This window comes from Vigna unguiculata, chromosome 11 (assembly GCF_037176805.1).
Source record: "Vigna unguiculata cultivar grain cowpea cultivar isolate G323 ecotype 2 chromosome 11, ASM3717680v1, whole genome shotgun sequence".
In the NCBI taxonomy this organism is placed as follows: Eukaryota; Viridiplantae; Streptophyta; class Magnoliopsida; order Fabales; family Fabaceae; genus Vigna; species Vigna unguiculata.
The window spans coordinates 36729285-36801373 of NC_140802.1; the positions used below are offsets into that span (position 1 = coordinate 36729285).

The window sequence follows — 72089 nt, forward strand, 5'->3', positions numbered from 1 at the left end:
AAATGGAGGATGTAAGTGTTGACATGTGAAGCCAAGGTGGTGTGTCTCATGAAGATTTGATGAAGCTTTTTTAACTACTTAGAAGTCATTACCATTGGAATCAAGCCTACATTGATGAAGATAAGGAGATTTGATGGTATTCATGTTGATCAAGTCTGGACCGTGTGCTCTCCACATGGATAAATCATTAAGAAAGAGTATTTGATGTTTGTAATTCACATTTCAGACCTTGTAGCATTAATTTGATGTATTTGGTCTTTGTTGTATTTTTTAATCTGTTAAATGGTTTTTCAACAGGTTAAAATGTCTCTTTTAATCTGTTGAATAGTTTTCAACAGGTTAAAAGGTTGGTTGTAGTAGTCTTAAACTGTGACTTATTCAATCAATTGATTTATTTTATAATCGACTGATTTCACTTAAGTCAAGTGAAATCAACCGATTGATTTGGAAATCAACCTATTGAATTTCGTAACAGTTTGACTATAAGAGTTGTGATTTTCGAAAAAGAGCTAACTTGATCATTTTTTAGCACGAAACTATTTTGGAAACTTGGAAAATCTCTCTCTTTCGTGATCATTCAGACTGCAGCTATTGAAGATTGATCTTGGATCAATTCTTGGAGCTTTTGGCTTGTGGTTGAAGCTTGGAGAAGGTGGTTTGTGGTAGGCAGGGTTGTGCTACCACTGAGGTTTGATCTTTCTCAAGCTTTGTGTGTGTGCCTGGTATTTTTCTAGGTCTATAAGAGAGTTCTTGTTCTGCTGGTGTGATTCTTGTGTGATTCAAGAGTCTTGTGTGTGATTTTTGCTTATTTTGAAAGTGTAAGAGTGGAAACTTTGTAAATCTTTTGAAAAAGTGCAAAGTCAGGCTCGGGTTGCCTTGACAAACTAGATGTAGCTCAGGTTTGAATGAACCAGCATAAAAATCTTGTGATCCAATCTTTTCACTAACCCTTCTCTCTTGCATAATCATTTAAAGTTTAAAGAACTTGAGTTTTAATCATCTCTTTCATATTCTTGAGTGTTTTGATGGCATCTGCAGCATTGAGCATATTTGCATTTTCAATTAGAACTTATATTGATTGTTTTTGTGCATTGTTTCTGCTTAAAATCTCAAATCTGCATTTTTCCCAGAATTTCAGTCAACTATTTTTCTGTTTCAATCGCTTGATTATACTAGTACAGAATCTGTTTAGTAAAATCAATCAATTAACTCTATTTTTGACCGACTGAAAGTATATTGTCCAGTAGTTTTTTCATCCTAACTTGGTGATCCAATTGATTTAATAAAAGAGGATTTTTAGCTTTTAAAGATAGCCTGATTTTTTTAACTAGTCAATTCAATCCCCCTTTTTGGCATTTCAACCATTTCAAAACTAATAGCAAGGGCCAAGTTTGACAATAAAATGGAGAGCAAATTTAGATTGTGAAAACAAAGAGACAAAGTGAAAATAAAGGAGGAAACTTTACTCTTTTACTTGTTTTTACCCCCTAAACTAATTTTTTTATTTTTATACAATGAAAGCGATGGTTTGTGCATCACACACCACTTATTAATAATTCCTAAATTTATTATTCGGTAGCGTTTCGTTACACTAACACACATAATTAATTTTAATGCATAATTATTAGGTTTATAGAGGGGGTTTCACTGGGAAGAACAAACACCAATGAGACTTGAGCCCAACCACATAAGGTATTGACACCACTCTTAACCCAAAACCTTAAGGCGATGGGTTTATGGGTCCTTATCCTTATACAGTGCTCTACTTTCTCATTTCTAGCCAATGTAGGACTTAGACTCACACTTGGATTCCTAACAATCTCCCAATCAAGGGTGAGCCTTCAACCACATTGGTACACTCCCCTTCTAGTGGAAGCATTCCCAACTACGAGTACTCCTTTTCTAATTTTGGGAAGATAACCAAGCGCGGAAGCAACACCTAGATCAAATCTTCCCTAAATAATAAATAATATGCAATATAATAAAATGCATAAAATAGAAAAGGGAGGAACCAACAAATACCAAAACTTTTAACGTGGGAAAACCTCAATATGGAGGAAAAACCTACGAGACCTTATTTAGTAAAAACTTCCACTAATAAAAATTAATGGGTACACCACAAGTTCTCTTGGAGATTCCAAGGATCAATAGAGCATTATTCTCTTCACCAACAAGGTGGATAACAAACCCCAATGGGTACTTTAAATAAACAATAGAGTGAACCCCAATATATGAGAAAAGGAATAAAACCTTTTCTCCTAGGTAACTTCTCTGCACAAACTTCCATAGGATAAATTGGTTGCTCTTTTCTTCTTCTTCTTTTCTCACCAAAGACACTCACAACTTCTTTCTCTCTGTCTCACTCTATTTTACTCTCATTTCAAACCTGATGCAAGGGTTGCATATTTAAATTGCATAATGGGTCGGGAACCCATAAAAAAAATACCTCCTTTTATTTTTCGTAATTAAATAAGTGTGGACCTAATAAATTGGTGACCCACTGACAAATCTCCCCCCTCAAACATTAATTTGGGCCATAATCAACCAAACTTGCTTTCTCCTTGCATACAACATATTTTCCTTTAGGTAAGATCTTTGTCATCATATCTGACCCATTCTCATCAATATGGATTTTCTCTAATGACAATTGCTTCATCTCTAATGCATCTTGTATCCAATGATATCGGACTTCAATATGCTTTGACCTTGAATAAAAAGTTGAGTTCTTGCTAAGATGGATTGCACTTTGACTATCACAATATAAAACATATTTTTCTTGTGATAATCCTAAATCTTGTAGGAATTTCTGCATCCACAAGAGCTCTTTAACAGCTTTTGTAACAACAATATATTTTGTCTCTGTAGAAGATAGAGCAACACATTTTTGTAATCTGGATTGCCATGACACTACTCCCCTTGAAAAAGTCATCATATAGCCAGAGATAGATTTTCTAGAATCCACATCACCAACCATGTATGCATCTGTGTAACCATTCAACATAGGCTTACCAATTCCAAAGCATAAACAAACTCTATAAGTACCTTTGAGATACCTAAGTATCCATTTCACAACTTGTCAATGCTCTTTTCCAGGATTAGCAAGGAAACAACTCACAACACCAACAACATAGGATGTGAAGTAATCACAATGTGGTGTAACATGAAATGAGGCAGCAAAATCAAAAACCCATTCCTCCTGGTTGGTGAGATTAATAAAGTCATCTTCATAAACAATGACAACTTCACTATCAAACACAATTGCAGTAGTGGTTTCATCTTTATCATCTCTTTTATTGTAATTATTTCATCTATCCCTTGACTTCTCTCGCTTGAGGAACCAGCAATCTTTAATGACATCCCTCTTGACTTGTCTGGTAATGAACTAAGCAACAACAATGCTAATAACTCATTATCTAATACAATCTCCATTGTGGTCAACTAAATCGGAGCTCTGATACCAGTTGTTAGGTTTATAGAGGGCATTTCACTAGGGAGAACAAACACCAATGAGACTTAAGCTCAACCACATAAGGTATTGACACTACTCTCAACCCAAAACCTTAAGGTGATGAGTTTATGGGTCTTTATCCGTATATAGTGCTCTACTTTCTCATTTCTAGCCAATGTGGGACTTAGACTCACACTTGGATTCCTAACAAGAATTAATTTTTGTAAAACGCGAGCATCAGTTTGTGCATCACAGGACACCAATTAATAATTTTTAAATTTTATTTAGTTTTTTGTATTCATTTTTGTGTCGATTAAACTCACATTATGATCATATTATTTAGTCCTCCCCCAGTTTTTAAATTTGATTAAACAATGATCTAACTTTTATTTTGTTTTAAAAATTGTTAATTTGACATTAAAGTGGACTTAACCCACTTTCAAATATATAACTCTTTTACCTTATTGTTAGGGTTAGGTGAACCGTCTCTTATAGTGTCAGATATCTAGATATCTAGTCGTCTCTTTTTCATGGAACCTAATTTATCATATTTTTTGTAGTGTAAAATGATATCAAAGTCAAAGACTAAAGTCTATTCCAATGAAATGTATATTTTTTTACGTGAGAGAGTATTCATATCGACTAGAAATAAGATCAATTTAGAACACATACATAGTTACAAATTTTGTAAGATGAAATTAAGTTTAAAGTTGATTTCTTGACAATTTTTTATAATTTTATCAATTTTCATATAGAACAAACTTCTTCATTATGACAATTGAACAAGTACTGTACACTACAGTGAAATAGATATGAAAGAGGAATATAAAATTCAAACCTAAATTCCATAAACTGTGTACACAAATGCCAAAGCCTGTCTTTCTTAGCTCTTCAAATCCCATGAGGACTTCTTTATAAAAATCGTTGTTTTAAAACTTCACGTGATTTCATGGAAGAGTCATAACATAATTTAAATGAACAACAACAGTTTCCATTACAAATTGAGGATAATAATAGGATTAAAAGAACACAGAGACTGTTACAACTAAAAGTTAAATTCCACTATCCAGATACATAAACACAAAAAAGGAAAAGAAAAAAAAAACACGAGGTTTCTTACTTTGTTAGCAAAAACTACGGCTGATTATGTATTCTTTTTGTGAAGTTTCTGAGATGTGTTTGAAAGTTTTCACATACTATGTAGGATTTGGTCGAAAGTTGGAGAAGTGAAGCATGGACACGTGGCTGGAAGACGTAAATTGTGGATTCAATCACATCTAATTAGACAGATAGAAGATTATGTTGGGTTTGTGTGAGTATATTATTTCAGAGTGATGCAAGAAAGTTAGGGGTCTCTTTCTTTGACCCAATGACTAATCACAGTTTACCTAATTCTCTTGTATGGGTTTGTGTGCTGTCTACGCTAATTTAGGAACACACTGCATGGTGATTATGTCGGAGAATCCAAATGGGGCACTATCTATGACATGTCCAACAGTTGGGCTGAGATGGAAAAACAAAACATGCATCACTATGTCACACAATTATACCACTCCTCTGTTTCATATCTTACTTTGGAGACCACTCTCTCTTCACAACAATTGCATCAATCAAATCTTATTTCTTGCTTTCTAGTCCCTCAATTGCAGGCATGTCAAATCTTATGATGCCGGTTCACACTTCCAATAAACAACCATCAAAATTATTGAAAAAAAAAGAAGAAGAAAAGAAGAAAAGTATACGTTTATTAAACCTATAATACATAAATATTATAAAATATATATGACTGCCTTTTGCCAGTTTCTCTGCGTACATTTAAACTTTTCATGCAATTAGCATCACAATGCAACGCAACGACTTTCTTATATGAGAGAAAAAGAGCTGATGTAGTGGACCTTCTTTTTTTTTTTTTCATTTTGGAGGTCACATCATACTGGTTTAATATTAGTATACTTTTATCTTGAGGAAAATTAGTGCTATTATTACTGGTCATGAAATGAGGGAAAAAAAGTCGGATCAGTTTTTTATAGCATCTCAAGTTGGTGCTTATTGAAAAGGAAGAAGTTTCATTCTGCAAACTTATTTATTCATTGAGAATTCCTAATGCAATACTTAATTTATAAAAATAAAAAAAACATTGGACCCTGAAAAAGGAAAAAAACCTATGAGGGAAGTACAAAGGCTATATTATTTTATGACAAATATAAAAAAAAAAACTATGATTTTTGGGGGCACTAGGGGACCAAAAAAATATATAGGACATTATGTAGGACCAACTTTTTGTGCCAGTTAGGAGCAGGAAAAGAAATATATTGTCTCCTTTTTTCAATGCAACTCAAGCAAGTAAGTTTCTCAAGGTAGTTGCTCAACCACTTTAATCAATTAATCAATTGATTAAAAAAAACTAAAGAATAAAAAATTACATAATAACAGAGTGTTATTAATCATTTGAACCAATAAGAAATATTTCAACCTAAAGGAGAAAGATTCAAATAAGTTTTTGAATTTAACACTTTCAGTTTTAAAATTGGGAGGCTCTTTAATATTAGGTTTTTTATTAGTTTTTCTTTTTAAGTTATGTTTTGGTATTGGTGTATTCGTCTTTTCATCACTTACATATGGTTTTATCACCTTTAGAAATTTTTAAAACCTATGCATGAAATCAATTCAGTCCCGATAAATTAATTCAACCCTGACAGAAAAATCATAAAAAAAAAAAAGCAAAAGTATTTTTTTCCGCAAGTCCTTTATAATGCTTGTGTCATTCTTCTTACGATTTCCTACTCCTTGCATAAAAGGAGAAGTTACTGATACCAAAATGCTCAAAGAAAAATAACAAATTATACTACAATAAAATGTTTTATTAACAACTAATTTTAGTAACAAAAAAATGTTAGTCATTATAGTAACCAATTTAGATACTAAACTACAAAATAAAAATTATTGGTTAAAAAAATAGTCACCGAATAAAATATTATAATTATTCCCTACTATACTGACTAACAACTTTTGGTTATCTCTACAAACTTATTAACGGTGTGGTTACACTTGTAAGAGGTTTCTTTGGTTATCAATGTTGTGTGTTAGTAACAAGTGTTAAGAAGTGAATTTTAAGCTTAACTCAATCCTACAAAATTGGCTTGAAAAGGTGATATTTGCTCTCATTTATATATTACAAATTGACCTTATCTCTAATCGATGTGAAACTTCCAAAACACCCTTCACACCGAGATATATACATCTTATGTGTGAGACTAAACACTAATTAGTGATTTGATAACCTATATGTTAAACCCAATATTAATGAAGGACATAGACTAAGTATGTACACGATACACAAGATTGTGTGAGATGAAAAGTCACAATTGCATTTTTCTAAAATGTCTTATCATGAAGGCTCTTCGTAAATGGTTAATTATCAAGTGAGTATTCATCTATGTCATACTTGAATAATGAGAAGGAAAAAGTAGGAAACTACTACAAAAATGAAGAGTTAATTTGATATTAGTCATCATATTTCAATAAGTCTCATGGGCGTATGAGAGACTTTGCACTACTAGAAATACTAAATTTAGTGATCAATTATGATTTTTTTTTTTCATAATAATGATTATTTTAGTAATCAATAATATTTTATTTTATAAATTGGTATCTAAACACAATAGTGACTAATAATTTTTTGTTATTAAAATTGGTTGTTAATGAAAAATTTTCTTGTAGTACTACACTACTTGTTCAACTCCTACAAAGTTCATCAATGTCAGTACCTATTGAACTTTTTGATGTTATAGTATATTTTTTTTGTTATATCCCATATAAAACTTCAATATATTTGTAGAAATAATCAATTATTCTTTTACTTTTATTATTGCAACAACAACAAATTTCCAGTGACAATCATTCTTCATCAATTGCAACATTGGTTGTATTGTTAACAACCTTAGAAATACTTTGAAGCTTGTATTTTACTTTTGATGTTTTAACAAAACTATGATTTATACTTTATGCTCTTTTAAAATGTTTTTTATCTTATGCTTGGTAATAAGACTCATGTTAAAATGTTTGATGATGAAATAATGATTAAGTTGTTGTGATTATTTTGATAATAGTTTACATTTCCCATGTAGTGTAAACTTTTGCAACTCATTTTGATAAAGGGGTAAATGAAAAATGCTTTAAGTATATATGAATACCTTATCTGTGGTTCTCAGAAGAGTTGGGCCATTCTTTGAAGTCTTGGAAGACTAGGAGTTAAGGAAATTAGAGTAGAGTTCTTGAACTTAGATTGGTTCATTGATTGCAAAACTTTATTACCAAAGCTGGTACCCTGTAAATTAATTATCATCGTATTAACCGAACTTTTTTGAATTTAGATTCTCTGCTGATTTTTTTGTGTTGTTCCTTTACTGTGCCTTTATAATATACTGATTACCACTCATTTTGACATTTTAAAATATATTAAAAAGATATTTAAAATATCAGTATAATGTATTTTAATGCTCAGCAGAGGACACTACCGAAAAAATCAGTAGAGAATCTGAACTCAACTTTTTTCAGACCTTAGATTGCTTAAAGTTCCATCCACCGATATAGATGCTTGAATAATTTGTCAGTACAATTAAATGAATAAAGATGAGAGAAGTTCATTTTTTTTCATAAAAGAAACGTAAGAAATTGTTTGATAAAAATCACTTAAGAAATTATTCACTTTAATTATTAAAACACAGAATGTTATTGTTAAGATTAAAATGTTGAACCGGCAGGAGCATAGTTTGATTTTTGTGCATGAAAAGAAGAATTAAAAAGGAAAATTGCATTTGACAACAATAATGTGAAATCTTTATAATTTTTGTGACATGTGCTTCCTTTTTTTTAATATGTAGTGGCATATGGATAATGTTAATTTCCTCTCTCCCATTTAGAATTAGCTTATACCTACCTATGAACTCACTTAAAAGTTATTTTCAAATAACAATGGAAAAAGCTTAAATTGAAGGTGTATAATATTTTGTGCTGAATTCTGTCGTGGAAGGCAAAGACAGATTTTGATAAGTAGATTTTAGACTTTTCAATTTTCATTTTAAAAATTTTATGATTTTACCGTAGTTACAACCGTCACTAAATATTTTAAATTCGTGAACTTAAGCAGTTACAACCATCCTAATTGTTAAATACCGTTAGCATTTTCTTAATTTTTATAAAAATTTGAGTTAAAATAAATAATAAATATATAATTAATTATTAAAATAATTTTTAAATATAAAATTTAAAAAATAAAATATGTATACAATTTTTTTTTAATTAAAGACAAAAGAGATTTTAAAATAATAATTAATTTTTAAAATAATAATTAAAGACAAAATGGAAATATTGAAATGTGAACACAAAAAAGGATATTCTCTTTATATAATTAAGAGTAAAATGGGAATATCGAAATGTAAATACAAAAGATGGTATCTTTTTTATATATTGTTATAGGTAATATTTTTTAAAATTAATTTAAAGAAGGTTAAAATAGTATTTAACAAATTTAATCAAAGTAATTCTAATGATTATAATAAATGAACGTTATAATATTTTTATAACATCAAATTTTAGGTCAATTAATTAACTGACATAAAAAACATATGATAATTTAAAATTTCACTAAATATTGCATTAAACTGACGTCAAACAAAATAATAACTAATTTATTATGAAAGAATACAATTTCATATAACATTAGTAAAAATAACCTACAATAGGTTATATGTTAGTGAAATTAAAACTAAAAAATTGTACAAGAACAAAACTAAATACAAACAAAATATATATATATATATATATATATATATATATATATATATATATATATATATATATATATATATTTAAAAAAAAAAACTCAAATTTATTACTCATTTTACCTAGACAATAAAAATAAGGTCAATTGGATGTAATTATTAAAATAAAGTCCAAAAGAATTTTTGAGGATAATCTTATTTAAATGTTATAACGCACGAATCAGAAATTATGTAATCTAAGTTCATCTATATTACATTATTAAAATTTATCTAAAGTGAAAAAGAAATATTGATGAAAGAAAAGGGAAGGTTAAATTATTAATCATAACCTATTAGAATTTATCTAAGTTACACATTTTATGTTATCGATACTTTAAAGAAAAGAGAAGTTAAAGTTGAGTTTGAGTTTTAAATCAAATATGAGTGGTGAAATAAGAAAGAAAGTTAAAATTGAAATTAATGTGTTATTTCCCTTTGTTATATATATATATATATATATATATATATATATATATATATATATATATATATATATATATATATATATATATATATATATATATATATATAAGTATTTTACTGTATCCACTGATCTATCTTGTTCCTTCTGAACTTCCTGTTTCCTCAATTCACCCTTGCCCATACATTCAACTTAGTTTACCTACGGTTTTCATATATTTATTATAATTATCATATTATTTAGGTATTTTATTTTTAAAATATGACCTTTTATATCAATCTACATAAAAGAAATCTAAAATTAAATTACATTTTTATGTAAATATTACTTTTTTGAAGCATACTTGAGAAAAGAGACCCGGTAAAAATCACCAACCAAATTTCTCAATGAGAGATTATCAATAAAAAAACTTGTACAAATGACATAATTAACTGAAAAAAAAAAAAAACACTTTTTGAAAAGCTCACACTAATATACAGATATAACAAGCAAGCCCTAAGTGCTACATTCAAAACTGAATCTATTTATGCTTTTCAAATTTCTGTGGACTGGGCTGGAGGCCCACATTGTTTATCAAGTACGCTCTACTGTTCATTGTATAAGGCCTTACCTCAATATGACGGATTTTTCTTGCTGCACTCCCAATTTTTCTTCCTACACCCCAACTTTTTAATAATTTAACTGCTACCTTTTGGTTTGTAGTTACCGACTTTCAGAAACCGGTGTTATCAGCTTTTAACACCTGGTGTTACCATCTTTTAGAATTCGGTGTTATTGGCCTACAAAACCCGATGTTACCGGCTTACAAAAATTGGTGTTACCAACTTTCAGAACTCGGTGTTGTCAGTTTTCAGGATACGGGTGTACGGTTTGTAAAATCCTATTTGGACTTTTAATTTTTTTTGTATATTTTTTTGTTCTTGGTTGGCGACCCTCAAACCCTTGTTGATAAGCCACAAGTTAAAGAAGTGAAAAATAATACCAAGAAGGACTTGAGTATCCTTGAGGTCCATATGATACCTCCTTACCTCGAGTACCAAGATCACATGTTCATGCTTCCTTATCTACCTATAATGGGAAAAAATGTGTCCTATTGTCCATTCGAATATTGTTGGTGTTGTGGCACCATTGATTTAGTTGTTGGGATATTCCAGACAAGCTTACTTGTTGGATCTTATTGGATGCACAGTTTTTGCCAAGAGTGGAACATATATCCGTGTCTCGTACCTATTGTTGTTCAGAGATCTTAGACATGTGGTGGATATGCATGGAGTTGTTGCATTGGTTCACATGTACCTAACGTATGACATTCCAAATGATGTACACGTACCTAGAAGAACAAAGTCATTAGGCAGCCTATGGGTGAGTAACTTTATTTACATAATCATTTTAACACTTTCATTAGATAACATTCTTATGTTTTTACTTGTTACCCTTGCACGACGCACTAAAACGCTTTGCGAGCATTATACAAATGATGGTTGTGAAGAACGTGCAAAGAGTTGTTGAGGAGATCGAAATGTTTGTGGTTAATGTTGATCTTTATTAGGGATGACAACAGGGTGGGGTGAGACAGATTTCGCTACCCCATACTCATTTCTAATCTTTATCTTTTTAGATTATAGTATTTTGTCATAGTTGTAATATGTCACGAATTTATTTTATTAAACTATAGGATCCAATGTTGTCGACTTTTAGAAACCGATGTTACTGGCGTTCAGAAACTAGTGTTTACCGGCTTTCAGAATTTGGTGTTACTAACTTTCAAAAACCGGTGTTATTGGCTTTCAAATACTAGTGTTAACAACTTTTAAAAACCGGTGTTATTGAATTTCATTCTTGGGAGTGTCAGCTACGAACATATTTAGTTTATATTTTTTTTTGAAGGATATAATGGTCTTCACAGTCAAACTTAAAAGTGCAGGAAGAAAAATTGGGGGTGTAGGAAGAAAAACCCCAACATGCCTAGTTTAATTTTAGCTCCACGCATAACCTCAACTATTGATAAGGTATATTATTTTTGTTTTCACGTAAGTAATTTATTTCTTAAGCATTATATAATAACAACATTAAACATTAAACATCAACAGATTAGGAGTTAAAGAAATAATATAAAACATAGGTTAGTCATATATATGGGTATTGACCTAGCAAAATTAGGATGGAACCAACTGATATACTATGGTTACGACGAAATGTTTACCCACATTTTAATTTTTTATTATTATATATATATATATATATATATATATATATATATATATATATACTAAAATCACATTTAATTATATGAATATTTTTTGAATTCTTAATTACTATTTTTATAAGTAAAATTATCTTATTGTAATTAATTATTAAAATTTATATAAATGTTAATGATTTAACTTGTATCATTAGAAGAACATGCCTAAATATATATGTTTGGTAATTGCTCAATTTTTCAATAAAACATACACAGGTTAGTAAAAGGTTTTCAACAAGCATGTATGGTGCATTAATACACAGTAAATTCGGCTGCACTCCTGCATCTCATTATTTTTCTAACCAACTCTGCTTAAGAAACTTGAATGCATATCAAAATTGTTAAAATAATAATAAACTAAATATAATACTGAATGATGACTTTAAAAATATTTATTATTAACGGTTCCTGTTTTCTATATACCTAAATGACAAAATTGTTATTTATATTATTTAGGGACCCCAAACAATTTCAGACTTGGTCAAATTCCTTAAAAGGTACACAATGGAGAAAATCATTTTGAGAAGTCGAAATTAGAGATGAAAGTCTGATTTGGATTCTAAAAACACTAAAAAAAAGTTCACCAAGTGAAATCAAATGAAGTAACAATACTACTGAACATAGTTAAAAGAAAGAGGGCGTATTATTAAAAGAAAAATCTCAGAAAGAGGTGAAAGCAATCGATTAGACATTAGATTAAGCATAATTATATACACAACATTTGATAACCCTCTTTTTCATCCACCATCATCTGCCACATAAAGATACTAAAAAACATGGCTTGCTTATTGGTGTTCTTAAATCCTAGAGACAAATCATGAATCATACTAAACCCAGGAAAACCAACAACATCATCATAATCAAAGGTTTTTCCCATCAGAAATGGCAGACCTAGAAGCGCAGGATCTGAGAGAACCAACTCGCATGAACATCAAAACCGAGGCCATAATCTTCTTCACCTTAACGGCAACCTTCTTGAGCTTCAGCTTAGGCTTTTGAGGCTCCACAAAAGTGTTAGTGTCCAAGGAAGAAAGCTTGTAGGTAGTGAGAAAGATTTTCCTTTGCTTGGCCCTTCTGCGTCTGTAGCTGATCGATTTCAGCATCTTGTCTTTGCCCTGAAGACCCAAAACCTCGTATCTGTATCTGCGGCTGAAGGTGAGGGTGGTGTTGCGAACAAGTGTGCTCATGATTCCTCAAAATATACTTCTTCACATCAAAACACTGATCTTCCAACTGGAAACAAAACTCAGACACGGCTTTTCATTGCAAACTGCGAATGACGTTTTTCGTCATAAATATGTCTGTCGCACGTTTTGGGGTTTGGTATAGACTCGTGTAAAACCGTGTTTGACTGTTGACCGTTATTTCGTTAGTTTTTCGCACTTGGCGTGCGCACTCACTTTTTTTATTTTCATTTATGGCAACATGAGATTTTTTTTTTTTCAAATCTAAATTTTATATGGTTGATGATTTAAAGTGTGGTTGTTGTGCACCTGCCACAAAGGCTACGGCTAATATAGTACACTCTTGAGTGACAATAAAATATTCAAAAAAGAAGAAAGAATTTGGTTTCCACTCACTGATCACAAATATACAATTTTATTCTTCGTATTCAAAATTTGAATTCCACAACTTATTTTATAGTTATTGTAGTTACCATTCTTATTTGTTGATGACTTGTTAGTGTATGACACATGAAAAATGTAACTAACTACTTGAATGTAAATTTGTTCCTTAAAAAAAATGTTACTAACCTAGGATATATAACTTGATGAGGGGAGTTAAAGAGATAAGCTAATGTATAATATATTTACTAATAACATCACACCATTTGTTGATGACAAATAAAAAAATGTCTAAATACAAAAATTATTTAATTTTTAAATTAAAATTGGAAACAAAAAGTAAAAATGAGTATATATTTATTTTTTATGTTTGATACTGTTTTAAAATATTAAAACGTTATTAGAGTTAATTAGAGTATTCAAGATATCTTTTATTTTAAATTTCAATTTCAATTTTATCTTTAAAAAATATTAAAAAGTTAAAAAAACATATTTAAAATATCCTTTAATTATGTAAAACTGTTGAGCTACCAGCACAATTATTTTTTAATTTAATATGAATAACCACTTAAAGTCATATTAAATTGAATTCAGAGTCCACACACATTGAGTTTGAAGGAGCCTTACATAAATAATAGCATGGGAAACGAAGCTTCGCGTTACTATGTTATTTGACCATTTCACCAGGCCATAATAATTGTTAACATCGATATTCTCTGAAAATGACATTTTTAGTTTTTTTATTTATTTGTTTTCACAGTTTTCTTCTGGAAAGAAACTGGGTGAATGCTTTGAATTGATTTTGTGCTTTATTGATTTATTTGTTTGTGGTGAATGGAATGAGAACTCTATATTGATTCCGTTGATTTCTAGAAGAAAATAGTCGTTTGTTCATATTTTATTTAGTATCTCTATGTATTGCTTTAATTAACCATAAAACTTTCTACAATTTTGGGAGAATAGTTCCATGTTCACTTTCTCTTCATAATCTTTGCTTGCAAGTTCTAATGTGTGTGAAAGAGAGACCAGAAATTCTTATTGAAAAAGTCAAGTTCAGAAAATTTATTGTTTTGTTTTGATTTGGTCATAAAGCTCAATAAATTTTCAAAACTATTTTTAGAATTTTTTTTAACTATTATATTTTTAAGTAGGAAGGCAAATATGATTAGGCTCGACTGGCTAGCCCACTCAAAAAAGTCGGACCAAAAATTTCAACTCGAGAACTCTTTCCAATACGGCCTGTCTAGTCCGCAGGTCAAGTCAGGTCAATTCTGAACCCATTTGTTTAAAATGGAAAAGGAACATTGATGATTGTTTATCAATAACTATTTCTCACCAAATGCACCGTGCGAAGTAGTATCAACAAGTGTTTGTACCCACAATGATTTAGCAAGTATAATGATAGTTAGTTTTTGGGTTTTTTGATATGTAAAAATAGATAGTAGTAATTAGATTGAGTGGAGTAGGGGCTATGATTTGATTTCATCTCATTTTCTTCTACTATACCATTACCATCTTGCTTACTTACTATGCAAATCATTCAGTGTCTTGGGAGTATTCTTTTTATGTAGATTTAGGTTCATCCCTAAATTACTAGAACTTAAGGACTTCAAACACAATGTGATTCCTCAACTCCAAGTTGAAAGAATCCTTGCTTTAATGTGCAAGACTCTTTCATCCAGCACCCCCTCTAGTATCCAATGAAGCATCTAGTACAAGTATAGAGGTTTGATTGGACCTTAGTTTAAGATTAGCCTTTCAAATCAATCCAAACCAGTGAAATATGATGAGTTGTCAATTCATCCACACAATTTGAGACCAGTATTCCAACTTAATCTAAATCGGTGAAATAAGATGAATGATCAAGTATCATTAATCATAAATCAAACAAAAAACAATTGAATGAAAGCAAAGATAAATACCCAAGTAGAAGTGTATAGAATCAAAATTGATTAATCAAACCTGAACACGAGGGAGTTCAGCTACTCATAGAATATTACAATCAGTGGCGGAACTTGACCAAAAATTGTAGGGGTGCCAAATTATATTTGTTATATATAATTTTTTTTAATTAAAAAATAATAATTTCTTTTAATTAAAAAAAATTAATTTTTTTACATCATTTTTTTTATTCAAAATAAGCATTCATGACAATAGAATCTAAACAATATAACAATAATATATATGAAAGAGTAACATAAAGTTTATCATCAACAATAATATAAAACAAAAGTTACCTTTATTCAGAGTGCTCCTTTACGCTCTTTCAATGACTTAAAATCTTCAATAATTGAATCAGAGCTGAAGCTAGTTGCAATATCCCTTTCAATATAGATTATCATAGTGTTTGCTAAAAATTCAGCCTCCATCTTATTTCTCAACTTGTTCTTGATTATTTTCATTGCAGAAAAAGATCTTTCAGTTGTAGCTGTAGAAACTGGAAGAGTCATGATAAGACGAAGTAATCTATCTATCAAGTAGTAAACTTCAGACTTTTTTGTTGTTGCCAAACATGTACATAACTCTTGCATTGTTGATAAATTCTTCAAATTTGAATCTTGACGAGCATCAATAATGAAATGTTGAAGTTGAAAATTCAAATTAATCTTCTCTTACTCATTGAAATCCATGGGATAATATTTTTCCACAAGAGTGCAAATTTTATCAATATTAAAAGCTTTATAAGCATCCTTAGGATCCAAAGCAGAGCTTAGAATTAATAACTCCATTGCTTGGTCATTAAATCTACTATTTAACTCTTGTAATTGCTTATCAATGGTAACAAAGAATATTTCAACTTTGAAATAATGCTCCACTGTAATATGATCCTTTTGGTGACGAGAGTGTCCTTGCCTTGCTACATAAGAAGCCCCAAAATTAGGCACCTCAATATCATGTTTTTCACAAAAAGAAGTCACATTTTTTAATAACTTATCCCAACCATTTTCTCTCAAGTTTTGAATAAGTCATTTTGTAGAACAAACTAGACGCATAGCATTAACTATATCCTGAGATTGTTCTTGTAATGCTTGACAAAGAACATCTGTTATCCCCATAATTTCTCTCATCAAATACAAGATCAGTATAAACTCAAATGAGGTCAAGCTTTTGTAAGCATTATCAGAATCACCACGTTGTGAATACGTAGATCCATCAACATTAATTTTTTCTAGAACTAAACAAGTTGCATCATACATATTGATCAAGCTACAAATAGAAGAGAAATGGGAGCTCCAACGGGTATCCCCAGCTCGTTTTAAAGTACCAATTTGATTTGCCCCTTTACCCTTTTCAAGCTCATCAATTTCTAACAAATATGCAATTTGATCTAACTTGGCAGCCTGTAACTCATCATGATGTTTACTAGAAGAGCAAACAATATTGACAATGAAAGTGAATTTTGAAAAGAATTGGTGAATTGGAATAACTTCTCTTGATGCAGCAACCAAGGCAAGTTGTAACCGATGAGCAAAACAATGAACATAATATGCATAAGGACAATCAGTCAAAAATAATGCTTGTAATCCATTCCATTCTCCTCTCATATTGCTAGCACCATCATACCATTGACCACGGATATTAGAAACATTAAGATTATGTCGAGATAGTACAACACACAATTCATTCTTCAAAGTTATTGCTGCAGTGTCTTTAACATGCACAATATCAAAAAATCGCTCTTGAATAAAACCATTTTTATCAACAAATCTCAAAACAAGAGCCATTTGCTCTTTTTTTGATTTATCACGAGCTTCATCGACAACTATACAAAACTTGGAATCCCCAATTTCCTCACGAATATGATTTTTCACTTTACTAGAAAGAATATTCAATAACTCCTTTTGAATTTTGGGTGAAGTATATTTGGAATTGAATGGAGCATTTTCCAACACAACTTTTGCAACTTCATCATTGTATGATGCTATGAGTTTTATCATCTCAAGAAAATTACCTTGGTTCCTCGATTCAGTACTTTCATCATGACCTCTAAAAGCACAAGCTTGAAGTGATAAAAAACGAACCGTGTCGATTGAAGTCTTGAGACGTAATCGATTCTTCATAATTTGATCTGAGCTTTGCACTTCCAAAACATTCCTAATGTGACAATTTTGATTTAACAAGTCTTGACAAGCAGACACTGCAATATTGTGTGGTGAACAAGGATCCTTCCCAATGTGTTTAAGGAAAGCACAATTTTTTCCATTATTAACTTTCCTCCAATTTTTAAAACCTATAAAATAACATTCAAAAAGTTAAAACATGTTGATGACAATAAACTTATTGCCAATTAGAATTCAATGAAAATAAACTCAATTACCTGTAACAATGAAAACATCTGAGCCAGGTCGTCCGCTTGGTTTTTTACTAAAAAGATAGCACGGTAAGCAATATGCAGCATCTTTTAATGGCGAATACTTTAACCATGAAGGAAATAAGCTAAACCATGTGTACTGAAATCTTCTTGGATGATCATCTTTACCATAAAATGGATAATTTTCTAGACGCATTTGATATGGACCCCATTTTAGATAAGCCCTTCGTACCTCATCAATTTGATTTGGTGGGTATTGCCAAATTTGAAGACGCTTTCCCGGATTACGTTCTAAAGTATTTTCAAATTCATTATGTGTAACTTTGGGAACCTTAGAGAGTTGTTTTTCATTTTCTTCAATATTTGGATTCTCATGAAGTTTCTCAATTTTAGATGACGTAGATGCATTTTTTTCATCTTCATCACAAGCCTTCCTCTTGAAAAAAGAATCAATTCTTTTACTCTTTATCATAATTTTTCTAATATAAATTTTTCACCTCTCACCTATTTACAAAAAGATAAAATTATGAATACCCAAAATTAAATCTTAAAAGCAAGACTCAATATTTTAAGAAAACTAATAACTTCTAAATGATTAGCTTCTCTTACCTTAGAGTAGATTCCTAATCTTGTTCTTCCCTTACACAACTTCAAAGCTTAAAATAGCTCTATCTACACAAAGAAGAGTTTGATCAATAATTAAAGCATGATTTATGATCTCTAACAGATAGATATATGCCTAGAGCGTAGAAAAGCCACATACAAGAGGGAAACATATTGCTTCAAAAATAAAAAGGAAAAGATGAACTTACTCAAAAGAAGAAATTGTTCGGTCCAAAATGTTCCTTAACTCTTCAATTTTGTCGTAGTGCAATTTGATTTTGAAAATAATAAGGAATTGATGGTGAAAATTGAGATGAAAATAAAAGGGGAGAAAGAGTTGGAGGCACGGAAGAGAGAAACCAAATAGAACAGTATAAGAAATTATAATAGAAAACAAAACGTGATTTTTAAATTTTAAAATAGATTTTTCAAACTAAATTAATATAAATAAGGTAATAATATATAAATAAAGTAATAATATATAAATAAAGTAGTAATATATAAATATATTTTTTTAAATATATAGAAAATAAAATAAAATAAAAATAATTAATATAAATAGAGTAATAATTTTTAAATATTATTTTTTAAATATATAGAAAAAAAAGTGAAACAAAAAACGGTTGGGGGAGCCTTGGCTCCCCCGTGTCCCTTAATAATTCCGCCCTTGATTACAATGCAATTCCAACAACATTTGCACAAAAGATTTACACTAAGAGCATCTCGTTCAAGCTTCACAGACCCTATTCTTTCCTATAGCTACATTTCCAACACTTCACTCAATGCCTAGAATGAAGACATGAGGTATTTATTTATAGGAATTTTTGGGCGGCACTCAACCCAACTTTTGGTGCTCAACCACTAGGGTTTCTTCACAAGGTTTCCTTCTCACCTCAGCCCCTTGTCCTAGTCTTTAACACTTGACTTTTCTCTTTTGGAAGGGTTTTCTGCTCAACCTCATGTATTTGTGCTCCAAATTTTCTTGCAAAGAAGGTTTCCTCATAAGGCTCAACTCCATTTGTTGTGCTCAACCAGAAAGTCAAAATATGTTGTTCTATCTTTTTTACTTCCATGGTTGAGCACCATACTTGTTATTTTCTCTTATATTCACTACAAAACAACAAAATATCATTATAATTCATAAAACTCCAATTCTCACTACATCATTATGTATCTTAAGCTAAGCAGGTTTGTTTATACATAAATAGAGCCATTTGATGCATGATAAATGTCAATTTCAAATGAAAAATTTATTTATTCTTGACACTTATCACCACACCCCACTTTAGCTCTTTGCTTTCCCTAAAGCAAAGCAGGACAAAACAGAATGGCAAAATAATGAGTTTTATGGGTTGTCAAAGAACTAGTTGAACATGTTGAATGCAAGTGAGGGAACAACAAAATAATCTATCCATTCTCAAACCAATACCAATGCATAGCAGTTCATAGTTTGGGGAACCAACATGGATTTTCACCTATATTTTTCAATCTGGTTTATACTAAATGCACTCCCAAGCTTAAGTATCTTACGCTCCAAACAACCTTGCAAGCTTTCAGTTAATTTTATATCTCATTTCCCAGAATTGTCTACACATGTAACATCCCTAAGGAATATTACTAATTTAAATAAATAAGTAAGGAAAGAAAATAAAACGTCACGATATTGCTATTCCCCAAACGCGGGAAAAATTAAAATGTTTAAACATTGCGCCACAATATTTAAAATCGTCGTACTTAAAGCTTTACAATTTCCAAAAATTCAAAAAAAATAAAATGATAATCATAATCAAAATCCTAGCTTAATCCCCAACTAGCCCTCACTCTGTCGCCTGAGCATCCTCAGCATCACCTGTATCAACATATGCTCCCATGTAACGAATCACACGATCATCGCCATACACAAACAGAAAGGGTGAGCTGAGAAAATAAAATAACATGTATATACACATAAATATTAGCATCAGATAAATCATACACCCGTCTAGTTCAACCTACTAAGTTCTTGGCCAAGACCTTAACCCCAAGACTATATAGCCTTCAATTCACACAAAAGGTTAGCCTTGGACTCGGGAATATGATGCTCACACGAACCTGCCCGCTCGTGGTCCTGCCTCTACGAACCTCCCCGCTCGTAGTCCTGCTCTACGGACCTACCTGCTCGTAGTCCAACACATGTGATCCACCAGTCTCGTACCTCCTCGCACGTGGCATCTCTCAAACGTGAGCACGAAACATACGAACCTACCTCGCTCGTAAACCCACGTGAGAGTAATTGGATATGAACCTCCCCGCTCATATCATCACATGTTAACCACCATCCATGAACCTACCCGCTCATGGCACAACATCACCCGATCCAAGCATAGCATCATTGCTTAAACACAACACAACACAAGTTATAGATTGTTAGATTCTCACCCAGCGCAACACCCAGCACCGTCAGGCGACACAGGCCCATACCTTCTGGCGGTACCTTCCTGTCGCCATGAGCCAGCGTCTCTAGACCCACTGTTTTACAGGCGCCGCTTGGCGGAACGCACCTTGCCGCCAGGCGCCACGCGGTGCAGGGACCTCTCCTGCAGTTCCTATCGCTTGGCGCACCTACTCGAGCCGTCAGGCACTATGACAGTAGCGCAAAACTGTTGGTTTATGCACTCAATACTATCTAGCTTATACCCCAAAGCATTCTAAGTTATCGGTGCACCCTCGCTTAATGGACGTCAAGTCCAATTATGAGATTACAACAGTTCAATTGCTTACAATATATACTCACCAAATCCCCCATTTTCCGCGATGTGTGATTATCAATATCCTTACCAATTATTTATGACATAAGTGGCCCATACACTTTACACTAGATGCTTGTTTATCATCATCACACACATCATTATGATACACTATTGCGCATACATTACACTAGATTAATTTCACCTTTGGGAGTTCTCTATCTGTTTAGTATAACAGTGTCTCGTGTACCCCACGTTTACTACATTGGCTCTATCTTTAACACCCTGTACACCTCTGTTTCCTTCCCTTATTTTCTTACCAATTACACATTCCTATCTTAAGGCATCTAGGTTCTAAAGATTTCATAAATCATATCCTACACATTTACAACTCATACCTTACAAGTTAACCCACCAATGCATAGTCAGTATTCCAACCTCGTATACTTAGTAAAACTCAATATTTTAATTCTCCTATTGTCTCAACTACAAAGACATCCAGTACCCGAGTCTCTTCCATTTTCCTTGTCCTAACTTTTGTTCCAACTCACTCCCAACCTCTTCCCTCGCGACCAACCAAAACCAACACAACATTTTTGCCACTGTCCTCGTCATCGCCTGGCGGCAAGCTGAGTGCCGCGAGGCGGTACACCAGAACCCAGAAAAAAACCCCAGGCTACTATACCCATGACATGCTCAAGATGTTCAGGACTCAATCCAGTCACCAAATTCAATACCAGTCAATAATTCACTCGTGGTTTATTGACCCAATTTCCGTTGAAATTATATCCTTTAATTCGTACATGCTATGAACCATAGTAATTCAATTTGGATTCTACGCCTTCCAACACCCCAACTCTAACCATGATAATTATGAAGAGTATTCCCAAAGCACCAATAGACCCCAATTCTCACAATTTCGTACTATTAACACATAGCATCAACAGAAGATCACAACCAAAAGTCCCAATGACCCCTGCGTACATAGCAAATCAAAAAAAAACTCACGAACAGCGTCGCGCCACCTGGCAGATCTTCATTGCCGCCAGACGGTTCATGCTAGAATCAAGAACAAGACACACCTCTTATGTGCCGCCTGGCGGTAGGGATTGGGCCGCCAGGCGGTTTCTGGGAATAAACCCAGAAACTTTAATAAAACAGTGCAACAAGAGTGGAAATCATGCAATTTCGATCGTACAAGGTACAACATAGCGATTGCTATTAAAAACACGCAAAGACAACTCCCCTTACCTCTGATCCTCGCTCCAAATTCGAATTGAACGTGCCTCTAACCTAAAATGACCCTTGTCCTTTGCTTGCACTCTAACAATGGTTTACACTCCAACTCCTTGCTCCACACAGTGTGAATTGCTTCTGGAAAAGCTTTTGCCAAACCCTCACACGCAAATCCCAGCCTCTTTTCTCTAATTCCTTTTCCTTTCTCACAATTACTCTCTCCTAATTACCCCTTAATGCCTTAAAACGAATTTTTAATAAAAAGTAGATTAAGGCTAATCAATGATTAATTATCCAAGCGTTTTCTAGCCCTTAGGTTACCTCTCTATTGGCTGCTAGGGTTTCTAACCCTTTCATATTCATGCCAAAGGAAAATTTGGCAAAAAGAGAATTAATTAGTTCTCAACAAGGTTTAAACTCACAACCCTTCAATCACAAAGAAATTGCACAACCAATTCAACCAATTTACAATTATGATAATTCCTTCAATTCTAAGGTTATGTGATCACGTCACCCATTCAAATATATAATATAAAAAATTCATAAATTAAATAACATACAAATGGCATACATAGAACTCGAACCCAAGTCCTCACTCACAAACAAAGTACTCTCAATTGCTTAAGCTAGTACTTTTCCACGTCATAGAAATCCGCATTAAATACTTTAAATGCTTCTATTACCCGAATTTATTAAATAATTATTTAATTAACTTTTTAATTTTCTCGGGTCTTACAACACACATTAAGCATGGATCACTAAGGTCTTTCTTGAGCCTGTAACTTGGCTAGGTTTTGAAGGAACTTTGTTTTATAAGACAAACAAGACTCATTAATAAAAAAAAGTTAAAATAATATGTGCATATCATGAGTCCTTCAACTTTATTTAGTTTAGCTCTATTTGTCTTTTTATGCATTTCAATTCTGATGCAATTTTTTTTCTTTTCATCTTTTTTGTTTTGCACCAAAGTTATTTTTCTCAATCCTCTAGACTGCATTTTTCTTTTCCTTAGGTAGTTTCTTCAATTGGCCTTCTTCCTTGCATGTTATTCCAACACACATGCTATTTTTGTCTTCCTTATCAATGAAAAAATATGGGATATTTACTTTTGTGGGCTAAGGTGTGTATTGTGAGGCTAAGGTTTAAAAAGGGATTTAAAATCCAATTCGAGGTAGCCTATTTGGCTCTAAGTATGGATATTCAACAAACATGCATGACTAATTTCAAAATGTGAAAGGCAAGAATGTGTAAAGTCTTCAAGTTGAAGAGGCTAATAGAAGATCAAGAGAGTCACAAATCAGTATTCCCTTCGAACACATCTATTGAGGAAATTGAAAAACAATAATCAAATTGGAGGGTGTAATAAGCATGTTGACTTGTAAAATGGTGAAAAAGAGGTTAATACAAGAAAATGTCTCATTAACAGTTAATTTTAGTGACTAAAAGTTGTTAGTCACTATAGTGACCTTTAGATACAAATATATAAAATAAAATTATTGATTACTAAAATAGTCATTATTATGAATAAGAAGTTATAATTGGTTGCTAAATTGGTCACTAATTAATTAAAGACTAATTTATAATCAATTCATTTGGTTGCAAAAAACCTTGGTAGCTAATGTTTAGTGACCAATTTTCTTTGGTAGCTAAATTTTAGAAACCAATTACAATTTTTTATTCATAATAGTGACTATTTTAGTAATCAATAATTTTTAATTTTGTAAATTGGTGTCTCAATTGGCCACTATTGTGATTAACAATTTTTTGTCACTAAAATTGGTTATTAATGAAACATTTCTTATAGTGGATGTCTCAAGACAAGCAAGATCGACATGAAAGATCTAATAGGAAACATTGTTGAAACATAGAAAAAACTCAACTAAAGAGTCCATGTTAGTAACATCGAAGCGAATAAAGGCATCAAAAAGATACAATCAAAACAAATACGAAGGTCAACTCGAGAAAAAAAATTATATACAATAACTACCACAAAATATGGAAGCAAAGAAAACATCTAGCATGACGTATGCAATTTTTAGGACCGTTACTCTGGTTTATCTATTTTTTTATATTTTTTACTATGTTGTAAAAATAGGGAGAGAATATAAATAGGGGGTCAAATGTAAATAGAGGTGACAAATTATGGATACAATTTGAAATATACTGAAAAACGCTTTGAGCAGAAAAATGACAAGATCAATATTGATTGTAGAAATTTAGGTCACTCCTCTCGTTATTTTACTTTATCAATTTCTATTTTATCTTTAGTAATTTAGTTTTCTACAATTTACATCTCCAAAAAAACTCTTCACCATCATTTTCTTCTCCATTTTATTTTTATTTTTCAATTCCTTAATGAATCCATATTGAACAACAAAAATATGATCTTTGGAAATAAATACATATTTTGTTGATTACAGTCAACATAACACAAAAATTGAATGAATTAAAAAATTTTGTAATCTTAATTCATATCGTAAGTGAATTGTGTATAAAATTTATTCTCACAAATGCATAGAATATTTAAACACTTTCAATCAAATTGAAAATATCAAGCTTACTCGTTGTAAATGAACTTGTGTCGAGTAGATTGAATTTACTAAAGTTCCCATGTGACTATCGAATTCAAATCCTCGAAAAAGTAATATTATATAAATGAATAAAAATTGTTGGCATAAAAAGAAAATCATTCCACACCACCACTGAAAAAGAAAAATGAAAAATCTTTTAATGATGTAGAGATAAAATTTGATATGATTGTTCGCTTCAGTTTTTTCTATACATGTAAAGAAAGTGTCGTTAAAATAGAGAGTAAAATATAAGTTGTAAATCCTCTTATATACTAAAAACATATGTTGCCATATTTCCTTTTGTCTATGAAGGTGACATTGACGATGGAAACCTAAAACATCAATCATTGTGGCCTTATTGATTGTACCTAAGGACACTTCAAAACGCAACCACCTATCTGCGTTGGCATTATGGTATTCAATTTGGTTTAATGGAGAAAACCTCTCTTTGTCACCCAACTTTAGTCATTTGGAACTCAGTGAAAATTTTTAACTTTTTTAACATTTTTTTTATTTATTCACATATTTTAATAGCGAGTGTTAAATCTATTTTTATTTTCAAGATGTTAAAAACATATTTATTTTATTTTTCTTTGTAAGATCTTGTAAGAGGAATTATCTATTGTACCGTTAATAAGATGTAAGAGCATTCCTCCTGAATAAAAAGTACACTGAATAAAAAAGCAACTTCTCTTTTGTTCTCTAGTCATCAATTATTGGTCTTACATGTTGGTTCCTAATCTATATCTTTATTTTAGCATAATATAAAATAATTTTAACAATTTTCAAAAGAATAAAAATATTTATTTCTGAAAAAATAAATTTAGTGGGGGTGGGGTCCCATTGTCCATAGAGATATTTTTATTTTCATTTTCTGTTCTTAATCTATGTATATATTCCGGAACCTTTATGCTGTTTCTGAAGGGTAAAATGGAGACTTTGAATGCCTTGAAAAGTGACTTCTTAGTTATCTTATAACATATACAAGGTTTCATGTCAGCATTTCCAATGATACCTTTTAAGATGTATCTATCCATTAATTCTCAAACTCTCGAAGTCTCTTGCAAATGTTTTTTCAGATAAATAAATTTTATATGATAATTATTTAGTTTATATTTTTTAACTTTAAAATATCTCATTATATTATTTATATTTTTATTCTAGCTTCGTATCTTGTCTTTCTCAAGGAGATTATTCACACCACGATTTGGTTTGATTTTTGATTAAAAATACAAATAAATTAAATATAAAAGAAATTTAAATTTATATATGTGATTACTATCTGCTTTTAACTAAACATACGTATAAAATAATTTTTACTGTCTAATTTATAATCTTTTAATAGAACATATATTTGCGATATAAAGTTATATTATAAATAGTCACATTTTTCTATTTCACTACCTTTTAAAGATTTGTTTAAGTTTATATTGTATTAAATAATGTGTTAAAGTATAAAAACATATATAAGGAGTGTCCATATTTTTACAATAAAAATACATAAAATTAAAATAATTATTTTTTATTTATATATTATACCATAAATATATAAAATAATTTATAAATATATTTTTTGTATTTAAAAAGTGTGTCTGCAACAAACCTTTACATATTATTTTAATATAATTTATATTATTTTAATATTTATTTAGTCTTTATATTTATTATTATTTAATTTTAATTTAATTAAAAATAAAAATAATAACTTTCGTTCTTTTTTAATTGATAACAAATTTAATTTTTATATAAATTTTATATTAATATTTTTATCAAACAAGATTTAGTTTACTTAAATTTATATTTTGCATTTAATTTTATTTAAATTTTGTTTTAAAATTATAAATGTAAATTTATTTAAAATTTATATTTCAAAAATTTTATTTCAAATAAATTTATTATATCATACTTCAATATTATTTTTTATTTGAATTTATATTTTAAATAATTGTATATAAAATTATTTGAACTCTACATTTTTTGAAATATAAATTTGAAATATAGTTGAAATAAATATATTTCAAATAAACATAAACTTAAATTTATAATTTTAAAACAAAATTTTAAAAAACTTAATGTTATTAAAAGTGATTTTGAAATAGAGTTAATTTAAAATAATTTCAGTAATATTAGTATAATATTTGTAACGTCTCATTTAATTAATAAACGTAATTAAAGGAAGCGTCACACACAGATAGTACAACAGCACAGTCCTGGGGTCTTAAACACAACCCCTACAATATCCTAGGCACACCATGATGCCAAAACTAAACCAGTTACAGCATTCAACAGTAACCAAAAGGAAATTAAAAGACAATTAGTACATGGGCCATAGCCCAGAAAGAAAGCACATAAAGATATAGATCTAGTCCAAGCGGACTATGCAGCGGAACCTCCATCACCCTGATGATTTCGGGGAGTTCTCACCTCTACTCACATCAACAATTTGATGATCATTGCAAAAGAAAAGATCACACCACAGAACATACAATAACAAACAGTAGGGACACCTAAGCATTTTATGACTTTCAAACCAATACACTAAGACTCGACTCATCCGGATACATATAATCTGGTCGGATACCTCTGCTCACCCTCGAGCTGCTCACCCCCGAGCTATGTGTTACAAGTGTTACAATGAATCAATCCCCCCCCCACAAGGTTAGCCCTTCATGAGTTTCAGGCCTCCTACTACTCTCACCACAAGAGTCAGTTCGCTCTAAGTGAGACTAACTGACTCCTTAGAGTGTCAGGATACAATTTTTACCTTGAATCCTTACCAAATTATATAGATGGGGCACCACCATGGACACCCACTAACAGGGGCCATGGAATTATGTCCCGACCACTGAAGCACGACCCTGAAATCTCACCTAGAGATTTCAAGGATTTACGCACTGACCATCGACCAATCATGTTCAATCAATCAAGAAAGACCTATCATGCACACACACACACACACACACACACACACACACACACACACACACACACACATATATATATATATATATATATATATATATATTATATCAACCTTTATAACTAATCTCTTTCATGTTCCAAATCAACCCATACCAATTCATCATACTCCATCCATGAATATAGAATTCTAACTCATCTCATTACCATGCCACTTTAATACCAACCATCTCATTAAAATCACATGCTAAGTTCATACCAAACCCATCATTCACAAATCATGAATCACATTACTCATGCATAATCATTTGTCTCATGCTTTTAACACAATACTTAAATCCAAGCAAGTATTAACCATTCAAGATTCAAGGAAACGATCAAACATCACACTGCTCTCACCCAGCTCCTCGCTCAAGCTGAAGGGTCTCGCTCAGGTGAGAGACTCTCGCTCAGGCGAGCCCTCTTCGCCTAGGTGAGGGCTCAAAAAGGGGAATAGTAAACTTAAGCGGGATCTCGCTTAGGCGAGACCCCTCTCGCCTGAGCGAGGTGCACACTCGCTCAAAATAGCGTAGGTCGCCTGAGCGACTACGCGCGTAAAGTAACTTGGGCGAGCTTCTGTTGATCTCGCCTAGGCGAGACATGCTCGCTTGGGCGAGAAAACCAATGCCCACCACTGTTCTCTCGTGCAATAGTCCAATAATACCACCAAACCAACACAATAACATCTCATAAACTCCCAGTAGCATGCCATCCAATCAAATCATGCAATATCATCAAGCAATCACGAAAAATCACAGATTTAGCAAAAACCCTAACTTCCCTTACTTGGAAATAAGCTAGTAGACTATCCCGACGCGACCTCGACACCGAACAAAAGAGGCAGTAGCTCTAGGAACAAAGATAAGTAGCTGGAAGGAAACAGTGGGACAAAGCAGAACGAGTCTTTGAGATGAGCCTCAATGAAATGCCGAAAATAAAGCTAGAGGAAGACCACTACGAGTTCAGAAGCAACTTACATGGAGAGGAAGAGCTTGAGTTCGCTTGGGGAAGTTGACGGCTAACCCTAGCAGAGCGTTCTGAAAAGGAAGAGGGACAGCGTTTTAGGTTCTGTTTTGCAAGAATGAGGCTGAAAGGGAAACCCTAGCAGCTTTAGGGGCCTTAGCACCCTATGGGCCAGCCCTTAAGCCCAATAGATTAAGGCCAGCCCTTAAACATTAGGGCAGAAAATAAAACTGGGCCTTACAATATTCATGTAAAAGTATGTAAAAGTATAAAGTTTAATCTCAATACCAGCATAAAATTTATAAGAAAAATTAAATTTTTTATTAATAAAATTGATTTACTTTAACAAAAATTTAGATTAAATTAAGCTTAAATGAATATCTAAAATAACAAATATATGAAACAAATCGAGATTAAGTCAATAATACAGTAACACATACTGCCACATCACATTGACACTGTCACATAGTATTTTTTTAAAAGAAAACTTAAGAAAATAAAAAAAAAAGTTTTAAAAAAGTTTTAAAAATTAGAAAAAACCACTAACGGACACATATTTAATTAAGGTTGTATTAGCACAATATTAATAGAAAGTATCTAATTCTTATATTGTTGGTGTATGGCGGGTACATCCCGGCCCGAGTGAGGGAGCTCTCATGCTCTGGCCCAATTGCTGGGGCTTTGATCCAGCACGACGCTGACATCCCAGTAAGTGTGACGCGTCTGTACACATCCCGACCCTCTTGGCCGTGTACATCCCGGCCCAAGGGAGTGACAGACGAAAAATGGGATTATGGCGCAGGGGTACAGAGGAGCAGCGCGCAATCTCAACCCTAAAAAGGAAGGAATTGATATTTGGAGAAGTACAGACGAGCAAACCCCAAAAAGAAAGGAGTTGATAGTTGGAGAAGTACAGACGGGCAAACCCCAAAAAGAAAGGAGTTGATAGTTGGAGAAGTACAAACGGGCAAACCCCAAAAAGGAAGGAGTTGATATTTGGAGAAGTACAGACGGGCAAACCCCAAAAAGGAAGGAGTTGATATTTAGAGAAGTACAAACGGGCAAACCCCAAAAAGGAATGAGTTGATATTTAGAGAAGTACAGATGGGTAAAACCCAAAAAGGAAGGAATTGATCTTTGGCAAAGCAGCAACATGAAATCTCAGTCAGAAAGGAAAGAACCAACACGTATAAACTTAATCAGAAAAGAAAGAGTGGATTCTCGAATACAAACGGTCCGCAAATAACAATAGCAGGTCTGTCAAGAGACTAGTATAAATTAAGACCTAGTGAACACGTAAAGGTATGCTTTTCTCACCGAACCAATTACACCTCATATCGAATCACTATTTGACTTGAGCGTCGGAATGCCTGTAGGTACACCCACCTCTGGAGTGCAGACGGTAAGGAGATCCGGGAGGAGTCCAGAGAGGAGCATAAGGAGATTCGACATAGAAGGTTCTTGAGATCGTCTGGTTCCGCACTAAAATAGTATCGATCAAGTACATATACATTTTAACATAGATGTGTTAAGAAAGAAATTTTAGTTTAATTCAATTTTAAAAATTCAACTTATAAATTGATGTTTGCATTAACTAAATCGTTTTTACTATAAGGACGGATGTAGCCAAATGGATCAAGACAGTGGACTGTGAAGCCACCGTTCGCCCATATTTATATATAGATAGATATAGATATTGTTTAGATTTTCAAGTATAAATCTGAAATAAAGAAAAATGGCTAAAAATTCTTCAAAATAATGATTATTATCAAATATATAAGAATGGACAGATATGTAATTTACGTAAGACTCCCAACAAGTTAAATATATAAAAATATTTTATAATGAATGTGTCAATTTTTGAAAGGCCATATTATAAACTTATAATATAATTATATGTCTGCCGCTTAACAGTAATTATATACTAATTATGTGGTAATCTTGCTAGTAGAATTAGCTACTATAATTGAGTCACTCACAAAATTTTAATAAGAATTTAATTTAAAACAGTAAAAAAAATAAAAAACATTATAATTTAATTAGGCAGAAAAATATGTTTAATTTGGAGAAGAAAAAAGTAATAATAGTTATGTTTTCGTTGCAGAAGTTGTTGTAATGATTGGGATGTTGTATTTATTTGAAAATGAGAAAAAGGAAAGAAGGTAGTTTAATTAAGGTTGTGGTTCTGGAAGCTGATGATTGATGAATGAGGATTTAGTTGGCTCGGGAAGATTTTCTTCAAAGCTATCTTATCCTTTCGTACGACTCTCTTGACAACTCCAATTTCAACTCAACTTGCTTGACAACGCATGCTGCCGTGGATCCTAAAACGAAAGCTTCAAATCTTATGCATGCTGTACACACGTTACAGCTGTAGGGAACTTATTCCTCCAATTCCTCATCTTCATCCTTTTTAATAATAATAAATCAATCCCATTCAACCATTTTTCTCTCTTCACACACCCTTTTGATCTCTTATTCGCACACATTTCACTTTTTCTTCTGGGTTGCTTTCTCCCTCTCAAAATTTGCTCCTTTTTTTTTTTTGGCTCTTATGGTAACAGTGTACATGTAATGGTAGTACTTTCGATGGACAGAAGAAGAATGCTGCTTTTGAATCCTTTCCGTAGAAGATCAGAGCTAGCTTCAACTTTGTTTCTTCTTCTTTACTCTCTGTTTGTTATTCTGTTGCACTTCTCCTACATCATTGGAATGGTTATTTGATGATCTTCTATTCAGCTACTCAGCATGCTACTTACTAGACACACCAGGTTTTATCTGTGTTGTTCATACTCGTTTTCTGGGTGAATTAGTATGAAACAATCAACAACTTCGTTGGAGTCATGTTAAATCTGACTCTGGTTCTTCTTATACTTCATAATCTGATTCCTTTCTCCTCAGAAGACACTTTGTTTTCCTCTCCCTTAATGCTTGTTTTATGTGATGCTAAGTGCAGTGTGTAGCTGAAACACTCCTACATCTACATGTTTTCTTCATCTATTTTTTTGTTGTGCTTCTATTATGAACTCATCTATCTTTCTCTACATAGATAGTGAGACATATCTAAAGAGAGTTTCAGATTTGAGAAGAGTTGATATTGGTGATACAGTTACACATGAATTGTTAAGGTTTACTAAACTAAACCCTAATCTTTTACCTAGTGAATTACATAGCTTAATTGGTCATGGAGTCTGCTTATTCATTCATCTTGTTTGTGCTGGTGGTAGCTCTTACACAAACTTTATTTCACTTTAGCCACTTTCCTCTTGCTTTCATTTAAACCATGGTAGTATATGTCTATAAAATACTTGCTGTTACTAAGGCCCGCCCACTTAGTAACAGGCCGTTTCCATGCCCTTCCAAGATCTTAATGGATTCTGTTTGAAAGTAAGGAATGGGCTGGGCCTAGATGGTATGTACTGGGCTGGGCTTTGGCTGGTCCAGTCCAGATTTCATGTTCCCTTTGAACAGCTTGAAAGTTTTAGACTTCCTAGTTCAAACAGAGAAGCATGTGCTATGTAGTTCTGATTAATCTAGAAACTGTTAACTACTCAAACAGGCCCATATGTATGTTCCAAACAAATGTTGTCTTTCATGTTTAGGACAGAAGATCTTAAATTGGAGTTGCATTGTTCTTTTGCTAAGAAAAAAATTGAAAAAATTATAGATTGAACGGCAGGGGTGAGTATCACCCACTTCACATTTTGATACATATAAGGCTAGCTCTTACTGGTATTGATAGGTACTATGATCTTAAGGCCCAGTTAGAAATGTTAATGGATTTTGTACCAACAGATAGTATGGGCTGGTACAAGCTGGATTGGACCGGGCCTTGGAGGGTCCAATCTATCAATTGAGTTTAGGTTAGGCCTCAACTTCCTATCTGGCATAAGAAAAATATTTGTTGACCAGTACTTTTTTCAAACATCTACCTGACAACTTAATAGTAACATGTTATATGTCAATATACCAGGACTCCCCTGAGTTTTTTCAGAAAGTTCATCATGAGAAAAAGATAGAAAGGTGTTCCAAGAGTTTTATAATATTTGAAATCTTTAGTTTATTTCATACTCATCCTTTAAACATCTTCATGCAACTTCTTTCATTTTCGGATGAGTATTCTAGTAGGACATAGGAAGTTAAACTCTTGATTTCACTCTCACTAATGAATCTTTCATTTTACATTTATCAAATTCTCACTTCACCTCCTTTCATATAGGAATGAGTATTTGGGAGCATGAGTTTTACAATTAGGTATATTCATTAAGAATGAAAGACAATGAACCAAAAACTTTATAGGATGGAGAATTTTGTATATCCTATTTTGATATAACTTGTAGACTTCTTAGTCGTATTTGTTTACCTAACAAAATTTGTCTCTATTGTTTACGACAAGGTCTCTTAAATTGCACTTGCATTGTTCTTATTGTAAAAAAAAAGAAGAATTGCAGAAAATACTGTGGTGAGTGCAACTGTGGTAACCATGTGCGTGAGAGTCCATTTTTATTATACTGGATGCATCCCTTGAACTGTTGATCATAAAAAAACAAAAGCACTAAATGACATGATAAGTCATATTCATCATTGCATTGCACCACCTGTACTCATTTCATTGGCCTTCGCTACCATTTTCTATCACAATTATTGGAGGCTTGCGTTTATGCATTTGATCTCTCGCTCTAACGTGTCAACTTTCAGATGGAGCATAATATATAAGATGTGACTACCAGGTTTGTCATTTATCATATATCTTGGTCAAGTTCCTCCTTTTTAACACATGGTTTACAAGTAATGCATCAATAATAATGCTTATTGATAGATGATGTTTGTTTTAAAGTGGCATAAACTATAAACAACGTTTTTATTTCAAAACTGTGACAGACAGGTGGCATGATGTAGCTACAGTGATCATTATTTTAAAACTGCATGATAGAGGACTCGCATAATCTATGAACAGTGATGGTTGTTGCATGACAGAAGAATGGTTTATTTGAAAAATGTATGATATAATAAGATTGACAATAATGTATGAGTAATGATGTTTATTTGAAAACTGTACGATGGAAGAGGCATTAGGGTGAGTCACTTTCCGAGATCAGGGCTGAGATAGTATAAATCTGGTTGAGATTCATGAAAATTGCATAACATGTGTCCTTACAGTACCAATGGAGCTGTTCTAAAGCAGAAAAGAGACTTTATTGGGTGTGATCTGCACCACACACTCATCCATCACCTAGCATTCGTAGCTTTTCAGTTTTCAATAATTTAACAGCACGTTCCTGGAAATCTGTGATGTGAATCTGAACCACACACTGAAGCAATCAACCACACACGTCATGCTACCTTATCATCTTTATTAACCACCCATTTCCACACCCATTGAACTCATCACTCACTGGAACCCTAGTTGTAAGTAAGAGAAAGGCTTCTTGCACTCAGCACCAAGTTCATACCTCTCATTCTTTGTATAGAATATGGAGACTGTTCTTTCCAATCACTCCCCACCTTTGGAATTCAAGGTGCGTAGAATAGATCAAACTATGTGGTTATCTGGTTATTTCTCACTAAAATATACTAATCTTGGGACTTCAACTTTAACCATATATGTGTATCCCTCTATGCCTGCTTAAGTAACTTTCAATATTGCACATGGACTCACTATTTTGATTAACAAACTTGGTAAACTTCTTTAAGATCAGCATTTTTTAGTATGTTGGGCTAATTATGGTGCTAACACATGAATCTACTAACAGTTTATATAGAAAAACTTGGGAGTTTTGTGTGTCTTTATAGTTATGGGTTTTGTCACAGGCATTGGCTTTCGTTGGTGATAGCAAAAACCATTGATTTATGCATCAGTTTTATGGGTGATTTTCATGATATGCATATATAGCTTTTAATAGTTGAAGGAAACCATATATTTTCATGATTTCTGATGCAATTAGTGTAATTGGTCATGAACATTATGCATGGAATGTTACATAAGAAAGTGGGTTGTAGTTTCTTTACATTTTAGTCAGTTTTAAATTGAATAACTTTGTTAGTTAATGCTATAAAGTTTGAATGTATGAGGTTTGTCACTTTGATTCCAGTTTGGTTCTGTGGCCTTTCCCAGTTTGAGAGAATAAGGACTTTGAGGGCACCATTGAGCTTACATTGCTGATTATGTTGGTGCTGAATGTTACCAAATATTATTGAATGTTACCAAATATTATTTCATGCAGGAGAATTTTTGTGTCAATTAATAACTAATGTTTTCATGTTTATGTGTATTTAAAGTGAATTTTAAGTAGCACTGTTGAGAACTGTGTAAGGACTGCCAAGTGCTAATCAATTCTGAAAGTGAATACAAATTACTTTACTGCTAAAATTATTTTAATTAAATTTTTGTTGGGATGATAGGTTTTAAAATATAAAAGTGGGTTTTCTTTGAAAAGAATGTTTTCTAAGAAACTGATTTTTCTCTTGAAAGAGAACTTTTTTAAGAAAGTGTTTTTTTCTATTTAGAAAGGTATGCTTAAAAGTATTGTTGAATAGTAATCTATTATTAAACCTCTTTTCTTTGTTAGTTTTGGGAAATAATTTTCTAAAGCAAATTAAGAAAAAACGTGCAATAATTGAAGTCACAAACAAAATAAAAATTGAGTATAGTGGAACTCGTAGAATTGCGTTCCAGTCAATTGTGAATTTATCATTTTTTTTAACATTAAAATGTTATTTAGTTTTCTTTGCCTAAATGGCAGTTAGTTTTAATTTTTATTGACTTTGATTATTTTATTTGTTTATTTAGTTGGAAACTACAGTTTTACGGAGCTAAAAGATTATAGTGCATATCTTATAAGATAATAATTTATAATATATGCAAATTCGAACATACTAAGTAGTTTTTTTTTTTTCTTTTTTTTTACATTAATTTTACCTAAGAATTTGTATTTGTTTCTAGAAAAACAACATGCAATTCTAATAGACTTTTTTACATTAATTTAATTTGATTTTTTTTATGGATTTTACTAATATATTAACTTTTTATTTTTTGGATTTTTCAAATTAGTTACTTGGTTCATTCTTCGATCAGTTGGTAAAATAGGTTGATTTAATTTTAAAAACTTTGATGTATTCAACAAATTCAACATTAGCAAAATACTTATTGTTAAGAAAATAATGTAAATCATATTAAGAAAATATTGGACGCACCTCTTTATGAAATCGTATTTTCTAAAGTTATATTAACTCATTTTTTTTTTATTTAAATGTTATATATTCACATAACTTAAATAAAAAATTATGATAATTAAAAGTCAAAGTTTTAAAATATAAAAAATAAATTTTTAGATAAAAATTAGATATTCAATTGTAGACAAATTATTAAGATTTTTCTAGATAGAGTTTAAACATTATAACAATGGTACTTATGGTGGAATGTTCAATCCACAATATGTGTATGACAATTCATTGGTCATGAAGAGTTAATAATAATCACATTTAGAATGGGCCTTGTGGGCCCAAAAACTCGTTGAAAACCCAAATAAGTGTCATCAACACTCTATTTTCATATATTTAAAATTTAACTTATTTTTCATAATTTTTTAAGTTTAATTGATATGATAATTGCAAATAAAATAAAATATAAGAATATTATTTTATTAAAATATAAAAAAAAATTAAATTTTACTAAAAGTATAAGAAGTAAATATCTAAATAAAAAAATATAAGAAATGTGAGTGTCATTTTATTAAACATAAAAGATAAATAAATTTATATTTTAAATTTAATAAGATAATTAATCACTCTTGTTTAACTTACCATCCTAATGACTATTAACCTAGATACAAAGTCATCGAGGGATGCATTTATACAACAAACATGGAGTTTTTGAATTTGTTTTCTATGAATTTAACCAAGAATGTTGTCAGTTTTTTCTATTATATAATTTAATAGCAGTGTTTTTCACACACACACACACACACACACACATATATATATATATATATATATATATATATATATATATATATATATATATATATATATATATATTTAAATTTGGTAACTTAGATAGTGATATTATTAAAATATTAAAAATAATCAACATATCAATCGTCCAGATAAAACTAAACTCAAATGGTTTAAATGAAATTTTGGATTTATATATTGTGAAAAAAGAAATACCGCTGAGGTTACAATACTGTCAAAAGATGTTAAGAAAATATGCATAATCAAATATCTAAATTAAGTTATATATAGTATAAATATATCATTTTTACTTTCTCAGTCTGTAAATGTAAGATGTATAAACTTCACAAAGGTTAGTTCTCCAATCAAACATTTTTAGAAAAATAATAATAAAATGAAATAAAGAGAATAGTTTAAAATAAATAATGAAAAGATCCTTGATAAATATCACTTTCAACTTGCTCAATTAACTATTATAGTACTTTTTTAACATATAATAAATTTTTACAGACATTTTATATTTATTATTTTGTCATTTAATTTTCTTTATAAATGAAAAAAAATTAACTCTTTTGATAATCAATATCTCTAAAAGAGGATTATATATATATATATATTATCGTAAAAAAAAACTTTTTTCTTGTACTTTTTATGCATATTTTGCCTTATGATTTCAAATATTAAGAGTAAGAAATATATTTTTTATAAAACAAAGATTTCGGATGAGTTTGACAAATAAAGGAAATATAACAGAGAAGACAATTCATCCAACTTTTTGTAATTTAAACTCTATTACGTGTTCACAGACACTGAAATTGTTCTCTCTCAATATGCAGCAGTTCTTATTTTGAAACACTGTACACGTATATCCATGCACGTAAATTTATTAATCTATAGAACCAAAAAGATGTAAAATTTGAAACGATTGCTACGTTTTTACATCATAACATCTGTGTGCTACATTTGTGATCAGGGTTTGAGCAAGGAGGAAGAAGACTCACTTCTAGGGCAAGTTGAAATATGGAGGTACATGACAAGCTTCACCGATTCCATGGCTCTAAAAGCTGTGGTAGAGCTTCGCATAGCAGATATAATAGACAGCTATGGAAAGCCACTATCCTTGTCTCAAATTGTGGAGAACATTGAGAACGCACCTTCTCCTGATGCGAGTCTTCTGGAGAGAGTGATGAGAGTGATGGTGCGCAGAAAGATCTTCAGCGCAGAGAAATCAGAGACCGGAGAGACCCTTTATGGCATGACCCGTGCTTCCAAATGGATCCTACGGGACACGAAAATTACCATAGCACCCTTCTTGCTGCTGGAGAACCACCCAATTCACCTCAACCCTGCTCACTACATCAGTGAGATTGTGAGAGAAGGCACCAAAAACGGCACTGCTTTCTTCAGGTGCCACGGGCACGAGCAATTTGAGATGACGGGGTTGGACTCCGAGTACAACAGGTTGTTCAATGAGGGGATGGTGTGCACCACTAGGTTTGTCACCAAGGCTGTGATCAATGGTTACAGAGATGGGTTCAACAAGATTGAGTCTTTGGTTGATGTGGGAGGTGGCATTGGAGGCTCTCTTTCTGAGATTGTGAGGGCTTACCCTCACATCAAAGGCATCAACTTTGACTTGCCTCATGTGGTTGCCACTGCACCCAACTTTGATGGAATCACTCATGTCGGAGGTGACATGTTCGTCTCCATTCCTTCTGCTGACGCCATTTACATGAAGGTATGTGTACTACCATGCTTACATCGTTTAGAAGTTTCATTTTCTCGTTCGGTCTCTGATAATTGTTTTTTATGAATGCAGTGGATTTTGCATGATTGGAGCGACGAGCACTGCGTGAAGATCCTGAAGAACTGCAGAAAAGCGATACCAGAGAAGACGGGAAAGGTGATAATTGTGGATCATGTGCTTCGACCCGAGGGGAACGAAGCCTTCACTGACGTTGGCATTGCATTTGACATGATGCTTCTGGCTCACAACGCCGGTGGCAAAGAGAGGACCGAAGAGAATTGGAAGTGGCTATTCAAAGAAACAGGGTTCGCACGTTACAACATCATCAAGATCAACGCTCTCCCCTCCATCATCGAGGCGTATCCGATTTGAAGAACCAGGAACCCACTTCTGCTGCATATGTGTGGTGTTATTGTTGCTGTCATGAACAGCTTTATGATCTTCGTGTTATATCATTTGGCTTTCTCTAGCCCTTATGTTTGTGTACTAAATAAAAACTACAAAAACGCCCACCACCACCAAAGTAATGCAGGGTTCATATGGGTTATATGTATATGTTCCTTCGAGTGAGTGGTGTGTGGTTGTGAAGAATCTGTTGCTCATATTTAATGAATGAAATTTCTGGTGTGTATAATTGCTTTTGTCCTGTTATTTCACATCCACCAGTAATATGATTAAAGTGTTGTATTGCATTAAGAGATAACCTTTCTCTTGCACAATTTACATAGATTTTAACCTATGTGATTGTGATTGAATTCACGGGATTATTTACTGTTCTTGCGAAACATGGTACAGAGAAAAGGAAAAAAACTAAAAACTCAATATGAGTATTTTATTATTTTCCTTCTAAACGTGCTAAAACATATCAACACGTGATGTTTGAAAATATAAAAAGAAACAACAAAGATAAGATGAGCCTAAGGCCCAAAAAAAAAGTAAAACAAGACTGCAATGAGGTTTCAAGAAATGCAATAAGACTGCAATTTCTAAAATGACCTTTCAACAAATGAATTTCGAAATCCAATAAAGGAAAAACTTGATTTTGAAAAGGTTTACCAAATTTTGAAATCCGGTAAGTATTGCTTTCTAGGATCACCCTGCAAGTCACTGTTAGGCCTTGTGTCACATGTTTCAGAGTTCAGAATTTTTACTGGTTCTTTAAGTTGTCAGCATTAAAATTTTACTGATATTTTAAATATTTTTTTAACATATTTTAAAATGTTAAAATTAATAGTAATCAGTATATTATAAAAATATAATAGAAAAATAACAAAAAAAATTAGCACAAAATTCAAATCCCACATGTTTGTAGTGTAAATCGTGTGTTGACACTAATTCATACTACAGTATATTTCAAAGTGACCGATCCCAAATGGTGTAGCTTGATAAAAAAAACATTGGGGTGCCAAAATTTCAGAAGAAAAAGGCCAACTGTTCTCTTAAAACTACTTCCTGCCGCATTTACTAGGCTGAATGAATTGGCAGTTTTGACACGTGCGCATTCATCAACAACCTTTGAATTGGTTAGATCGTGAACATCATCCTTAATGTCTCCACCTACATGCTTGAATTTCTTTTCAACCAAATGCCTCTTCTAAAATATCCTATAATCTTATCAACTATATTTTCAAACACGACTCTCATCTTCCAAATGCTAGAATAATGCAGTCAAAATTTCCTTCCTTTGGTACCAGATACACGTAAAGAATAATGCTATTATTTGGACCAATGAAAAAACAAAAAAAAAACACAAAGATAGTTACTTGAGCGATAACTACGTTATAGGCTAACAATGGGGAAAATGTATGGCATCCAAAGCCACACAAAGAAACAGACACACAAACACAACACCCATCCTTTCCACTCCTTTCCTTCCTCAATCCAAAACTCATTCTCCAAAAAAAAATGCCATTTTTCCACTTCCCGTGTTCCCTCTTCCGCCTGGCCCCACCACTTACTGCCCCACTCCCTCTCTTTCTGACATTATCACCACCACCAAGTATCTACAACATCACAACCACTGACACCTCTTCTCAGATACCATAACATCACATACCAGGTTTATTTTATTATATCTATCTATGTATGTTACATTGCATATTGTGTTACATTACATGTCTTTTTGCCTAGGCTTTACCTTGATAGGACAAATATCATGGTTGTCTTGTATGAAAAGTTGGTGAGCTAGAAAAAGCAAAAATCAATGCTAGGCAGAGCAGAGACACCCACCTCCACTTTTCAAATCTTCTTTTGCATCACTCACTTCTTTACAGCATAAAGTTAAACCAAAAAACAGGACCCCTTTCTTATATGCTTGTCCTTCTTCTATTTCAACGTGTTATTATGGCTTTTGTAACCTCAGGTTTGGCCTTCAATTATGTTGCCACTTTTGTTTCATTTGTTTTCTTCTCTCTCTAGTAATTGCTACAGATGAAATCAGCATAGGAATGATGGGGAGGTTGAATTATAGGAGAGGGTGCATGAGTTTAGTGCAATCATAGGTCACCCATTTGTTTCAAAAATGGATTTGTCTTTTCCACCCTTTTGCTTTCGGTTAAAGAAAAAAGGTTGATAGAACAGAACCTGTTTCTGATTGCACCCTCATGAGATTGAGGAAGCGTAAACGATGTTTTCCCTCTTGTTCTTCTCTTCGCAAAGTAAATTCACCATTGTTTTCTCATATCTTTCTTTACCTTAAGCTCCATGTTTGAAAATTCGCCTTAAGAAAAAAAAATGTTTACAATGTAGAGTCTCCTGAGGAATTAAAGCATTGTCGTACCTTTCACAATCTGTCTCTTTTTACCTAACTGTGATGCGTTTAAATAAATTATCATGCGGATGCTTCACTTGCATTTCGATCTTGACACTGATGTTGTCTCAAGTGTTTTTGTGCTTGTTATCTGCCATTTAGTTCAATAGTCTTTTCTCTATTTGTTTCTTCTTCTCACTCTGCTACTCAAAACGAAGAATTTCTTTTTGATAAGTTTAAAAACCAAAACATGATTCTTCCCTGAGTCATTGTTCTTAGCACTTTGAGATAACATGCTAAGATTCATTCATCTGAATGATTGGAATTGAAATTTGTCAGTCGCTTCGGTTCATTGACATGTTGTTCATGTTCTCTTTATGCCATCACTCTTTGCTTAAGGATGCTTCCAAACTTGAAATGCAGGTTGACGAGGATGAGATTTATTGGAGGCACAGAAAGGAAGATGAAGAGTTGGAATGGACACCTAATTCCACTCACTTAATATCTCAGTTGACTCAATGTTTTAGTGAGTACATTTTATTCTCCATCTCTTTCTTTTTCTGCACATTTTTGTTTCTCTTCATAAATCAGTATGTTATGAATCAATGCGAATGTGGAGGACTAGTGAACATTGTGGGAAATTTCAGACAGTTTTCGTCAAATACTTCAATTAAAAGATTTTCCTACTTCCATAACGACATTGTGCTTATAAATATGGTGATATAGCTGCCTAATTTTTATCAAAAAGGATTAAGGTTTTTGATTTTGCAGTTTCATTTTGGGAGCATTCTTGATTTCAAATCCTACAAATGAAATTAAATTACCCTTTCCACCAATGATTAACCTAAAGTGAAGTGTGAGGACTAGACATGTTTTGTAATTCTGACTCTTAAGCAGAAAAAATGAGCTTGTTTGCTTGGTTTGTTCTAATCCAAGATTCACTTCTTAATTCTTAAGGACTTTGTTGCGAGGAATGCCTCTTCTGCATTCTGTTTTCTGACATAGCAAATGAAATCAATGACCATTTTCAGAATGCAATAGAAGAAATTATTTCAGATGTGAAATTCAGTATGTCAAAGTATACAATGACTAACAACACTGCAAGTTAATGATTCTATCCTGTGTTAGCATTATTTATCATTCAAATTTTCTTCTACTGCTGATCGACATTTTGTTGCATGTAGCTAATGCTATGGTTGGATCAAGATCATGGATAGGAGGACTCTTTCACCGCACAAGCACTAAGCGAAATAATGATAAATTTGTTGACTATCCTTTGAGTCCCGTTGAGGTAAAATGGATGAAGATGATGTGTTGAATTTCCCTCTTCTTCTCACTGTTTTTCCTTCTCTGAGTCCTCTGTGTTTTAGATCTGATGAACTTAAATTGTTTCTATGATTATGTCAGGAGGAAAGACTTCAAAGGCTTCAAGAACGGGTGCAAGTGCCTTATGATGATACTCGCCCCGAACATCAAGTACATCTATTTTTTGTGAACCCATTTTACCTCTTCTTTTTCTTTGTTCTTGGAAAATTAAAGTTTCATTTCTGTTTCACAGAAAGACAAAATCTATCCTGAAGTTTTAGGAATGCTTTTAACTTTTGATTTGTAATCTCAATACACATTTTACTACCAATAATATCATTGAAACTTCCAACAGGAAGCACTGAGAGCTTTATGGGTGTGTTCCTTTCCCAATGTATCTCTGGAAGGCCTAATTTCTGACCAATGGAAAGATATGGGATGGCAAGGTCCTAATCCATCAACTGATTTTAGGTACACAGATACACGAATACAACATTTTTTGATTAGTAATTGCATATTATATGAAAGCACTTGATCATGCACAGTTAAAGAGAATGCATTATGCTTAACCAAGGTATTATATTATGTCTGATATCCTGATTTTCTCAGGGGATGTGGTTTCATTTCCCTTGAAAATCTACTGTTTTTCGCGAGGAAATACCCGGTATGCATTTCTGTCTTCTATTAAGAACACCTGAAACAACTTCATCTGCCTTTTATGTCTTATCATTTTAGTTTCTTGATATCTATGCTGGCAGAAAAGATGAGTTATTACTAATTTTATGGAAATTCAAATGAAGGCATCTTTTCACAGGTTGTTACTGAAGAAAGAAGGAATCAGAGCAACCTGGGAGTACCCATTTGCTGTTGCTGGCATTAATATATCATATATGTTGATACAGATGTTGGATTTAGACTCAGGTTTGTGTACTATTAATCACAATGCTAGAAAGAGTAAAGGGTAGCCCAGTGAACAACTAGTACTCCACCACTGCATTGCATTTGCTCAACATTTCTCTTAACTTTATTCTCATGTTGCATCAATGATTTTGTTGTTTGACCATTTGGGGTTTGTAAATATTCCCTCCTGTCAGAAAGTGAGAAAGCAAAGTACATTTTCTAATAACGTTTTCACTGAATGTTGTTTGTTTTTTGCAGAAAAGCCACGATGTCTTCCAGGCGCCAATTTTGTCAAGTTATTAGGAGGTGTGGTTACATCTTAATCTGTTGTGTCTAATGCGTGCTTGTATTTTCTTTTTTTGATGCTTTACTCCTTCAAATGTTCATGATTCTCATTGCATCTTGCTGCAGAAAATGAAGAAGCGTTCGATATTTTATACTGTATATCGTTTGAGATGATGGATGCACAATGGCTGGCTATGCACGCTTCCTACATGGATTTTAACGTATGCTTTTTGTTCTCCATTTTAGGTGTCAAAATATTTCCTTATAATAAGAGAGATGCTATATTCTGTAATGGAACAAGGACACTAATGATGATGTGACACAGTACTATATTGTTTGGTCTTTTTCAACTTTTGCAATGCATTGACACTGCCCGTGATCCCGTGTCTTTAGGATGTTCTAAATGCAACACGAATTCAATTGGAGAGAGAGCTTTCCTTAGAAGACATCAACAGAATTCAAGATCTTCCTGCTTTCAATCTGTTGTAACACTAAGATTAGTTCTTCCTCTTCTGTCCATAAGCAAAAAAAAAATTATCAAGTGGCACAATTTTGTAAGTATTGCAGACAATGTCTATCCTAAATGAACTGCAGGACTTTGCTTCTCTTCTGAATCAATTTGTATGAGTCACCTTCCAAGTTCTCTATATGCTGAATAAATATGAGATAATGACATTGAAGGGGCGTTTGAGAACCATAAATTGTAGTTGTTGTGGAGTTCCTTAATCCTTAGAGGAAAAGGACAAGATGAACTGTGAGAAACCATCTCATCAAACAGTTCAAAGAAAATTGAATTAGAATTCTTCAAGATAGAATACTGATGAGGTTAATACAGAAGTTAATTCACTTAGCTGAAAAATTGTTACATTGATTCATTTGGTTTGATCGTGACAGGTGTTTGACAACTTGTTGTTGCCTACTCCAACTAGTAATTAAGAATCGTTAAAATGATAGTTTAACTACTTTAGCAGTTTATTAATTTACTTGATCTTTGTGTTAACACTTCTATTATTTGAACATTCAAAACTATCATCACATACATATATTTGTTTTCAGATCTAATAAAATAACCCTGATGTTTAATATTCCTTAATACAGAAATAAGGAAATTTCTAAATTCTATTCTAATATTATTTTTTATCTAAATTCTATTTGTTTTTATTCTTTTCCATTAAAATTCTTCCTCTTTCAGTTTTGTTTTCTCTAATCAATTACACTGATTCCTTGAAAAAACTGATTCCTAACTTAAGTATAAAGAAGTTAACCAATTTAATTCTAGAGGTTGACAACTAACAATGATGTGGTTTATGAATTTGACCATCTTAATCACTAAACAGTTATTAACAAATTATTAAATTTAAATATTAGAAACCACTCTTAATAGATTAATTGAAGATTATCTGAAACTTTCTTGCTCCTTTCTCTTTTTTCTGAATTATTTTGCTGTCATTTTCTGAATTTTACTGCTAAAAGAGACAGCTGCATGGTTTTCAAACTCTAATGGACATGATCTCCATTTATGTAAACATAGTCAATACATAGTGGAACTGACACTGATAAATGACTAGTTTGAGTCCAACTTTATCACTGTTAATGAGAAAATGACCATCTGATTTGTACTTCTGCTATTGCAGATGGGTTTATTATAATCTCGTTTTGTTTGTTCCATTTTCTCTCTGATAATCCTTCAACTAGCACCTATAAGTGACACCTAGCAAGATCTCGTTATGTTACACAGTTTTGAAATGCAGCAGTACTATAAAAGAAAGTGTAACAAAATTATAGGGTGGAGCATATATTTAACATGATTGCTTCTACTCATCACACTTTTCAGCTAGCTTATTCATATTGCTTACTTAAGAACTAATTAACTTCATATATATTCAGAAGACATGCATACACTTGTCCATCAAAATTTTTGTTAGGATTTTAAGGAGGGGTATCACTGGGGACTCGTACCGCCGTTCATTACTCTGATACCACTTGTTAGGATTTTAAGGAGGGGTATCACTGGGGAGACATAACACCAATGAGACCTGAGCCTAACCACATAAGATACTGACACCACTCTCAACCCAAAACCTTAAGGCAATGGGTTTATGGGCCTTGATCCTTATATGGTGCTCTACTCACTCATTTCTGGTCAATGTGGGACTTAGACTCACACTTGGATACCTAACAATTTTGACCCTTGAAGGAGTTTAGTTACTAGGAAACGTAACTATAATTACTCAGCATGATGCACGAATGGTTTGATTAAAATGAGTGAAGAACATTCGATAGTCATGAGAAGACATGTTGTGGATTGGAATCACCAAAGAGCATTGAACTTTTTTTCATGTGACCTTATCAAACTCATGATGGCATGGCACAAGGAGAAGAAGATTGAATTCTGCTTTACTTGGTATATAAGCATTAAAAGCGCATATTGGTGTCCACCATTGAAGCCTATCCACATCCATGATCCAGTGCTAGCTGGATATGTATACTAGGTGAGCCATTTTCAATCACTGTATTTGTCCACATTCGCTCAATTATGACGTCTTTAAATATCACGGCTCAACTGTGAGATTACATCTGCATTTGTATCTGATATCTCTATGACAACAAAACATCTTTTTCTTTTCTATCAGTTTTTATGTTATTATGTTATTAACAAGAATAATTTTTCGTTGAGAAAAGGAAAGATGAAGACAATTTTGACAAAAGACAATTGTGTAGATACAATTAAAGAAAATCCCTAAACATCACAAAATAAAGGTGGAAAGAGATTAATGATAATGTTATCGCATAAAAAGTAGGATTAAATATATTTTCACTCCCTCAAGTTTCAGTGAAATTTGAAACGAAATTTTATACCAATTTAGTCGTTCATCTTTAAAAATGCGTGAATTTAGTCATTTTAACCAAATTTTGTTAAGTTTATCTAACGTTTCAAGTGCATTTCATCATAATATTTGAATTGTCAGTGGCGGAGCATACAAGGGGCAGGCGGGTGCCACGGCCCCCCCTCCCCAATTTTTTTAATTTTTTTTTCATTATTTTACATTTATTTTTTTTAAATATTTTAAATATTTTAAATTAAATAATATTATATTCAAAATTAATAAAAATTAAATTAATTATTTTTTATTTATTTTATAAAGTACAATAATAAATAATAAAATATAAAATTAAATATATAAGAAAACAAAATTATTAAGATATTTTTTATTTTCTCTCTTAATTATCTTTTGAGTTTTTTATATTTTGTATTCTTCTTTTATGTTTATTTATTTTCTTTTGTTACTAAAAAAAAGTTAGGCATAAACTCAGTATTTCTATCCTCATCTTTTTATATTTTCTCTTCCATTATTAAATAAATAAATAAGGTAATTTTCTCTTGTCTCACTTGATAGTAAACTATTTCTTTAACATTTAGTATTATTTTTTTATCTCATGACCTTTTTGTATATTAATTTTTTATTAATATAGAAGAAGAAACAATATACTATGTGATTTTTCATAGTCAATTTTTAATTGTAACTTGATTATCATAGTTTTTTTTTGTAATTATGTCTCTCAACTTTTGATTAGATTATGATAAATTATTTTTTAGTCTTAAACTTATTTTCTAAATAGGTATATTAATGAAAAATAAAAAAATAAATTTATTTTTTAAAATTGATAGAGAAATTATTAGTGAAGATGAAAACATGATAATATGTTATTTATCGCATAATAATGAAATGAAAGTTTGTGAATATTTTTTGAATCAAATGTATGTTAATAAATCGGAAGATGAATATTTTGCAGATAATATGATTATTTACATCGAAAAAAGTTAACTGAAAAATCTAATTATAATCAATTTCCATGAGTTAAAAAATATGACAAAAACGATAGACATTCCTTTAGATTGTATAATTTCTTTGATAATTATATATGTACTAGATTGTGTATTCATTTTTATTGAATTAGTCACAAAAATATTAAATATATAAATTTTGAGTATATTATTTTGGCTCTCCCAAAAATTTTGGTGAAGATCCGCCATTGTGAATTGTTTATACCGTTTGACACATTTTTACTTCAGTGTTAACTCAAATATTATCATAAAATACGTTTAAAATTTCAAATAAACTTAACAAAAATTGATAAGAAATATTAAATCCACGCATTTATAGAGATGAAGGACTAAATTGGTATAAAGTTTCGAAGAGAGACTAATTCCAAAATTTACTGAGAAACTTGAGGGACCAAAAACATATTTAACCCTAAATTATAAAATCATGAAATCCTATTATTTTACATGTAGTTGCAAGGAGTGAGATCCCATAGCTAATCATAATATAGTAGGATTGGTAGGATCGCCGAATAAAATCGTAAAATTGTATAAATAATCATTTTATTTTCAAATTTTCTCATGCATTATCTGTTCATATTTTTTGGTCAATAAATTCAGTTTAAATTATATCTAAACCTAACTAAAGTTAATGTAATTAAAAATTTACATTGTTATTTGTGTTGTTAGTTACACAATCACCTCTCACCTAATTAAATGAAATATTAATACAATTAAAATTTATTTCTCAATTAAAAATTAATACAACTAAAATCCAAAATCCAACTACAAACCCAATCAAAAAATTAATACAATTATAATCAAGGTAATTAAAATCGAGATCTTGATTATGATTATGAAAGGTTTATATAATCATAAACGGTGAAATAGTAACACGAGTCGTAAATTTTACTTTTTATGAAAATAAAATCAATTATTTTGTCAATATTTGATCAAACTAAATTTACAAAACTAATAACTTTCACCGTTAATATAATATAAAAATCATTAAAATTTAAACAAAAATCTAAAAAAGTTAGCAAATGCCTTTAGTCTCTGAATGTTTTCAAGTAAATAGGAAGAAACAAAAGGAAACGTGATAGAGTTTTTAGTCCTTGAGTGAATGCTAGTAAAGTAAGTAATATTTTACCAATAAAATAATTATTAGATTTTATTAGAAGTTAAAATTAATCCAGTTTTACTCTTTGAGATTTTGAATGACATTTATAAAAATAATTAACATAATAAAATATACAAATACAAAAATAATTAAAATAAAATAACAGAGGAAAAATAAATCATAATAACTTAATACCTTTTTGCATATATTAAAATTTAATAAATTGTATTCATAATTATCAAGGAATTTAATGAGAAAATATATCAAAATAAACAATATGCTATTAGATCAGAAATAACATTAATATACATATCTTTATAAAAGAAATAATAAATAGCAACATTATTATGCTTCTTTATACGATAATTAATAAATAATAAGGTTATAATTAATAAATATTCTAACATTATTATGTATTGTGTATATACACAATTGTGACTGCAAAATTTTAAAATTATTATGATCAACTCAGAGCTCATATATGATCAACTAGTTATTGGCATAACAAATAATAATATTGATAGACATTTTTACTTGTTGTCAAACTTATTCTTAAATAAGAATCCAAGTGAAGGAATAAGGTAGAGATGATGGCAATACTTGTACTCTACCCGTCCCTTAACATCTAGTCCTGATCAAGTCGTGAGTTTACTTAAACTCATGTTGATATATAATTAAAAGTATTTTAATCATATTATTTATATACTTTTATAAATCAGTTAGACTAGTTACATAGTGATTAAAAAATGGATATTGAAGGATGGTGATGATTAAAAATGAAAAGAATGAATTAAAAGAAAACATTGTGTGATCCAAGTTGTATTTTGAAATTGATGAAATGAAATTTGTAGACCAATGAAGTGCCAAACAGCTAAATGATACTGATGCATTGACTTTGAGGACCATAACCCATGTGTTAGTGATTGCATCAGTGATGGGTTTGTTGGTTGTTACCACTCTCAACACTTTGAAGGATCAAATTCATGCCTTTCTCACACTTTAAAACTGTTGGTGGTTATAATCTTGGCATCACTTCACTGTACTGTCCCATCCTGCAACTCATTTTGTCAAATTTGGATCACTTTTTATTATCATTAACACGACAAAGTGCTAAACAACGTGCCGATTTCTTTGAAAATGGAGCCTTCAAAAACCCCTTTAATCACACCAAGAACAACTCACTATATTTTTTTGCATAATTTAAGAGAAAACAACTTCAACCGGAGGACAGTTATCTGTCACAATGTATATATTGCTTTTGACTTCTTGCATTATCTACACCAACTTTCTTATATTTAAGAATTGGTTTTGCTTCATTCGGATACATTTTATATAAAATGAATCTTTATATATATCAAGCTAATAATAATGAACGAGGACTAAACCATCTTAGTAATATCATGTTTTCATCAAAATTTATATGCCTGATTTATTTGGTATGAATATGCTGATTTCCTAATTAAAGCAATCATATAGAATCATATTACTACCTAATTTACGTATTTTCTATACAAGTTTGGGGTGCATAGTCATTTAACCTTTCATACCAAACCTTGGAATCCACTATTAAACAAACTGCAACTTTATATGTTCAACACAAGTTGCTACTTTAGTGGATTCTGACTTGTATATCTAGATGACATTTTAGGCATAAAAATGAATAAATATATAATATATATTGATATTTTAAACATTTTTTACACTATATATTCTTCAGCTATGAATATATATATATATATATATATATATATATATATAATAAGTTTTATAAAAATTATTTTACTAAAAATAATTCAATGTAGAACGGAAAGGGAGAAAGTGTTTTAAAATACTTAAAAATATGATGACTTTGACATGCATGTTTGACCATATTTATTCTTGTATTTGAATTAAAATTTATATTCATTCTTGTTATAAATATTACATAGGTATGAAATTTCATTTCTGGTCCTGTCTAATAAAAGGAATGTCTATTTATTGAATTCATACTTATTTGAATATGTTTAAATTTTTATTTAATAATTTTATCTCAACAGAATATACAAACAAAAGTAAAGAGAATATGATTTATTAAATATATATATTCTCGAAAGTGTCAAACAAAAAAAATTATAATTGCATAAATTAAAATTATATTATCAAATAAACAAAAAATATTTAATAAATTAAAGTGAGAATAAATATGATATATATATATATATATATATATATATGAGTGTGTTTATAGTTGAATGTACTTGTTTTCTTTTTTATGTCATATAAATTGAATTAATTAATTTTTATTTTTCTGGTTTGATCTTAGAATAGACATTCACTCGAATTTAATCTGTTTACATTGTAGTATCATATGAATTTGTAGTATCATATGAAGTAAATAGATCTTTCAATAACAATGTGTGGTTCAAGTAATAGTTGTAGAAAAATAACTTTTTCCCTCTATTCTAGATATCTTCTTGTATGACTTATTTTATGTATAAGCTAACAAATCTATTTGCACACGAAAATATTTGATATTCATTACATCATTTATATTTTCATTTTGTACGAAATTATTCATTTTTATACACTTACTATCAAAGCATATATGCGACGAAAAAAAGACCGCAATGTAATGTATATTATAAAATGTATAATTTATTATAAAATGTATAATTTATTAAAATATTAAAAGAATTAAAATTTTAAAATTAATGAAAGTACTTATCACTTGATTATAAGAAAATGTCAGAAACCATGTCAATATTTTATTACATCTAAATAAATATTTTTATAAAAACTTTTTTAAAATATATTACAACCAAATTAGTTTAATAATATTTTTATAAAATAATAAAAAAATAGAGTAGTTTTAGGAGGGATAGACTAAATACTTTTTAAGGTTAGATAAGCTGTGCACCTTTTTAATTAGAAATAATAATACTAAGATCGATGTTACAGGATGTTAATAATACTCTCGAAGTTAAATTTAATTCTAAAAATAAAATTTTAACATTTTTTGCTAATAAATCAGGAGAACAATTCCTAAATGTTCCATTTAGTTGTGGTTGCTTTTGTAATTCCAGTTATTACAAACAAAACACTATTAATAAACATAGATAGAGAAAAGAAAAATTAAATTCCTTTTAAAATATCAGTTTCTATATTATGTCTTATATTAAACGAAGAGAAAAAAGAATTATTAGGTAATAAGATATATTTAATACAATTATAATTCCATTTATATGGTATTCATAACTTCCTGAAATATCAAACATATCTTTAAATGCACATCATCCATTATTTATAGTTACATCTAGTTAGTTAATTTTCACGTCCAATGTCACAAGAATACTAAGTATTTATCACCATAGGTTTATCGGTGAAAATAAATAATATTAAAAATTGATATAATATAGTAAAATTGCAAATAAACTAATATAAAATAGGCCCCGAAAAATTATAAGTAAATTTATAAAATTGAATAAATAAAATACTAGAAATAAAATACTAGGAGAAGACGCACGCGGCAACCTAACACCGCACGTGGATTGGATAATTATGAAACAAATTTATAATTTTTGGCTCCAAAATCTAGGTGAGGATATTTATGCATATATCACAACCGTATTTTATAATAGCAGAATTAGGGTACTCCATGTGCTATGTCCTGTTATTATTATGGGCCCACACGCAAATAAAGCCCACAACCCAAATGTCCAACCGTTCATTCATTTCTCATGAACCTTCCTCCTTAGATTGCATTCTTTAATATTTTTTTTTCCTTTGTACCAAAAACAAAACAACTACAATAAAAAATTGTTCATGGCAATACGTGGCATTTGCAGAAACATTCTGCGTCTCAACTACGGTGTCATCATTGGTCAATAGCAAAGTCATTCATCGTCCATACATACATCCGTATCCATACATATACATATACATGATACATACAAAATCCAAATCCAAGTTCAAAGTTCTATGTAATCTCACTCTCACATGATCTTAGTAAGTCACTATGGCCTCCTCACCTACCACTCTACAATGAAAGGAGTCAATTCGTTCAGGGTTACCCTTTACAAGGGCACGCCTTGTCCTAATCCAACAACTACAATTACAATTATAAGTACAAATCTCACTGCTGATGACACTCAAAAGCAAAAACAGGGGTGCAATTAATGGTCCAAGCAAAGGCCACAACAACCAAACATCCCAAAAAGGAGGATTAGTGATTTCATAGGTCAATTCGTAAAGCACTGCATTAATTGTCTCAGCCATGCCGAATGCCCATGAAGTAATTAAAGTCATGATGTTGGACCCTTAGTTGCTTCAACCATGAATCTGCCACGCTCAACAGTGAGACCAGTTTTTCTTGGTCCCTACCATAATTCCCTGAGACCCACAAATTCCCTTGCATCTTATACGTGGCCAAACCAAACGCTGCCAGCGAAATTCCTTCACCTTCTTTCCTCTTCTCTTTCCCTCCCACGGTATCATCATCCACATCCATATCTATCACACATCATCACCAAAACTTCCACTTAGTGCATATTCTCATTCCAAAGTTCTATGCTTTTTTCGTTTTTCGGGTAAATTTAATTTTCAAAAGGGGTGTGCTGGTTCAACATAATTATGCAGTGTGAAGCATGAAGAAGAGATGAATGATAACTATACCTTGGAATGAAGATGACAGTGTGTGGTAAGTGAGGAAGCATGTTGAGAGATCTTTAATTGTTCTCCCCATGGGAATATGATATATGGGGTACCTGAAAACAGAATCGATTAACTTAATAAATGCTTAAACTCCATTATAATGCCAAGAATTAAGAATTAAGGATACAACTTAAATTTGTTTAACCATGTTAAGAATGAGAGAGAATATTAATTACCATGCAACTGCCATCCAACTTGCTGGGGAAAGATCTACACTTCTAAGTGACATTAACCCTGGGTATCTCTCTGCTAACCCAGTAATCTGAAAAACATAAAAATTATTTGGTCTGCATCAGAGTGGGGTCCACTGGACGTGATTAAAATCTAGATCAAAATTAATCTTAATCACATGATGTTGCATTAACACATGTACACATAAGGTATCACAGACCAGAATCTTTGTGATCTGTTACATTACATTACAACCATCATGTGTACTTTCTAATTTTGAAGCCTTAACATTGTGGTTGTGAGTTAATTTTGTAAGCATTCACAAAAGGGACAACGTAATTTGATTCTTTAAGGACTTCTTTTGAACCCACAATTTCTGGAAGTCTCGTATTGGTGTGAAGATAAGTTAATCTATTGAAGGACTAAATTATGGTTTTTTTGAACACGGATCAGAAGAATCTAAACAGAGACAAGTGAAAACAACATCCGGCAAAAGGTTTTGGAAGAAGAACATATGCTGCTGAAGAAGCATCACAATAAGAATAATAATATTGAAAGTGCTATGTTATTATTATGAGCGGAGAAAAATGAGTTCTCTGGATTCACATTGATAAGTCAAAAGTCACAGTGAACCTTTTAGGGATGCCCTATCACTAGAGATTTTTAGTGATTACAACACACCTTTCTAAAAGAGAACATTCCCTATTCACTATTTCCTCCTTATGCCTAATCTGTTGGTTCTCATTTCACCAAGAACACCAAAATCAGAATCCAGATATATATGAAATGAAATGAAATGCGTTTCAGCACATCAGATAACAGAAATAAATTACCAGTAAAAAATTTGTAAAAGTCAGAAATGGCCAACAAGAACAAAACAACGGACCTTATCCATTAGAGGAACTCTCCCATATGGTGTTGATCTTTCAAAATACTGAAAGTAAAGGTGTCCCAATCGATCATTCATGTGCCACAAACAATCATGTTCAGATCCTCCTTCCTCTGATGAAGTTCCATCCCACCTCCATAGCTTATCACACTCACTCTCTTCACTGTAGGAATCGCTGTACGAATCCCTTGTCTCACACTCACCTGACTCTGTCTCTTCCCTGAAAAGACAAAACACCCAAATTCAGAACTCATTACACTTAAATCTTGTGTTCTGTAAAAATCAAATTCAGAGCTTCCATGTTAATATTTGTTCCTACAATTAACCACACTTAAGAGTTAAAACTACTTCTGAAGATTGATTATGCAGAAATCAAATTTAAGTTCTTCCCACAACATCTACATCTATTGTTGCCAATTGAGTCACATTCGTTCAGTACCAAATAATCCCATTTGAAAATAAAATATGCTTATTTGGGACATCAATGAAAAAACCCTCGGAAACTTTGATTTCATCGAAAGTATAAAAATTGAACAACACCACAACATGGGTATCTTGATTATCTTCATGTGCACACATGTATGACATACCTGAAAGTGCTGCTGGTGAATATTTGAATTGCGGAAAGGTAAGGAACATAGTACTGAACAAGTGTCTCCTCATTGGACAAGGAAATGGGAACTCCAGCTCCATAAGCACTCCATTCGTCGAACCTATTCCAGAGATCACCCAAAGTGAAGTACTCAACCGCTTCTCTCTCCCACGGGTGCCACAAACGGTTAAGGTTTCGAATCTCGTGCTGTAGGAAAAAACAAAAACTCAGGATCAGAGACAACCCACCATCACAAAAACACAATGAAACCACCAGAAAACAAGATATAGACAACAACAAATGAAAATAACACCTTCGGAAGAAACTGAGACGGAACAACAGGTGTCGTACGGCGGAGGAAGCAGTCAAGGTTAGACTTAGATTGCATTGACCCTTTATCGAAAATCATGGTGTCGGAGAGAAAAGAGACGAAGGAGATTCCGCAGCTCCTCTCACAATGAGAACTAAGACAAGGGGAAAACAGAGTTGGGAATTTTTTATTTTTGAGCTCAATGAGAGAAAAGAAACAGAATTGAAAATCCCAACAGCTAAGAGTCAAAGTCTTGTTTTTTTTTTGGCGTTTGAACACCGAATTTTTGCCCACAAAAATCTCAATCTAGCTGTCTTTTTAATCTGCTTTAACAATTTCCCTGTTGTAACAAGCACTGACTTGGCCAATAGAAACGTTTCCAGTTCAGCACAAAGTTACGTAAACAAACAATCACAACTCTTTCGTGGTTTGATAAACCAAGTCTTGAAGAAAACTCAAGGCAAGGCTTCTTTGTTGGACATTTAAGGAAAGACAACACGCTGACGCTTTAACCTTAAACCAAGAAGGCCAGGAACAGCAACAAACAAAGACACGCTAGATTGAAAGAAACGAAACTGAGGGAATATTTTCTTTTTTTAAGAAAAAAAAAAGTCTGAAGATAAACCCGTGTTTGTGTTGTCTGAGAAGAAGTGAAAAGGAGGAGGAAAGAAAAGTGAACAGAAAGAATGAGTCAGAGGGTATGGGAAGGGGATGGAGGAAGTTAGAAAAAAAAAACAGAGAGAAAATGGTTTGGTTCAGAAATATCCAAAGAAGCAGAAGCGAAGAAGAAGGGACTTGGTTTGGTTTCTAGAAAGTGCGAATTTATGATGAAATGTGAAGAACGGGAAATGTAGAATAGCTATATAGGAGCATTTTCCTTTACCGCGTCACACACAAACACCAAATCTGTAACATTACTCAAATTCATGTTTCTCTCTCTCCTTGGTCTCAGATTATATACTCAGCTTTTTATTTCTCATTTCCTAGGTAATCATGTTTTGTCAAGAATTAGTCTACTAATTATCTTTAATTCCAAAGTTGAATGCACAATTAATTTTTACCGTGATTTTTTAGATTTATTCGGAATTACTTATTTTAAAGAAAAAGCCATGCAATTTTAAAGATTATTTTTTTATCATAGGAAAGGACTTTAATTAATTATTTTCATAAAAAAGTTGCAATTAATATATAGCCGTATGTTTTGTTAGAAAAAGAAAATATTTGTGGCATAAAAACGAGAAAATGGCATGTCTGACTCAATTAATTTGAGTTTAAAAAAATAGAAGTATGACCACGCATAATAAAAAATTCTGAGTGCGGGAACAAACAAAAGAAAAGTGTCAAAATTGACCAGTGCTTGATAAATAAAAGTTAAGAGATTTGGTATGCACAACTAGACAAAATATCTTAAAATCTAGCAAGTTTAATGTCACTTTCTTTCTCTCAATTCTGGTTTATAATCAAAACTAGTTGGTTTTCTGGTTTAAGGGGGTTTTAGAAAAATATAATTGACTGTCTTTCTAATAAACTTATGCTATTTGAAGGTTTATATCATAATTTTGGCCATTAAAAGCATCAAAATAAATTTAAAACTATTATGAAAAACTTTACTAAAACTTTTATTTTAATAGATTATGTTTTTTATGAAAATAAAAATAACTTATAAAAATCCAATAAAATAGAAATTCTTAGTGTGTTCATATACACCAAGTAATATTAGAGATTCAACCAGTGTGTTTGGCTTGGCGTCAATCTAACGCATAATTCGTTTCAAATAAAATATTCACGTCAAATTAATTAAAAGATCCACGTCAATGATAAGCAAATTTTGCTTTTCCGTCGATGAATCGATTCAGTCTTTTTGAACGCATTTCCAAACATACACAACATCAATTAGAGATAGGTCGAATTTAAAATATATAAACGAGTTCATCAAGATATTCGAGAAGACAAAGAGATTGTTAATTACTTTTTACTTTTTCAAGATATTTGAGAAGAACCAAGAAACACATATTATCAGTCAAAAAACATCTTGTAAGTGGACAACCCCGACCAATTTGAATTACACCATCTTTGCAGTTCTAGTTTACTATTAGACCATAGTAGAATACCTTGCCCTAAATGTTTCTTCAAATATTTAATAACCCTTAAGGCTACATCTCAATGCTCTTTATGAGGTTTATGCATAAATTAAGATAAGATGTGTACATAATAAGCAAGATCAAGTATAGTTACAAACAAATAGATTAGTCGCCCAATCATTCTTTGAAAGGATTCTGAACCTTTAAGAGGTGTACCAGAAGTTAAAGCTAACTAATGTTGTTATTTCGTTGAAAAATCCATAGGCTTGGAACCTTCATTCCAATTAAAGTTTAGTTGATCATTACCATTAAGTTTCATGCATTATGCATATGCATTCATATTTCATTTAGGTATGTGTCCTTCCACTTTAAGTTTAGTCCTTCATTCCATTTTAGATTTTGCACATCATCATTTCTGTAAAATCCTTCATTCCATTTTAGATTATGCATATCATCATTTCTCTAGAAGTAACACATGCATTTGCATCCTATGCATTTAGGGTCATTTAAATAGTTAGAGATTAATTTTACTTTTACTAAAATTTATTTTTCCCCATTTCATGCTTTATTTTATATTTAGTGAGATTAAATTGTGCAAGCTAGGCCTAATACGCATTGTTTCCTTAGATTCGATACTCTGGGTTTCCCTATACTTCATTAGGGGGATTTTGGTTTTGTTTGCTAAATTCTAAGCAACGACAAATAGAATTTAACACCTAATAAACATGTGTCTTCAATACTTTTCAAGACATATTTTCGTTGAAAAAGATAAACTCCCCCAAGATTATGGACTATCTCTAATCCTAAAATAAATTTTAAAACTCCTAAGTCCTTGATATAAAGCAAGAACCTAAGTAAGCTTTAAAAATTGTCATGATTGAAATATTGTTGCCTACAATAACTAAGTCATTCACATAGGTTAGCACATAGAGATGTATTTATCCTTTGTGCAATATAAACAATGAGTGATCTAAATAGGATTGGGTAAAGCCATAGCGCTTCCAGGCAGTAGCTGACTTAGCAAACCAACAACGAGGAGATTGTTTCAAGTTGTAAAAAGAATTTTTCAACTTGCAAACTAAATTTGGGTCAGTGTTTTTAAAATCTAGGGAACTTTCATGTACATCTCCTCAACCAAATTAACATGGAGAATGTGTTATGTACATCCATTTGGTGAACGTGTCATTTTTTAATTGTCGTCACTGTCAAGAATGTACACATGGTCACCATTTTTGCCACTGGGGCAAATGTTTCATCATAGTTTATTCCCTATCTTTGATGATGCTTGAATATAACAAGTCTCGCTTTTAAACACTTGATGATCCCATCTCAATGATGTTTTATTTGTATACTCATTTACTTCCAAGAGCTTTCTTTCTCGATGATAGTTTTTGCAAAACCCATATGTCTTATTCTCTTTTAAGGCTCATATCGCATCGACCATTGCAATACTCCAACCAGAATCCTTTATGTCTTCCTTAAAATTCTTAGGTTCTTTCCACATAATCACAAATTTTCAATGTCTATCAAAAAATCATTCACCATTTACAAAGTAATAGAATAAAGAGTACTCGAGACATGTTGTTGGGCATATGAACTCTTCAAGGACTTTACTTTTGTAATGACATGACTAACAAAAATCTCATACATTGTCGATGGAATTTTATTTTTCATCCCACTTCCCATTTTTGTCACCATATTTTCTTCTTGCACCACCATAACATCATCAGTCTCATCAACTCCATGTGGAGACACTACCTCACCACCCATACCACTCGTATTTACTCCCTCACTAGCTGCCACAATAGTTTCATGGCACTCTCCACACAAACTCCTTTGAAGTTGGGATTGCTCTTCCCCTTGCAAGGCCATAGATACAACCCCATTATGTCATAATTATCTCATCCAATAATATGGGTGCTATATTTAAAATCATAATTAATTTGAGGAGTATAAAGAGTGTTGTCTTATGACTTGACAAAAGCAATTCAAGTTCTTAAAATTTCACATCTCTGGAGACAAAGTATTCATGAAATTCCAAATCATAAAATTTCTATAAGGATACCCTATAAATATAAACTTTTGACTTCTACTTGCAAAGTTATCTTGATCATGACGTTGATGATGTGCACATCATAAGCAACCAAAGAGTTTCATGTTATCAAAATTAGGTGGTATACCAAATAATTTTTCATAAGGTGTCAAATAATTAAGCACACTAAAGTAGTGCGCGATTAATTAAATAGCATGTGTTTTACACACATTAATCCCAAAACTACATTGATAAATGACCCTGGAATGATTCTAAGAGCACATGCCACATTCATAATTTATTGATGTTTTCTTTCCATTCTCCTATTTTGTTGTGGTGTACCCATACAAGATGTCTCAAACACAATCTCATTCTTTAAAGAAAAATTACACAAACATTTAAACCTAGTGTTGTTGTCAACTTTCTTTATTTTCATATCAAATTGTCTATCAACAAGGGTAACAAAATTCATAAACACGAGCATAACTTCACATTTATTGCATAACAAATAAACTCAAATTATGCGTGAATAAGCATCAACAATTGTTAAGTAATATCGCATCCCACAAGATGAAGGAGTACAATAATATCCTTATAAATCCTAATGAACTAATTCAAACAAACTACTTGTGGTGTGTTCATTTAGTGAAAAACAATTCCTTTATTGTTTAGCATAAGGACAAATGTCACATATTTTGTTATTTTTGCTTCTACTAAACTGACTCATATGGGGGATGAATTTTAATACATTGTCTGACGGGTGACCCAAACATTTATGTCATAGATCAATTGTCAAACCCTATTTAAACATTAATATATGTACCTTCGGAATACCCCAAAAAAAAACAAAGTTCATGGTTCGTTCACCAGCTTCAATCTTCTAATATACATTACACACAATGCATGATTAAATTGAACTATGCAATTGGAGATATCAATTAATTATGATACAGAGATTAAGTTGCAATTTAATTGACGCACAAAAAAGGACATTATCAAGTTGCAAACCACCATCCAAAATCACAATGTCGTCCTTCGTAGTTGTGGCATCTATTCCATTTGTCAATCCTACAAGTATGTTTGCAATTTTCACATTTATCTTACAAGATAAATTTCTTGTCACATGATGTGAGGCTCCTATGCCAATACTCCAAGGAATGTCATTCTTACCATGAAGGTTATCCTTGATTTTGGAATGTTAGCCTTGAAGTTTCTACCATTGTTGAAGTGATGTTGAATATTCATGTTGGCTCACCTAGATTTGATAGAACATGAGACTAACCATTGTTGTTTTGCGCCATAATCTTACAATTTTGGAAAAAAAATTATCACTAGGATTTTTCTAGGGTGTTGATACCATGATAAGTTTTAAAGTAAAAAAACTTATACAACTTTATTTATGAAACCATCAATATAAATATATATTAAAGAACTTTGTTTCCCTGAAATAAAACAATATTACAGTAACTAAAAATGTCGATCAAATAATATTTATAAATATAAACATAATTATAACCTTAAATAAGATAAAAATATATCTAGTAATTGATAATAAAATAAAATAAACAATCATATTAATAATATCTCAATATTAACCTTACTCTGTCCTTAAATTATTTATGTGGTTGTCACTTGAATTGAAGGTTGCATTTATGACCCCAATGAATGGGTGCTCCCTTTGCACTTTACTAATTGATCCAGAGCAGGGTAAAGGAGATAAAGCATTCCTTTTGTACTTTTATTAAATTAATTATCAGTTTATGTTTGAGAATAAAATTTAATTAAATTATTATTAAGTGTCGGCTAATTTTTGTTGGTATTAAAAATGATATTTAATAAGTTAAAACATTTTTTCAATAAATTATAATTTTGTTTAGGAAAAGAAGAATAATTAGTTATCTTTATTATCTTATAATCAATTTTGATTCTATTTTCTTCTTTTATCTTTATGTGATTTCAATTTTCATAATTTTTCTTCCTTTATCTCTATGTGACTTCAATTTTGATTCTATTTTCTTCTTTTATCTCTATGTAACTTCAATTTTGATTTTATTTTTTTCTTTTATCTCTATGTGACTTTATTTTTTGTTATTTTATTCTTTTATCTTTATGTGACTTAATTTTAATTTTATTTTCTTCATTTTTATATCTATGTGATTTCTCTCATTTACTGATTTCAGTTATTTCTCTCATTTCTTTCTTCTATTCTAGAGTTTTTCTTTTGAGAGGTTTTGAAATATTTCATTCTTTGAATCTCATATTGCTAGTATGTATCAATCTTTTTATTCTCATTTCTAGGTAGTATGTTTTTCTTTCTATTTGTGTTGATGTTGTTTATATTCTATTTATTAAATTTGTATTAAAATTAGAAATGTGTTTCTTTTGCCTAGTTTTGTTTATGGATTAGGGTTTGGGGTTCTAGTTCAAAAGAATAAATAATATTTTTAATTATTTTTATTAATGATTAATCTTAAAATAAACTTTGCAGGTTTATGAAAAAATTGAAGCTTTACATTATGCAAAAAGAGCTATAAATAAATTTATAAAAAAATAAAAAAATTAGAAGATACAAGGTGGTGATCTTTGAATGAACAAGATAATAACAATATAGATATAAAAAAAACAACAATAAAGGAAGAACAGTAATTAGTGTAACGTCCCATTTAATCATTAAGCAAAATTAAAAGAAACGCCACACAAAATAGTAATGTAGCGTAGTCTTGGTGTCCTTAACACAATCCCTACAAACTGGGCACACCACGATGCCAACGGGAACCAGATAAAAGTCTAACAAAAGAGGGTAGAGTAGTAAATCATAAAACAATACATGGGCCATAGCCCTAAAGAAACCATGAAGAAAATAAAATCCAGCCCAGATGGCTAAGCAGCGGAATCGCCATTTCCTTGTTGACCATGAGAACCTCGCCCATCTGCTCCCATCAATCAAATTGATGATCATCGCAAGAAAGAAGAGCCACATACAAGACAACCATACAACAAACAGGGTAAGCTAGAGCCAACAACATTTTCATCATACAGTCAAATATATTTTCACCATTCAATATTCATACAACAACCAAACATGTTATGACTTTCAATCAATACACTACGACTCGACTCATCCGGATATGTATAACCTGGTCGGATTCAGCGGATGCTTGCACTTGTGGTGGATACCTCTACTCACCCCCGAGCTATGTGTTACAAGTGTTACGATGGATTAATTTTCCCTCACCACAAGGTTAGCCCTTAATGAATTTCGGGCCTCCTGCTACTCTCACCACAGGAGTCAGTCCGCTCTAGGTGAGACTAACTAACTCCTTAGAGTGCCAGGATGCAACCTTACCTTGAATCTTACCTAGTCATACAGATGGGGTACCACCATGAACACCCACTAACAGGGGCCATGGAATTACGTCCCGACCACTAAAGGGCGGCCCTGAAAGTCTCACCTAGAGACCCCAAGGAATTATGCACTAACACAGACAAAACATGGTCACACAGTCAAATAGTATTTGTCATAAAAGGATATATTCATTATGTCAACCTTTAAAACCAATACCTTTCATGTTTCCAATTCCAATTCATTCCAACTCATCATAAACCATCCATGCACATAGGATTCAACTCATCTTGTTATCATGCCTCTTTAATATTAACCACCTCATTTAGTTCACATGCCCAGTTCATACCAAACCTATCATCTACAATTCATGAACCATGCCAAGCATACATAATACTCCATTATATACATGTTTCTCATCATAACATTCATTCCCAAACCAATACCAATCATCCAAGAACAAACAAGCGTCCAAACAGCGCACTGCCTCGCCCAACCCCTCGCTCAGGCTGAAGGGTTTCGCTCAGGCGAGCCCCCTTCGCCTAGGCGAGGGCTCAAAAAAAGGGCAGGAGCACACGCGGGATCTCTCTTAGGCGAGACCCCTCTCGCCTAGGCGAGGTACTCGCTCGCTCAAAAATGGTTCTAGGCGAGTCCCTGTTCATCTCGCCTAGGCGAGACTGGCTCGCTTGAGCGAGAGTAACAGGTCTCGCCACTGTTCTCCTGCAACAGTCGTACCCACCAATCCAAAACAACATACCAAACGCATTTCAAGCACTCAGAACCTCAAATCAGTCAAAGACCCTCAGTACAACAGTAAAATAGCAGTAAAAATGAAGTACACGAGTGGGTTCTAGCTTCCCTTACCTGGAAACAGGGTCAACAGAAGCCTTGACGACACGGCAACGAGTACTGCAGCTCTAGGAGTGAACTAACGAGCTAAAAACAGAAGGTAAACGGAACAAGGGCGGATTATTACTAAACCCTAACAGTGGAGAAAGCGGAGGGAGATCGATGGCAGCCATAAAATTTGGGAAATGACACTTACGTGGAGTAGGAACAGCTTGAGCGAACTTGAAACAGTGAGGAGGCAAACCCTAGCAGAAGTGTGGTTGCAGCTCTTAGGATTAGGAACAGTTTCTGAAATGAGGGAAATGTTAGGTTTAGGGTAGGTTTCGGGGCTTTATTTGTTGGGGCAACCCCTTTACTTTAGGGCAGAAAAGAAATAAAAGATTTTTAATGGGTCTTACAATTAGTGATCAAGATAAGTTTGATTCTCAAACTCATAATAATAATAATTAAAAATATATAAAAAATAGATTTACCTTATTATTTATTAAAAAAATAAAAATAAAATTAATTTCGATAATTCAATTACATAAAAAATAATTTAAAAAATAAATTTAAATAAAAACCTAATTCTTAAGTTTATTTTAAATCTCCTGGATTGATGTTGACCAATAAATAAAATCAGAAGCACTTTCGTCGATCCTTATTTCATCTTCAACAATAAATAAGTAAATACGAAAAACAAAATACTACTGTAATATTGAAAAAAAAAAACACCACACCACATACTTGAATTGAAATAATCACCGTAGTCATTATTAAGTCACATCCTCTATCGCATATTCATTTTTTCACTCACAACACTAAAAAAACTCAATTCATTATTTTTATTTTTCGCCGTTCTTTAATTAATTTATTTATATAAAACACAAACTATTTTTTTTTAAATTTAATAAAAGTGAGTTATCTATTAGTTTTTTTTATTTTTATACATGCTTATATATTATTATATCTTATTTTTCTGCTATTATAATTATTTTTTCTCTATATTAGTAATATACCCGAGAGAAATTATATTATACTGAAATCAGATAAAAAGTAATATTTTATGACAAATCGATATAAAAGAAAAAATAATGTGAACACAGAAAATACACGTTGCTACCTCTCTTGACGACACCTAATGTATATGGGCCCCACAATTAATGTGCAGGTACTTCTCTTGCCACAGGGCAACCACGTGATTCTGCCACTCGCAATCCATTACACTCTTCGATTTCCGTGCCTCTTAATTTTCTAAAATAAAAAATTATAAATTTAAGTTTTACAGTATGTTAATTAATAACATATTTTTATTATCTTTAACTTATTCTTCTTCACTATAATAAAAGCGTAGATGCAATATTATCTCAACATTGAGTTAAAAGTGCGTAAGTATATTACCATAATTTTACCAAATTCCACGTAAATCCAAAGATATACTTATCACATTCTTTGAGGAATTGAAGGTGGAAAAGAGATATAGAAGATAAAACAATAGTATATGTGCTTAACTGAAAAAGAAATAAATAAAAGACAACAAAATAGAATCAAAATAAGAAAAAAATAAGGAGTGCGTATTTAATTTTTTTCCTTTGCTAAAAATTTAACTATTGGCATATATATATATATATATATATATATATATATATATATATATATATATATATATATATATATATATATATATATATATATATATATATATATAAACTTCAGTCACTAAAACATGTTAATCTATATTGTTCGAGAAAAAAAAACTTTTAATATTTTTATTTAACCATTATATTTTAAGTATAAAATACTTTCCTAAAAAATATATCACTTTAGTTAAAGAAACATGATTCAATATAACTATTCTTATTATTTCAAAAAAGCCAAAAAAACGAGGATATGTTGTTCTTACTTAAGCGATTCAGTTCTCGTCTAATGAGAATAGTAGAAACTCATCTTGTTCTCTATTTTGAGTTTTCGTTTAAGTGTAAGCAATCTCCCTTAAGCAAAAATGTCTAACTTAAGCGAGAACTCGCAGATTTTCACTTGTTCTCTATTCGTGTGTTCTTGCTCAGGCGAAAGTTTCTGCCTTGAGTGAGAGGATTCATATCGCTTAAGCGATGACTCTTTAACTTAAGCGAGAATGCTACAAAATAGTTTTAACTTTTGTTTGAATCTATGATTGATTGAGTAACTTTTTAAAAGCATGAAGTACAAGGCTATGTATGTAATATGTGATATTTTAAGACTGTACTTGAAGTGTTTAGCATGGGATGATAATATGTGGAATGTTGATAATGAAAGAGTTTCTATATAAATTCTTGGTGATTGTGTGGTTAGTGTATGGCTTGATATAAGAGATGTCTAAATAAGGAAGGTAATTTGAATTCTAATAATCATTCACACTCATATAGAATAGAGTGGAGTGGTTATATGGTGAGAGTAGCAAGAGATCCTAGTCTTGGGAATTATTTTAGTCTGAGACACATTGGGATTAACTTTGTGATTGATTGAGTGATAATCCCTTGTGGTTAGACTCTTTAGAGTTTAGAAATCAACACAGGTACATTCTTCTTTAGAATCCTATCAAGTGGATAATCCAGATAATCACCAGTGTAGTAAGGGCTTTTGGCCCTGGTTGTTTTTTATATTCTGCCCCGATTTTAAAATCGAGGCATATTGGGATGAGGCCAAAATGGTTGATTTTTGGCCTCGGTTGTCAACCGAAGCCATAGAGGCGTTTTTCTGCTCCAGTCACGCCTGAACCGAAGCTATAAATCTGCTTTCCAGATCTGCTTCCCGGCATTCCAGATCTGCTTCCCGACATTCCAGATCTACTTCCCAGCGTTCCAGATCTACTAGATGCGTGTTTTAGTTGGTTGCGTGAACGTTGTTTATGCATATATGTGTTGATGATGTAGTTGCAGGAGGTAGACTCTCTGGAGAGGCTTCGTGTGAACGTGGAAGAGTGCTTCGTCAAAGGTGTTCGACTCCAGGCGTGGTGGTGGGTTGCGTTTCGTTCGACTCCAGGCGCTGCAGTGGAGGTTTCGTTCTTCTCCTTCGAGGCATGGTGGACCTGCTGCATTTTTCGTGGATGAGGTGTTGCAATGGCTTCGTGAATGGTGGCTAGTCTGATGGAGGTGCAGGTGGCTTGGAGAGAAATGGAGCGGTAGAGAGAAATGGATGAGGAGATGGAGGCAACAAAAACCCACGGACGGCGATGACAGCTGGTCGGCAACAGCGTCGGAACTGGTGGTGGCAGAGGGCGATCGGCGTTCATGCAGAGAGAATTGGGGAAGAAGATGAATAATGATAGAGGTTCGCAAATTGGAGATTTTAACAGGCTTTATGGCCTCGATTATTCAAAGAACCGAGGCCTAAAGTGGCTCAATGGTCTCAGTGAAAGGGGACTCGAAGCCAAAGGAGGCGGCGCTGATGAAATTATTAAATTAGGGTTTCTGGGTAGGGTTATAGGCTTCGGTTCTATTTCAACCGAGGCCTAAAATAGCTCAATATTGCCTCGGTCCAAAAGCACCTGAGGCCAAATGTGTTCTCGCTGGTGGTAATTTTAAAATTTTCATTTCTGGGCTGCCTAATAGGCTTCGGTTCTTAATGGACCAAGGCCTAGAACTGCTTACGGCATCGGTTGTTTGTAGAACCGAAGCAATATAGATTGATGAAATTACAAAATTGCCACTGCCTCCTTATAGGCTTCGGTTCCGCCATAACCGAAGCCTATAAGGCGAGGTAAAATATCAAATCTGCACTAGTGAATCAAGTCAAGGGTCAATTAGATGTATAAATAAATACAATTTTGTGAGTTATTCTTTTATTGTTGTGTCTTTTGTGTGATATGTATATATATATATATATATATATATATATATATATATATATATATATATATATATATATATATATATATATATATATATATATATATTCATGAATATTTCAATATCCTAGCTTTCCCTTTTATTTGTGTTATCTGTTTGTTTGATTTTTCGTTTTGCAGTGATCCCCGTTATTGATGGGAGTAGATGTTGAGGCACTTGTTGATCTGGATCCAGTGGAGGAAGATGCTGGTATTTAGCTTAGCTGTTTAGCTAGTTCTCTTCTTCTTTTTTTGGAGCACCCTTTTTATAGGAATTTATTATGTCTTGTTTTAATTTTCTATTTTGAGTAGTATTTTAAACTTCCTGATGATTGTATTTGTGATTCTGTTATATTCTCTGTTATGCTGCTGAAATATATCAAATTATGTAATATTTTACTTAATAGTATTTTTCTATTAAATGGGATATCAAAAAATAATATAATTTTTTAAAATCTTATAATAAATTTATTCAAAATCGTGTCTTTCGTTATTAAATTTATTTAATCTTGTATTTAAGATGTCCGATTCTCTACATACAATAATGTTAAAAATATCAACTTTGAGTTAGTTTAAGAAAAAGATTTTGTAAAGTTAAATTAATTATTTTTAATAGATTTGATATACAAAGGGATTGAAACGTATGTAATACTAAATTCTAGAGCTGACATAATAGTTATATATATATATATATATATATATATATATATATATATATATATATATATATATTATAATATACATTAATGAATGTAATTGTATTAGAAAAAAATTTACAGTGGCACAGGTAAAGATGTGAAAAGGCAGTTTTTTTTTCACAGAATAGTGACTACACAGAATAGTAAGATTATATGATTCCACCCATGAGTTCGACCATTTTAGTCAGAGTGGCCAAATACAAATTTAATATTCTATCACTTTAAAATACCTGAAAGTAGGATAATTTAGAACGATTAGAGAAGGAGTAGTCTATGTTTTCTCTATTGAGTATTCTTCTTCTCTGATATTTTATAAATTACTACTTTGATAACACTTCCACTGTTAAGTTCTTTTCAAAAAGATAATATCACAGAGACTATCTTTTCTTCACACATCAATGCAGTTCATTTATTTTTCCTTGCCTCGATTATTAACATCATAACAGTATATATACAAGTAAATATAAAATCTTACTTTACAAATTAATTTTATATAGGATAAATTAAATTTAAATTCACCTTTTTAATAATACTTCTTCTAAATATACACAACTTGTACTTATTTAGTGTAAACTTCTAATTATTTATAGTAGGGTGACATTTTGGATGAGATATAAAAATTAGAAAACCTAGTAAGTTCATCCACGGTCTATAATGGCCAACTATAGTTTATACTCGGCCAACGTTAACAACACTGTAATATTATGTAAAGGTCACACAACACAACACCATATAATTTTATAGAATACATCGTAGTATGAGTTAAGTATACGTGTTAGAGTTTTACATTAAACAAAACTTAACATATGTAACATACCAATTTATTATTATCTTAAATTATGAATTAAGATGCTGTCATGTAACACCGTCAACCTTCTTGGTACTGATCTTATTCCTTTACCTAGGGTTCCATTTTTTCTCTTAATTATAAACGAAAAGGCACGAGTTACCCGTTTTTCATGCATCCGGAAGAAGACAGTGACTGGGACAATAATTGTAACAATCTCTGATAATAATAGGTTGGAGTTACCTTTTATTGTTTTATTTTATGGACAAGATAGACTCAAGATCTTCCTTCATTCATGACTATGTGGCAATTATTTATTTTATCAATCGGAAAATAATAATTTAGTACGTAGGTGAGAAAGTAGAAGAGACAAAATAGCAAGTGAGATTTAGTATAGTTATTACTCATCAAAATTAATTATTCCATTCAATTTGAAAATTAAAAAGAAAATTATACATTTTAGAAGTTTGGGTTAACATATGCAAAATATCTAATAGTTTATAGTGATAGGAACAAAGCAATAAAAAATATACAAAGAAAACAAACCGCACAAAATTATATATAATCATTCAACAGGATATACCAAAAATATTCCACGTCAACAAATTATAAATAAACTCATGTATAAAATATTAGAACACAATTTCTTCTCTAAAACCTTAAAATATATTTATGCTCAATCACGTTTAATTTTACTTAATATATGACTTAAACTTATAATTACATTCATAACAATAAAATATTAAATAATATATATATATAAAATTTTACAACTAACAAATTCTTTATTAGACGGTTAGGCTTCTCTGCATCGAATATGATAAAATAATGGTATTTTCTTTAAGTTTAATTTTCATATATTATCTATATCTATAAGAATATAAAGAAGATACACACTTTGTATTTATATTTGGTTATTTTAGTTTAACCTTTTATTATTATTTTAAAAATTAATTATTTTATAAATAATTTATCTTTAACTATTATTCTAAAAATATCTTTTATCTTTAATTATTGTTTAAAAAAATTGTATACATATTTTATTTTTTTAATTTTGTATTTGATCATTTTAAAAATTAATTATATATTTTTTATTGATCTTAATTCAAATTTCTATGAAAATAATAAAATACAAACACACATACACAATAACAGTGTTTTTGCTAATTTATATATGAAAATGATTTTCTTCTTGTGTATATATCTCATAATTCTAATTTTACTTCTTACAATAATGTTAACAGACTTCTTAATAATAACCACTATATTAAATTTAAAAAAAAAATGTAATAAATTTCATTTTTTTCTTTTTTTTATCATATTTGTAATTTTTATATGTTTTTAATTTAAAAAATTCAAATAGACAGATGCGACAACACTTCTCATGTTTCTACTAAAAACTTAGATAATGAATTAATTAGAATTCATATGGTTATTAAATAATTAAATCATATATAAGGGATGATTAGATTACAATGAAAAATACTTTTACAAGTCACTGCATTAAAATTAAATTTAGATCACAAGGTATCAAAGGCATATGCATAAGCACGAGTAATATATAGTAACTTTTAAATTATGTTAGTATACATGCACTAGATATTTAGAATAACGATTGAATTTATGTTATTATTATACTAACCGGGACAAAGGTAATACCTAACTATTAATAAATTATAGTATTAGGCAATGTGATTCAAACCACTCTTGGAGATAATTTCTTTTCTAAGAGTGCGAAATATTTAATAAATAATGTCATATTCCTCTCTTGGTCATTATTAGGGACGTGTTTTGCTTAAATAAAAACTCTTCAACGATTATTAAAATTACTCCAAAAAAGAAAAGATACAAACTTTGTTCGGTACGAGTTAGACCTACATGCTATATATGAATAAAACGTTAGATTTGTTTACAGCAACGTTAGATTTGTTTCTCTTGTTCTATAATGTAAGATAAGTAGGAAAATATCCATGAAGAAACCAAAGAACATAAAAAACAAAACAAAAAAAAAACGAGGGGTTGTCATCTCCACTAGCTAGAACGAGAAACATCGTACTCAGACACCCAAATACAGCCAAATAAAAAACTTGACTCATCAGAAAATGTAAAGGTGATATATTATAATAATAGTGAGGGACAAAAACGTTTATAATGCAAAAAAATTCCATATTTAATGAAGCCTGTCTAATCTGACGGAGTTTAAGATGAGATTGTCGGTGCACACTTTGGCAGAGTTCTTAACCCTTTGCTATTGTTTGCAACGAAATTCGAGTTCTGGGTATTATTTTCAGTAAATTTTTAATACAATGTAATTTTCTATGGAGAAATTGTGATTTGTAAAATTTGTAATGTACACTATTTCCTAAGTTTAAAGAGAGAATTTAAAATGATAGAGAATAAATATTTCAATGTTTTAAGTTAATAAGTTGTATATTATAAGTTTATAATTTTTTATTTATTTAAAAAGTGTCTAAACTTATTTATATTTTATTACTTTTCTTAGCTTTTTTTTTATAAATATGACATGCCAAGTTATTATTGTAGATTAATATTAGTTTATCAAATTTGTAGTTAGAGCAAATTTTCTCTTTAAATTTATTGTTTGAAAAAAAAATTAGTGGGTGGTCCATTAGCGGTCCGATATCGGGTGGAACAGAACGTATAAGAAAGTTCGTTAGAATTGGTTCTAACTTGTCTCTAATACCATGTTAGAAGTGGAGTTTAAAACCTAACTCAACCTCACAAAATGGAGCTTGTAAAATAAGGTTTGTACCCAGTGGCGGATCTTGCCCAATAATATTGGGGGAACCAAAAAATGTACTCAAAATTTATATTTCTAATAATTGTCACTATACAATAAAAATTAATATATAATTTAATATAACCGTAACTGCATAACAAATCACACATATCTAAAGTATTGTTTTTTCAGATTTTTGAACTCATTAATAATTAAATAAAAACTAAAATTTTCAGCTATTTCTTTTAATATAAATATGAAAACCTTTCTAAATAATTAATAGGAAATTTCTCATGTAACTCGTTGAACTTTAAGA

General features: G+C 31.4%; 4 protein-coding genes and 1 pseudogene across 9 annotated transcripts; 2 read left to right on the forward strand and 3 right to left on the reverse strand.

Annotated features, from left to right (window-relative positions):
- Nucleotides 1–12604: 12604 nt before the first annotated feature.
- LOC114168832 (uncharacterized) lies at nucleotides 12605–13230 on the reverse strand. The gene has a single exon (XM_028053795.2). The coding sequence runs from the start codon at nucleotides 13118–13120 to the stop codon at nucleotides 12794–12796; it is 327 nt and encodes a 108-aa protein (XP_027909596.1). The 5' UTR covers nucleotides 13121–13230; the 3' UTR covers nucleotides 12605–12793.
- Nucleotides 13231–15741: 2511 nt separating this feature from the next.
- LOC114170354 (uncharacterized) lies at nucleotides 15742–18312 on the reverse strand (annotated as a pseudogene).
- A 12997-nt stretch (nucleotides 18313–31309) lies between these two features.
- LOC114169886 ((R,S)-reticuline 7-O-methyltransferase-like) lies at nucleotides 31310–39200 on the forward strand. Its single transcript, XM_028055266.2, has 3 exons — nucleotides 31310–34385; nucleotides 37793–38557; nucleotides 38639–39200. Exons 1-3 carry the CDS (start codon nucleotides 34341–34343, stop codon nucleotides 38936–38938), a joined length of 1110 nt encoding a protein of 369 aa, XP_027911067.1. The 5' UTR covers nucleotides 31310–34340; the 3' UTR covers nucleotides 38939–39200.
- A 1214-nt stretch (nucleotides 39201–40414) lies between these two features.
- Nucleotides 40415–44423, forward strand: LOC114168956 (ELMO/CED-12 family protein). 6 transcript variants are annotated; one of them, XM_028053951.2, is made up of 11 exons: nucleotides 40949–41223; nucleotides 41739–41841; nucleotides 42273–42419; nucleotides 42500–42606; nucleotides 42723–42791; nucleotides 42976–43091; nucleotides 43230–43284; nucleotides 43421–43541; nucleotides 43779–43826; nucleotides 43932–44026; nucleotides 44199–44423. In XM_028053951.2, the coding sequence occupies exons 1-11, from the start codon at nucleotides 41170–41172 to the stop codon at nucleotides 44292–44294; spliced, it is 1011 nt and encodes a 336-aa protein (XP_027909752.1). In that variant the 5' UTR covers nucleotides 40949–41169; the 3' UTR covers nucleotides 44295–44423. The 6 variants fall into 6 exon arrangements, with proteins under 6 accessions (XP_085524656.1, XP_027909758.1, XP_027909752.1 ...); XM_085668530.1 differs by lacking the exons at nucleotides 40949–41223; nucleotides 42273–42419 and adding an exon at nucleotides 40415–40625; XM_028053957.2 differs by lacking the exons at nucleotides 40949–41223; nucleotides 42273–42419 and adding an exon at nucleotides 40720–40928.
- Nucleotides 44424–52565: 8142 nt separating this feature from the next.
- Nucleotides 52566–55772, reverse strand: LOC114169884 (uncharacterized). Its single transcript, XM_028055264.2, has 6 exons — nucleotides 55403–55772; nucleotides 55088–55296; nucleotides 54495–54717; nucleotides 53614–53699; nucleotides 53399–53490; nucleotides 52566–53236 (listed from the first exon to the last, which is right to left on the reverse strand). Exons 1-6 carry the CDS (start codon nucleotides 55496–55498, stop codon nucleotides 52995–52997), a joined length of 948 nt encoding a protein of 315 aa, XP_027911065.1. The 5' UTR covers nucleotides 55499–55772; the 3' UTR covers nucleotides 52566–52994.
- Between the last annotated feature and the right edge of the window lie 16317 nt (nucleotides 55773–72089).

Coding starts and splice junctions, on each gene's coding strand:
- LOC114168832 (XM_028053795.2), bottom strand. CDS start 13,120: ATGAGCACACTTGTTCGCAACACCACCCTCACCTTCAGCCGCAGATAC.
- LOC114168956 (XM_028053951.2), top strand. CDS start 41,170: ATGAGATTGAGGAAGCGTAAACGATGTTTTCCCTCTTGTTCTTCTCTT. Junction 41,842..42,272: donor TCAGTTGACTCAATGTTTTA/GTGAGTACATTT, acceptor TTAATTCTTAAG/GACTTTGTTGCGAGGAATGC. Junction 44,027..44,198: donor CTTCCTACATGGATTTTAAC/GTATGCTTTTTG, acceptor CCGTGTCTTTAG/GATGTTCTAAATGCAACACG.
- LOC114169886 (XM_028055266.2), top strand. CDS start 34,341: ATGGAGACTGTTCTTTCCAATCACTCCCCACCTTTGGAATTCAAG. Junction 34,386..37,792: donor CCCCACCTTTGGAATTCAAG/GTGCGTAGAATA, acceptor ATTTGTGATCAG/GGTTTGAGCAAGGAGGAAGA. Junction 38,558..38,638: donor CTGACGCCATTTACATGAAG/GTATGTGTACTA, acceptor TTATGAATGCAG/TGGATTTTGCATGATTGGAG.
- LOC114169884 (XM_028055264.2), bottom strand. CDS start 55,498: ATGATTTTCGATAAAGGGTCAATGCAATCTAAGTCTAACCTTGACTGC. Junction 53,700..54,494: donor GAGTTCCTCTAATGGATAAG/GTCCGTTGTTTT, acceptor TATGTTTTTCAG/ATTACTGGGTTAGCAGAGAG. Junction 53,237..53,398: donor ACTGTCATCTTCATTCCAAG/GTATAGTTATCA, acceptor GATGTGTGATAG/ATATGGATGTGGATGATGAT.